The 71,160-nt window shown below is 45.5% G+C and overlaps 2 protein-coding genes and 1 long non-coding RNA gene across 4 annotated transcripts; all 3 read right to left on the reverse strand.

Annotated features, from left to right (window-relative positions):
* Positions 1 to 1,743: 1,743 nt before the first annotated feature.
* LOC309397108 (protein BTG3-like) lies at positions 1,744 to 25,302 on the reverse strand. Of its 2 annotated transcripts, none has more exons than XM_081962831.1 (5): positions 25,245 to 25,302; positions 11,112 to 11,306; positions 6,045 to 6,182; positions 5,217 to 5,412; positions 1,744 to 4,000 (listed from the first exon to the last, which is right to left on the reverse strand). In XM_081962831.1, the coding sequence occupies exons 2-5, from the start codon at positions 11,282 to 11,284 to the stop codon at positions 3,818 to 3,820; spliced, it is 690 nt and encodes a 229-aa protein (XP_081818957.1). In that variant the 5' UTR covers positions 11,285 to 11,306; positions 25,245 to 25,302; the 3' UTR covers positions 1,744 to 3,817. The 2 variants fall into 2 exon arrangements, with proteins under 2 accessions (XP_081818957.1, XP_081818958.1); XM_081962832.1 differs by lacking the exon at positions 25,245 to 25,302 and adding an exon at positions 12,932 to 13,012.
* A 3,962-nt stretch (positions 25,303 to 29,264) lies between these two features.
* On the reverse strand, positions 29,265 to 44,290 carry SPACA6 (sperm acrosome associated 6; the record flags this gene model as incomplete). Its single annotated transcript, XM_081961634.1, is given in 11 exon segments — positions 29,265 to 29,343; positions 32,060 to 32,276; positions 33,004 to 33,160; positions 33,703 to 33,806; positions 35,011 to 35,088; positions 35,662 to 35,685; positions 37,425 to 37,493; positions 39,756 to 39,833; positions 44,185 to 44,186; positions 44,188 to 44,242; positions 44,245 to 44,290. Coding segments are annotated over 11 exon segments (867 nt in total), but the record flags the coding sequence as incomplete, so codon positions are not given.
* A 3,703-nt stretch (positions 44,291 to 47,993) lies between these two features.
* LOC309396453 lies at positions 47,994 to 50,376 on the reverse strand. Its single transcript, XR_014176118.1, has 2 exons — positions 49,672 to 50,376; positions 47,994 to 49,590 (listed from the first exon to the last, which is right to left on the reverse strand). It is a non-coding gene; the product is annotated as an uncharacterized lncRNA (long non-coding RNA).
* Between the last annotated feature and the right edge of the window lie 20,784 nt (positions 50,377 to 71,160).

Raw genomic sequence — 71,160 nt, forward strand, 5'->3', positions numbered from 1 at the left:
GTAAAGATTGGGAGGCAAATCTAGAGAGGCCCAACTCAGCCACTCAGACATTTCCTAAGAGGCATAAATTTTCCTTTTTTACTCTCCCTCCATGGTCTGTTTTTTTTCAGATGATCTTTCCCCCTTTCCCCTGCCCTCCTTTTTAAGACAGTCACCTCTATATACGTATATAGGCAGTCCTTGACTTACGACCACAATTGAGCCCAAAATTTATGTTGCTAAGCAAGACAGTTGAGTGAGTTTTGTCCCATTTTAAAAACAATGAATCGCTGCAGTCATGAAGCTAGTTACACGGTTGTTAAGTGAATCTCGCTTTCCCACTGACTGTCCAGTCGCAAAAAAATGATCGCATGACCCTGGGACACTGCAATCGTCATAAATAGGAGTCAGATTGTTGAGTGTCGGAATTTTAATCACAGCACCATGAGGATGCTACAGTGGTCATAAGTGTGAAAAACGGTCACTTTTCTCAGTCTCTAGAGTTGTAAGAGGGACGTGGTGGCTCGGTGGCTAAGACGCTGAGCTTGTCGATCAGAAAGGTCGGCAGTTCGAATCCCTCGTGCCGCGTAATGGAGTGAGCTCCCATTACTTATCCCAGCTTCTGCCAACCTAGCAGTTCGAAAGCATGTAAAAATGCAAGTAGAAAAATGGGGACCACCTTTGGTGGGAAGATAACAGCCTTCCATGCGCCTTCGGCATTTAGTCATGCCGGCCACACGACCACGGAGACGTATGCTCTTCGGCCTTGAATCAGAGATGAGTACTGCCCCCTAGAGTCAGGAATGACCAGCACATATGTTCGAGGGGAACCTTTACCTTTAAAGAGTTGTAAGTTGAGGGCTACTTAAAATAGTTTCCCTAACCTTCAGAATCAAACCTTGGTGGACATGCCCAAATGAAAAAAAATGTTGGTTAGAGAGAATGATAAAGCAACATATAGATTTAAAGCCAGAAATATTTTGTTAAGTATGATAAAGGGAACATATATTTAATACTACATGTTTTGACCGCAGTGAGAATTGTATTTGCACAACATGGGAAATACGAGGAAACTCCTACAGAGGAAAGTATAATTTTTAAAAAAATACTAGTCTGTGCAGAAATGGATAGGTTAATATTAAAGATAAAAGGATAAAGGAGATGCAGAAAATTTTTAACATGGGATTGGTTTTATCAATGGTTAAATAACAGAGGTAGACATTAGAAGTTGGGAGAATAGCAGTGTACTAGTAAATAATATTCTTACTATTATTAGGTATAACCAGGGGTGAAATGCTATCCATTCAGGCCAGTTCACCCAAGCCAATAGTAAAAATGCTACTGGTTTGCCTGAACCAGTGGCAAAAAAAAAATTGCTTTAAAAAGTTTTTTTAAAGGTTCCGATGATTGTGCGGCACTTTTGGATTGTTGGAACTTTTTAAAAAAACTTTTTTAAGCATTTTAAATTACCAGTTCAGGAGAACGATAGTTTAAAAATGCTTAAAAAGTTTAAAAAAAAGTTGGCCACACTCACCCAGTCACACAAAACAGGGAGGGAAAAATTTTGAATTTCACCACTTATGTATAACTAAATTGATCCAGACAGTACAGGGATTATTAAGCACTTACCGTATGTATATCAAAGAAAAATGTATAAATATATATTTTTTAAAAAGAATCAACACTTGCTTGAAAGGGAAAAGGGAGCTTCCTTTTCATTTCTTCGGTTCACCTACACCGACATCACAAAACCAGCAGTCCAAGTTATCGTTTATTATTTATCCTTTATTGTTTTTAATATTTCATTTTTAAAAGTTTTATAGAAAAAGCATCTTATAAAAAGCCAAAAAAATACATTGTATCAATGGTGCATAAAAACAAGCTTGCAGGTGGAATATATTATTTACACAATTTCATTGCTTCTATAAATTAAAAAAAAAATTTGTCCCTGATCATTATTTACAAGACATATATTAAACATCATTAATAATACTTTGCCCATCAACAAGTCCTTCCAGAAAAGCTACAAATATTTTAAAATAATAATAATAATAATAACAACAATAATTAAACTGTTCCCATTCATCCCTCTTTATAACATCATCCGTTGAGGTAGGTAAGTATTATTTCTGTGGCCTTGTATCTAATTTGCTCACTCTTTGCAAGGACAGAAATTGCTTTCAGGTATAAAAAAGATCATTTTCAAAATATTGGTCCCCCCCACCCCTTTAGTTTTAAGCCCTTCAGTTGCAAACATAACATTTGGAATTGTAGAAATAAAGAGTTCAAAAGCTGAATGCATGGATAATAGATGAACAATACATAACAAGCGTCCACAATACAATCATTTTAAGTCTTCATTATTAACAGAAACAGGATTAGCTGAGGATTCTTAAACTTGGCAATGCCAAGTTTACCCAAAAGGATAAATTAATTTCTGCTTGCCGCTATAAATAAAACAAATGAATTTATTGGGGTTGAAGAATGGGCTCTAAAAATCATTACTAATCTTATTTTCCTTTCCCTAATCTCTTTTCTTTTTCTAAGGAGCCATGTCCAATTCTCAAAGAGACTGGCACCAAGATTTTGGCACAAAGTTTTCTTGGAATTGGTGGCTTGCCATTGCCTCCTTCCTAGGGCTGAGAGAAAGTGACTGGCCCAAGATCCCCCAGCCAGTTTTCAGGTCTAAGGCTCATGGTCTCCCCCAGTTCTTAACCACTTCACCCACAAACAAGTCTCTCAAAATTATCCATCATGTCTTTTTTCAAAATTGTCATCTCAACTTTTCCCAGGCCAATTGCTTGCTATGAATTTTCCACAGGCAAAAAGAGAAGAGAGGCTTCAGTGAAGTTTATCAGAACGCCAACCTTTGCTTGTGGCAAAGCTTATCAAGTTTTAAAAAAACCACAAAATGAAATGTACAGGTTTTGACCTCCCTATAAAAGAGAGACCCCCAAACTTGGCAACTTTAAGACTAGTGGACTTCAATTCCCAGAATTCTCCAGCCAGCTATGCTGGCTGGAGAATTCTGGGAGTTGAAGCCCACAAGTCTTAAAGTTGCCAAGTTTGAAGACCTCTGCTATAAAAGATTGCCCATCATACCTCCAAGTTCCCATTCTACAGTCTGAGGAGCCCCAGCCTTAGCTACTGGAAGGGGGACAACGAATGATGGAAACAAAACCACCAACAGGAATCTCCTTCTCTGCTGATAGCAGCAAAAAGGTTTTTTAAGCTATCCTTTAAAAAAAAAAATCATAGGCTACACCCACGTAATTCCGTCATGATTAGCCAGGTTTTGCAGAAGCAGTAAATACCTTAAAGCAAAGTTGGCTAGGTGCAGAAGCCTGTCGACCTGGTTTTTCTATCCCCCTTTCCTTCTTTTCGTTTTCCGCATCCAAACCATTTCCCCCATCCTCACTCCCCCTCCGCGCCCTGCTCTAACTCTTAGATCCCATTCCCCTGCTGAGTGCAACGTAGGAAAAACCCAGGTCTCCAGTTTTAACCCTACTACGCTGAAGTGCTAAATAATATACAATGCTAATGCTACACTTGTTTGGCACCAGAGAAACAAGGCAGTGCCGTTCCCCCCCCCCCCACCATCCTTCGGCTTGGGGGGGGGAGGGGGAGGTGAAGAGGGTAACTCTTGATAGTTCCATTTGAGGGGGGGGGTGGGAATTGTCAAGAGTTAGCAACCACCTAGAAAGAGAACTTTAAAAAAAAAATTGTTTTCTTCCCCAAAAGTCCACTCCCAATGTCAGTGTAAATAAGGCCAAACTCTAGCCAGGATTTTGAGATGTTGTGAGTGGACCCAGGTTGTCCACTCAAGCCTCCCGACTCTTCAGGATTTGGAGGCCCGTTTGGTAAGGCGTCTCACGAGATTCGGGTTGGGTTTTCTGGGCGTCGGTGAATTGGAGTGGACGTCGACGTAGTAGAACACCGGTTGGTAGGCTGGGATGTAGCTGATCATACTCTGAGGGCACGGAACCCACAGCGGAGATGGGACGTAGTAATACTGGGTAGGCTGGAAGGAAGAGTGAAGGAGGTTAAGAGGAGGAGAACACAAAACCAGAAGCTACACCTGAAACTCAAAAGGGCTCACAACCCATAACACTTATCTTCTCACACAAAGAAGGGATGAGCCCAACCCAACACACCGGGACAACCTGAATCAAATCAAGCCTAGCCTAATAATTAAGATAAACATGCTTCCAGGCGAGCTGAACTCAGCTCCCTGGGTTTCTGTGGAAGTGGTTTGTTATCACCACCAAAGTTTGTTTTCTCCCAGTTCAGTTGAAAACCCTGGAATTTCCCGGTGATTCATCATCCAAAATACTGACCAAGTCTATCCCGGTTTTGACTTGCAGCTAGCTAGGTAAACGTAGGGTTAAGCCAAAGTCAGATCCTTGTTCCAACTAAGCCAGGGGTCAGCAACCTGCAGCTCTGGAGCCTGCATGTGGCTCTTTCATCCCACTGCTGGGGCTCCACAATTGATTGATTCTTTCAGTTAGGAGAAGTGGAGGAAAAAGGACACCGCGCTAGGAAGGAGACTCTATGGTGGGGGAACCGGGCTTCCGGTCAGCCCCAGAATTGAACAAGTTAGGACCTTTGTGGCTCTTTTGAGTGTTTAAGGTTGCCGACCCCTAAACTAAGCCAAGACTTGTGGGCTTCAACTCCCAGAATTACCCAGCCAGCTAAGGAATTCTGGGAATTGAAGTCCACAAGTCTGGAGACCCTTGAACTAAACTAATATTCCCCCAATTTGGAGCCCTGCTCTCAGGCAGGCCAATATTATGGACAGCTGTGGCATTTTTTAAGGTTTCCCATGGTTCAGAATGTTTTCCCCAGGTTTCTCCAGGCTTGCCTACGTGCCACTTTTCAGCCACAAATCCAATCACCTCCCCCTCACCTCCCCCACCTCTGAGTAGACTCGGTTTCAAGGAATTTGCATCTTATCTACAAGAGGTTGTAACGGCAGCACGAGCCACAGAGAGAGAGAGAGAGAGAGCTGAACTTTGCTTTGCTGGATTACAAGCAATATGCCCTGAGCTAATTTGAACATTCAAACAAGGGTGGGGAAATACGCCACGGTCTTCTTACTGGGAGATAAAAAGGCTTCCAAGGGCGTCCCTCCTCCCGTTTTTAGATTGCAGAAGCAAATCAAAAGGAGCTACTTTATGCTCAACACAACAACAACAACAAACTCCCAACTCCAGGCATTGTCCTTGAGGTCTTCTCACCTGTGTGGGACTCAGTTTCCCAACCGGCCGACTTCTGCCCACATAGGTTGGCTTAGAAAACCTGGTAAGGGTTTCGTCTTCCGAATTCTCAGAGGGGGATTCCGAGTGATAGTCAGACGTTTCGGGCTCCGGTGTCGATTTCCCGCTGGTGTTCTCCACATCCTTCACCGTGAAGTACCGGTTGTTCTCACCAAGCCTGAAGAAGCAGAACAGATAGGAAAGCTCAGTCTATTACCCATCAGGGTTCTCAACAGGCTAAAATTCAACAGGTGCTCTGGTTTTGGAGGTTGCCCGGTATAGGAGGAAATCCGCATCAGCCACCCCTTTTCTGATGACTCTAGGACAGTGAGTGACCAATGGGTGGTCCGTGAGAAAATTTTGCTGGTCCACATAATAATTATTTGCATCTTTTATATTGCACTAAATACTATTTATCTTTAAAAAAAACCATATTAGTGGTCTGAGGGATTTAAAATTATGGATTTAGTGGTTCCTGAGGTCCGAAAGGTTGGTGACCCCTGCTCTAGGAGATGATCACAAGAGGCTGCCAGAAAGAAGAGGGGGTCAACCTATTCTCCAAAGCACCCAAAGACAGGACAAGAATGAATGGGTGGGAAACTAATCAAAGAGAGAAGCAACCTAGAACTAAGGAGGAAATTTCCAGACAGTGAAAACATGGAAGGGTTTGTCTCCAGACGTTGTGGAGGTTTTTAGGAAAAGATTGGACAATGATTTGTGTGAAACGGCATAGCTCTACAGTCCTATAACTCCATTATTCTGGGCTGTTAGGCATAGGTAAAGCGACAGGATGGATTCCGGCATACTGACCTGCAACAAACTTCACCAGGATCAATCCAGATGGAAATTTCTCTGGGCAGGGCCAAATCTGAATAATCCAGACCGCAGTCCGTGCAGGCCTTTAGGAGCGAATCATCAACCGGCTGATTTCTATTGATCCGGATACATCTGGGGAAAAAGGAAGACAACAGATTCAGAAAAGGTTTTGCATGACCGTGGATTGAAAGGGAGGAATCATATCACAAAACAAAAGACGTTTTTTTTTTAAATTTGCCTTATTCCTTTTTATTCAGTTGGCTTGACTTGAGAATTCACTCTTCCGCTAGAGCAGGGGTGTCCGAACTTGGCAACTTTAAGACTTGTGGACTTCAACTCCCAGAATTCCTCAGCCAGCTCTGCTGGCTGGGGAATTCTGGGAGTTGAAGTCCACAGGTCTTAAAGTTGCCAAGTTCGGACACCCCTGCGCTAGAGAGTGGTGCAAATAAAGCCACAGTCGTACCACAAGTGCCATGACACCACTGGATAAATTTGTACCATCGTGACGCAGATGGTGTTACTCACGCCTGAGCTACCAAATGTCCATGCCCAAGGGTCTATGGAGATTCTCGGTCATCCAGGTCGTGGTTGTCCCAAAGATGTTTACTCCCACCCCAAAAGGCAACTGGCTTTCGTTTTTCTTTGAAGACGTTTCACTTCTCATCCAAGAGGCTTCTTCAGTTCTGACTCTCAGAAAGAGTGCGAAAGACCAGAGAACTGCAAGGAATATAAATCCTCCTATCCTCCTCCGTTCAGTAAGAACTGAAAAAGCTTCTTGGATGAGAAGCAAAACATCTTCAAGAAAAAAGGAAGTCTTTTCGAAAAGCGCCTTTTTGGAGATTTAGTCAAAGCACCTCATCTAAGGAGGAGAGCATGTCTTCTGACTGAACATGGATCCAAACGGCTGGACATTGTTGTGTCATGACATGGTCTGCTCCTTAGATGAGGTACTTTGATTGTCCACTTCTTTTTGGACCGACAACTTTTGCTGCCTTTTAAGACTCACACCTAAAGTGTGTAGCTTGGATTTAGAATAGAATAGAATAAGAGAGTTGGAAGGGACCTTGGAGATCTTCTAGTCCAACCTCCTTGCTTAGGCAGGAAACCCTACACCACTTCAGACAAAGGGTTATCCAACATCTTCTTCAAAACACTCAGTGTTGAAGCTTTCACAACCTCTGGAGGCTTCAAAGTAAGGGCCACCTCAATGAAGATAAGGAGGTGCTGATTCACATGTCCGTTTTGGAACAAAACACTGCTATGTCCTCCATCGCTTGGAAGCTCAAGGCCGGCATTGACACCAAACAAAAATAATGTTGTTTAAAAACAGTGCCTATCTACAGTGAGCAACTCTGCCACAACAAGTTCCAGGCAGGGCACAGCAAACACAAACCGTGGTGTGACCGGCTAATAATCACCCGAGCAGCCAAACTAGTATGTAAACTGTGCCTATCAGTTACACAAAATAGCCTTGAGATGTACAATAGTTATTTTACAGCTGGCTGTGCAAACAAAACACTCCACTAAAAAAAAAGAAAAGAAAAAAAGGAAGGCAATTTTTGAGTGCCGTTTGCACTTTTGTTTGTGGCTTTACGGTGCACTTAAGCGGCTGGGTGGGGGCCGAGGGGTGGGCTTGTCCTGCAGAACAGGAAGTGCCCTCCCCTCCCAGGAAGCATTAATGGCCCCATCTCCACCAATTTTTTTTTTCCGATTTAAATGGGGACTTTAAAATATCCCAAGTTCCTAGCACTCATGATTCAAGAAGCAGGTTTTAACATTTCATGTGCAGGTCGGCCTCGGCTTACAACCAAGTATTTAGTGACCAACGTTACGGTGCTTCCCCCCAAAGAAAGTTACTTACACCCCTTTTCCACAAAGTTCCAACGATTGCAGACAAATCCACAATTAAATAAGTGCATTTCAGGTGCTCAGCAAAGGGTTTGCCTTTATGGCCAGTTATGACAATTTTTCCCACTTTCCAGACTCTTCTAGTATGCCCATTGGTACACTGATTCACTAAATGACCACAGCGTTCACGTAATAACCACCAGAAAAAAAAAAAAGAAATAAAAATCCTGTTCCAGTTATGGGGGAAATTCCACGCTCCATTACAATCATAAGACATGAGCTCATCTGCTGGGCCCTATACTACGTGCATTATCTCCTTTGCCTTAAGATAAGAGGAAACAGGAATATCCTGAAAGATGGACGTAGCAGCTCATCTTTTCTAAAGACCTGGGATTTCTCAACCTGAAGCGGTCTGAAATGACACCACTTCAACTCATCCGTGTGGCCACCAGCTTCCTTAGATGGTTCAGGAGAAGTTGTGGAGGCTTCCAAGAAGAGACTGGCCAGCCATTTGTCTGAAAGGATATATATATAGGGCCTCCTGCTTGATAAAGGGGGGGTTGGACTAGAAGACCTCCAAGGTCCCTTCCAACTCTGTTAATTCTGTTATGGTGGGAAGGCCCAGAGGGGGCTTTATCCAGGTTCGTTCCATAATTCATTCAAACACGCTAGATTAGAGCTCTGTGTAATGCCAGAAACCCCATCCTAAGAAGAACCATCGACGGCTGTGGTCCAAGGAGCATGGCCATTTGCATAGCCGCTGCGCAAGGACGACATGCAAATTTGTGAAGCGTTAAGGTTGGGCTTGGAACCAAGTGGGTCAGGCCTGAAGGTATCTGTTGATCAATGTGGCTAAACCAGATCCTTATCCAGCTCCTAACTGTTTTTTCTATATAACCCCCTGTCTGTTATGGCAATGTTTTTCAACCTTGGCCACTTTATGAGGTGTGGACTTCAACTCCCAGAATTCCCCAGGCTGGGGAATTCTGGGAGTTGAAGTCCACACGCCTTCAAGCTGCCCAGCATAGAAGAAAAAACACCGCTTTCTAGTAACCCCGATTGGCCTATTTTTGTTCAGACGACTGGCTTGGATCCTAGACACGGCCTTGGCGGAAGAAAGTTGTGACATAAATATTATTTAAAAAATCTAAGTCACTTGTGGAAGCTTAAAGGAGCTTGTTTTTGGCTTCTAAAAACACCCCAAGCCAACTCTGAAAACAGCTGCTTGGACCAACGGAAGTTTCACCATCTTCCTGTCACAAGTAGGGTAAATGTAACAAGAAGACGACAACCCGCAACCACTTCCACTTCCGCCGTTTCAGCACCCATTTGTTGACCGACAAAGGCTATGAAATCACATTTCATCTTGGCTAACAGTGTCAACTGAGAAACCTCAGCTGAAGGCCCCCTATCACTCTGGCGTCATTACAAAAATGTAAATTTTTTTTTTTAATTAATTAATAAAAAGAGAGCTATTTTGGTCTAGTGGTGAAAGGAAGCAGTCTTGAAACCAGGAGACAGTGAGTTCTAGTTACAACCTTAGACATGCAAGCCAACTGGGTGACTTTGGGCCATTCCCTCTCTTTCTCTCTAAGGCAGGGGTGTCCAAACTTGGGAACTTTAAGACTTGTGGACTTCAACTCCCAGAATTCCCCAGCCAGCCATGCTGGCTGGGGAATTCTGGGAGTTGAAGTCCACAAGTCTTAAAGTTCCCAAGTTTGGACACCCCTGCTCTAAGGCCAACCCACCTCACAGGGCTGTTGCTGTGGGGAAAACAGGAGGAGGAAGGAGAATTATGTATATTTGCTACTTGGAGTTACTTATAAAATGATAAAGGCTGGATAAAATAAAATAAAACACCAGTTTTCCTATCTTGCATTGTGGTTTGCAACTCTCCTGGAGAAAATGGACACACAGGATTATATCGAAGTATATACCATATCACTTGACACACCTCTTGGGAAGCTGACATCAAATTGGGGCGATTTTATTATTCGGATTTTTTTTCCCGCTTTTCTTTAAAGGCCTTTCTATTTTGTTGCACGTTTTTGACTTTCCTGACTTGGTCAGGCAAATCGCAGGAAATTATTTGCAAGGCAGGGGAAATTTCAGTGTTTCTACCCTAAACAAAAATTATTATTTCCCCCCGAGAGGTATAAATTACAACTTTTGACAAGCTGCCACTATCGTAAATCTAATGTTGTCAAAAGTTTAAAAGGCGGCTGGTTGTTTTGGTGCTTTCTTTAAAACAAAAAGCAAAAAATAGATTCAGGTCACCTTGACATCAGATGTGTGCCAAGACCGAGAAAACACTGCTTTAAACTATCCTTTTAAAAATAATAATAATCACAAGATCTCAACCATAGCAGTTGCATTCTTAAGAAAAGCCAGAGGCAAACTAGCCTCATTAGACCCATCATGAAGCTGCACTGCAAACAGTGTGAATTGTAAAACATTGTGTCCTTTACACAACCACGTCCTGACACACATGTTGTCATATCTTCTCGTTTGCCTAGCCAGGAGGAAGGGGCTTAACATGAAACCAACTTTCTACATAGTTCAAACTATTCATTTGGTTTTAGAACAGTGATTCCCAACCTCGGAAGCTTGAAGATGGGTGGACATCAATTCCCAGAATTCTCAACATGAATCTTTCCTCCCCCCCCCCATAAATTCAGGATCTAGTGAGAAAGGGGGTCAAAGGTACCAAGTGGGCCAGGCCTTGAACTTATCTGTTGATCAATGTGGCTAAACTGCACCTGGGAGTGGGATGTCCACCCATCTTCAATCCACCTAGTGTGGGAAAACACCGCTTCAGAACCTCATGAGTCCCACCAAAGTGTTTTCCCAAAAGGAAACTAGACTTCCTTGGTTGCTGAAAAGGTTCCACTTCTCATCCAAGAAGCTTCTTTGGTCCTGCCTGAAAGGTGAGGACGTTTCTTGGATGAGAAGCGAAACATTTGCATGGGGGAAAATCCCTCCCCCCCCCAAAAAAAAAGTCCTGTTGCCTTTTGAAAAGCAACTTTGGGATGACAAACATGTCGTGGATGATGGAGGACCTCCGTAGACAACAGGCACAGAGCATAGAAAATTTTGCCTAGCGGGTTTTCAATCTTCCATTTCTTTTCCCCAAGTGTTATATTAAACCAGATTGCTTGTCCGGAAGGACATGCCACGGATCAGACCCAGACAAACCCAGTCTTTTCTGCTTACCTGTATGCCTGTCCTTTCTGGGGGTTATCTGGATACCAATGCCCATTGAATCGTTCGCACAGGATCTTGGTCAGGCTCTCGCCGAAGCGCTCCACTTGGTTCTTTTTCAGCTTCTCGTGTTGGTTCACCAAGCGGGAGATGAACCGAGTTGCGATTTCAACCATCTCTTTCATCCTGTCGCTCCTGTCGTGTGTCCTGCGGGGGCAAAAACAATGCCATTCAGAGCCCAGGACCCTGCTAACGGGGGAGGAGGGAGGGGGAGCCCCCTGCGCGGAAGGAGAACAGAGGGCCTTCAGCGGGGACGGGACAACGGCACTCTCTCTTGGGTCAAGCTTGGGCGGCCGAGATCTGCTCGAGAGCAGCGAGTCCTTTGTTCTGAGGTTGCAACACAAGAGGCACCGAAAGGTGAGTTGAAGTTCTGAGCAAGAAGTGACTCACCGAGGAGGAAGGGGAAGAGAGATTGCGAGGCTGTTACATCAGTGGCTGCAAGGCTGCAGCAACTGGGTCACACGGAGGGCCTCACTCACACGTAATATACGCATCAGCATTCCCCGAAGGAAAACAGTCACAGGGTCACTCAGAGGCCATCTAGCCCAACCCATCCCAGGTAAAAGCAAAAGAGCGGTATATTAACGGACGGGGTAGCAGAGTCTGCTCTAGCCCTGGCATTTGATTTGCAGATACTATTCCCCAACTCACCAACCACCAACCTTGCCAAAGACTCTGAGATGCAACAAAATGTAGTGTTTTGTTTTTATTTTAGATTGCATGGACTTCAACTCCCAGAATTCCCTAGCCAGCCTTGCTATCATGATGGATTGATATCAGTCATGAAATATCCTGATTGATATCCTGATTAAGAGGTTGATATCATGGCCATTTTTGGTGCCACCATGTATCTTCCAGGTTTTTCATTTTTCCCTATCAATTCCTCAAAAGGAAAATGTCTTTGTTAGGTTTAATATCCAGCCTTTCTTTGCAAGCTATCGAAGCCTTCCCATTTCCCCCCAAACAATCCTGCAAGGTAGGCACGGCAGGAAGAAACTCAGGCTAAGTCACCTCTGGAATTGCCACCATCAAAAAGAGCTTTTAATGCTTCTCTTCCCAATCTTGATCCCTCATAAACATCACACACCGTATTAGCTGGGTTCACACAACACACTGATCCTTAAACCCAGTCACTGGGTTCCCTAACTACACTCCAACAAATGCACGATATTCCATTATTACGGGGCTGGCACTGGATGAGAAGCAACCAAATCCTATTTTAATGCATGTGTTGCGTGAACCCTGTTGGGTTATTCTTGGGTATAAAAATTCTGAGAATTCTAGCAAACTTCGAGGCAACTGAAAAAGTTCAAGAGGAAGGAACATTCATCAAGAATCAAGTTATAAGGAAGAGAGAGAGAAAAGTTAGTGGTGAAGTTTTCTCTTCCCCAACAAATCTTTCCCACCCACAAGTTCTTCCAAACCGCGAGGAGGACAAACCACTCATCAGTCCTTGACACGAAGCCTCCTCGGTTCTCCAAGTGACGGCTGGCAAAAAAAAAAAAAAAAAGACGCAAGTTTCTGCACACCTGCTTGGGGTCCTTCCACGCTTTTGCCGGGAGGCTGTTGCCCAGGGATTGCACAAAGTAGGGCCTGGTGTGCCGCTTTGTGCTCAGGAGGACACAAACAGCCTCGGCCCTGATAAGAAGAATACGTCCGGAGGTCTACTAGTCACAGGACTTTGTGAACAAATTCTGCTACGTTTCCTGGAACGGTTTGTTTCTGTTTCAGCAAAGTCCCTGCTAAGTGAAGGGACACAGATATATACACACCCACAACGGTTGCAACATCAGAGGCAGCCCAGAATGCAAAACAAAGGGAGAAGAAGAAGAAAAAAAAAACAAGTTGTGTCTTTGTCTACAAGTGCCAAGCACATGTGAGCCACGCACAACTCTTTGTGTATCTTTAGCCCAGGCCAGCCACACACACACACAAAACCTTCCCATAAGCAATGACCTTCCTCCCTGAGATAGCGTGTGCAATACAAGGGATTTACAAACTCGCTCAAGCAGAAAGTCCACTCCCTGCACGACTTCTAAGAACTCCAAAATAAGGATAATATTGTTAGGATTGCAAGAATGCCCGCTTACATCACTGGCCCTCCAACTCAGAATTTTCATTTCAAGGTATTTTGTAAAATCTGCCCCAAAAGATGGCTGGTTCCCGATTTTCCCCTTATGGTTCATTAGAACCTATGGACGTGACATTGATGGCACTGTTCCTCAGCCTTCGGTCTCAACTCCCATCATCCCCAGCCAGGATGTCTTAAGCTTACATGAATGAAGCAAGTAACATAGCAGATGGGCTCTGTTGGGGGGGGGAGGGGGGGAATCAGCAGAGGACCAATTTGGGAAGTCGGGATTGGATCAGGAGACCCTCAAGCCAACATTTCCCATCCATTGGAAAGGGAATTTGGGGGGGGGGATTGGTCTACCCAGCCTGTGTAGATTTCACAGTATGCAAAGAGAGTTAATGTTTTTAAAAATAATTGTGTTCCTTTGCTTTTTAGTCTGCCCTGTATACAGGGCTCCGGGTAAGCAAAACTATTGTTCGGATGGATGGTGATTGCTAATGGAACTTCCATGCTCAGCTACAGTCTACCTCAAATGACAGAAGAAATAGAGAAAAGCAACACAGATGACGAAAGGCTTGAAGACTAAAACATGAAAAATGGTTGCAGGAACTGGGTATAATTAGTCTAGAGAAAAGAAGAATTAGGGGACAGGATAGGAATCTTCCTGTATTTGAGGGGCTACCACAAAGAAGAGGGGGTCAACTTATTTTCCAAAGCGCCAGAGGATAAGAAACAAGGAATGGAAACAAACCATGGAGAGAAGCAATCTGGAATTAAGGAGAAACTTCCTAACAGTGAAGATAATTAACCAGTGGAACAGCTTGCCTCCAGAAATTATGGCTGCTCCATCACTGGAAGTTTTTAAGAGGAATTGGTATAGGGACTCCTGCTTAAGCAGGGGGTTGGACTAGAAGACCTCCAAGGTCCCTTATAAATCTATTCTAATTGAAGATTGGAGACAGATAAACCATTGCTGCTAAACTCCACTGTAGATATCCAAAAGATATCTCTTATAGTCTTAAGCATTGAGCATTATGCATGTGTATAATAAAGAAACATTCACACGAGTGACCAGCTATCTTAAATAAATTATAATTATAAGTACCCTGGATGCAACCCCAAAACATTGGATGCCCCACTTGAATACCATCGGTCTTGCCAAAAATCATCATCGGACAACTGCAAAAGGCCACATTACTTGGAACAGCTCCCAGGCTGCAACAATACAGATAGTCCTTGACTTATGACCACAGTTCAGCTCAAAAATTTCTGTTGCTAAGCGAGACACTTGTTAAGTGAGTTTTGCCCCATTTTAAGACCTTTCTTCCTATGTTGGTTAAGTGAATCTCTGCCGTTAATGTAGAAACACAGTTATTAAGGTTACAGTTTATTTGTTTATAGTTGGTTGATTGATTGATTGATTAGCCCTTAGGCCATATCAAAGTGCAGACTTCCAGAAACAAAATTTGATAAAAGCCCTTTAAATTGGAATTGGATAAAATACAACTTTAAAATGAAATTCCAATAAAGTACGATTTAAAATGAAATTGGAATAAAATGCAGTCTTAACATGGAATCGGAATAAAACCACAATAATTTAAGATGCAGATAAAATACGATAAAATTATATTTCGGGGTCAACCCTACAATCTATCCCACATAATAGCAGATCTCAACCGAACCATTTTGCTTAACATGGTTGTTGTTAAGTGAAACTGGCTCCCCCATTGAGTTTTTAGGGAGAAGGCCGCAAAAGATGATTGCACGACCTCAGGGACACTTGCAACCGTCATAAATACGAGTCAGTTGCCAAACGTCTAACTTTTGATCCAATAACCGTGGGGCCACGACAGTCATTAAGTGTGAAAAATGGCCGTAAGTCACTTTTTTCAGCGTCGCCGTAACTTTGAACGGATATTGAATGAACTGTTGTAAAATGGAGAACTACCCTCTTTCCCTGAAAATAAGACCTCCCTGGATAATAATAATAATCGGGCTTTTGAGCGCAGGTGCTAAAATAAGCCCTCCCCCCCCCAAAATAAGCTTTTCCTGAAAATATTGCAACACAGCAGCAGCCATGAGGTGACAAGGCTGGCCGCCTCCTGCACCTCAAAAATAATAAGACCTCCCCATATTTCGTGGGTCAAAAGAAAATAAGACCCTGTGTCTTATTTTGGGGGAAACACGGTATCTCTATTATTATTAATAGTTTAAACAACTTCTATCTATCTATCCAAGGTCCTTCAGAAGGACTCAAAAAGTGTACAAAAATACCAAATCCACCTCACATATCTGGCTGGCCACTGTGCAACTAACCCTAACAATTATAACAAGAATGGGAAAAAAGAAAGCAGAGATAGTAGCCCTAGTGATAAGTTTGCAATCCCAAACCATCTGGGGCAACACTTGAACAATATTGGCACTGATAAAAATCGCAGTGGCAAGAATAGCCAATGTGGCTTTACTGTACTTGGGAAAAAAAGCTTTTAATCCTGCAAGGATACCCTTTGTGTTATTAAATAACAACATCTGGCGATCTGAAGTCCTTGGGAGAGACCCGATAAAAAGTGTAGAAAAATGTCAAATCCCAGTCTAAACATTGGCCTGCCTGTGCCAGAAACCATCATAATAGAATAATTGAAGGCCACCGCCAGCTAAAGGAAGGGGCAGCTGTGATTTCACCTTGCTGTGAACTCAACAATAGATAACAGTGGAAGAAAGAAGGAGAAGGAGAAGAAGGAGGAGGAGGAGGAGGAGGAGGAGGAGGAGGAGGAGGAGGAGGAGGAGGAGGAGGAGGAGGAGGAGGAGGAGAAGAAGAAGAAGAAGAAGAAGAAGAAGAAGAAGAAGAAGAAGAAGAAGAAGAAGAAGAAGAAGAAGAAAGAAGAAAGAAGAAGAAAGAAGAAAGAAGAAGGCAAAATTCACGGGCCTCCCTCTGCAGCTTCCAGAAGTTTCCCAGATGGAGCAGTGCCCAAAACGTTGGTCTTATTTGGTGAGAATTTTAAGAAAAATGGCAGAACTCGCTTCCCCCCCCCCACTTCTTTCAAAATCCAATTCTCTTGGGCGCCAGTCCCAGTGCAGCCCATAAGCCAATGATATGTAGAGGTAGTCCTCGACTTACGACAGTTCATTTAGTTCAAAGTTACAACAGCACTGAAGAGTGACTTAGGACTGCTTTGCACAGTTATGGTTTTTGTAGCATTCCCCATCACCCCGTGATTGAAATTCAGACGTTTAGCAACTGGTTCATAGTTATGACCGTTGCTGTGTGTCACGGGGTCCCTTTTTGCGACCTTTGGACGAGCAAAGACAATCGGATAACCAGATTCTCTAAACAACTGAGCCACAGTGAATCGCAAGAAACGTCGGCAAAACTCACTTAACAAATGTCCTGCTTAACAACAGACATTCTGGGCTCAATTGTGATCATAAGTTAAGGACTACCTGTACAGACTCCCACCTTAGACCAGAAATCTGGTCTTTTGACCATTAGCCAACTCTTTTCCTTGGGGACATCCAGACTGACCCCAATGTGTGGCATGTCACAACTGTGTTGCCCGGGCAATGCAAGCAGTCCTTGACTTACGACCGCAACTAAGCCCAACATTTCTGTGGCTAAGCAAGAATTTTGCCCCGCGTTGCAATCCTTCTGACCACAGATGTTAAGGGAGTCGCTGCAGTTTGTTAAGTTAGTAACCCGGCCGTTAAGTGAATCTGGCTTTCCCCATTGACAGAAGGTCGCCAAAGGGGATACACGTGACCCCCCCCTCCCTGGGACACTGCAACCGTCATAAATGTGAACCAAGGATGCGGAGTGTTGGAATTTGGATCGCATGGCCTCGGAGACGCTGCAGTGGTCCTAAGTCCCTTTTCTCAGCACCGTTGCAACTCTGAACGGTCATTAAACAAAGTGTTGTAGGTTGAGGACTACCTGTCCCTTCCCACCAGCTTCTGACCGTTGGCATCCCTGCCCAGGGAAAAGGGAAAGGCTCCAAGCTACTGTGAACCCGCCGGATTAAGCCAGTTTCCAAACACCCTGAAGCAACCGGAAAAGAATGCCAGGCGCACATGTTGGCCCCCACCCAGTCACAAGACCTGGCGAACTGCCACCAGCGCAGCCGCCTAGTCTAGCACCAGCATCAGCCAACTCACCTGGAGTCTTCCTTGTCTCCAAAAGACAGGTGGAGGGAGACCCAGGTGCCAAGAACAAAACCTCCCACCTTGGTTTTCCCCAGAGAGGTCTTGCCTCCGTCCCGGAAAGCCCAGGGGGGAAAAAAAAAACCCATCGATATTCCTCCTCATGTTTAACAGAGGAGGTTCAAAAGGGAGAGGAAATATTTGATTCTAGTCCCTGTTGATTTCTTAAAAACTGAGCTCCCCTCCCCCACCTCCCTCCATTGCAAAAGTGCCCCTCGTGGCACAGGACACACGGTTACTGGAATAACCGTCTCATCCTCAATTACATCAGCCCAGCTCACCCCAGTAAGGCAGGGAGAGAAGGTTACCAACTCCACTGGTTAAAGAATTTTGACTGGGAGGTTTAGGAAGAGAGCTTTCTTGGCCTTTACACACACACACACACACACAATCTCACCCCCCCATGCAATCTCTTCCCCCCCCCCCAAGGTGTGGTTGGTCCCCACTTTTCTGTAATTCCAGAGGAGTTTGAAGACTTGGCTTTGTCAACTGTGTGTTTGTGTCAACTGTAAGAGAGAGGGGGGGGGGAGGAAGGAAGGAAAAGAGAGAGGGGAAGGGAAAGAGGGAGGAAAAGAATGAAAGGGAGGGAGGGAGGGGGAGGGAGAAAGAAAAATAGAGGGGGAGAGAAGGAATGAGAGAAAGAGAGAGAAAAAGAAAGAGAGGTGGAAGGGAAGGAAGGAAAAGAGATAGGGGGGAGGGAGGGGGAGAAAGGGGGAGAGAGAGGGAAAGGGAGAAAGAGAAAGAAAGAGAGAGGGGGAGGGAAGGAGGGAGAGACAGAGAGAAACAGAGAGGAGGGCATGCAATCTTGGGGACGGCTGGTGACCCCAGGGTACTCCCTCTACCCTTGTTGTTTTAACCCTGCTTTTATTGTATTTTAATGTATTTCTTTGGTTTTGCAACTTTTATTCGCCGCATGCGAGTAGGCGGCAATATAACGTTTTCTCAATAAATACAATTTGTAAACTGCCCAGACTAACCTAGACAGTGAGATGGGCACTATCTTAATTGGGTAGATAAATAAAACAAATAAACTCAGGTCTATTGATCTGTCTGTCTCCACACCCTCTTTCTCTCCATCCATCGTCTACCAATCCATCAGCCCCGTTCATCCATCCGTGCCTTTCCAAACAAACCTGAGCTTGAATTACCGTCTATCTTACACAGGCGTACAGCTGTTGCTCTGATGGCCCACTGGGTTTAGGAGACTCCCAACGATGGCTTGAGGTTGGAGAAGGTAGCAACTGAAGGGGGTTCTGAGATAATTGTCCCCTAGAAGAGAATACTTGCAGATCATGGTTGAGCTGTGGGTCTTTATTGCTCTCTGAGCTTGGTGGTTTTCTTGCAGACGTCTCATTACCCAACTAGGTAACATCATCAAGGCTGCAGCAGTACATCAGTAGCACCTAGTTGGGTAATGAAACATCTGCAAGAAAACCACCAAGCTCAGAGAGCACCAAAGCACCCCACAAATGGCCCCCAATGGGAGCAAAGAATGATTGTGGCTCTGTTATGAAGACTAACACAATTATGAATAAATAATAACCTCTTGTTAGCTTTTCTGCAAAAAAAAAAAGGGGGGGACGGGTTTCCCCTCTGAATATCTGCCCATCATTTCACCCTCTGGGATTTTTTTCTTTCTCTCTTATTTCCCTTTTTGGCTTTTACTTTCTTTGGAGTGTCCTTTTGCCCTATTCACTTTTCCTTTCTATCTATAGTCCCATTGAATAATATAGCTTCTTCTCAGGAAACTCCGAGGCTCCTTGCCAAGATTTTGGGGTGGGGAAAGAGCAACAGAGGCGTTAGCAGAACTAAATTCAGGAAACCATCAGTCCAAATCTTACATCTGATTCCAAGACACATGCAGACAGAGAGAGAGAAAAAATCACTACATGACAGACTTCACACAACCTATAAAGCCCTAAACGTCAGGTTAACCAACAATGCAAATGCTGTATCTCAGGGGTGTCCAAACTTGGCAACTTTAAGACTTGTGTACTTCAACTCCCAGAATTCCCCAGCCAGCTCTGGCTGGGGAATTCTGGGAGTTGAAGTACACAAGTCTTAAAGTTGCCAAGTTTGGATACCCCTGCTGTATCTAAATAGCATGCAAATACTCTTTGAATCCGAATTTTGGGGTTTCGTTATAAGACATCCTTCTATGAAGAGTCCCATTCCCCCCCCCCACACCCACACACAACTTTTTTCAATCCATTTCTCAGATACCGCCTTTGCAGTTTTCCTTGCAAGGTCGTTCAGAAGTTTGCCATTGCCTCCTTCCTAGGGCTAAAAGAAAGCGACTGGCCCACTTGATCACCCAGCTGGCTTTGCGCCCAAGAACTCACCGTTCTTCTGGCTCCTAGCCTGAGGCCTTAAACACCACACCAAATTGGCTCAATTAGGTTTGGCTTCAGCTTAACAGATGGCAGAAACCTAGTCATTGTGGATTCACAGCTTAAATATGACCTCGGCCAGATTGCGATACAATCAACAAACTCTGGTTCACAGAATATGGCTTACCATGATACGCAAAGGAGGCTGAATTCGCAGAACGCTCAATATTCTTAGGTCACCAGGACAAATGGTCAAGCCACTGAAATAGTTGGGTCAGTTTGGAAAAAGGGCACTTCCCACCCCCCCAGCACAAAACAACACCTTGCTTTGAGCCACGCTGCATGCATTCCACATGCCAATCTAGTCCATTCCTTGATTAAGGAATTTAGGAGTTATACAAAATCCTAAAGTACACTTTCAAAATGGGCAAAGTGATCAAAGGAACGGAGCCTCCAGGTTCAGAAGTAGCATGCTTTTAAACACCGGAGCCCTATTGACAAATCCTGCTTGTGGGCAGCGCCACAGAGCCATTGTTAATTTGCAACTTTATTGGTAACTTTTATTATGAAGCTGTATGACTCCCCAAATTCCTTGATCTGGCTGGGGAAGTCCACACAGCGTAATGTTCTCATGGTTGAAAAACACTGAATTACACAGTAAGGGCTTTTTTTATTTTTTATTTTGACGAGACACCAAGAAATCAAACAAAATACACCCCAATCTGGCACGTGACCTGATGGACTGGCAGGGAGTGAAAGAGAAGAGAGGGAAGGGGAATAGTTCATGTTTAATAATAATGCTCCTTGCAAAGAGAGGGAGTGGTCAGGGACGGCCCACAACCATCTTCCCATGGTCAGGCACTGATAAAGACTTGGAAGCTTAAGGTGGTTTCATCAGATTTCGGGAAGGCCAGTGGGCACAAAATAATAATCAGCAGAGGATAAGCATCAGTAGGAAACTGGCAAAATGCAAGAGCGGACTGGCACTCAGTAAGGAAATGGGCACCGTGCGGGCACATGCAAAAGAGTGCAGCAGGGAGGGGGTCAAAAATTACAGGAAGGATGATTTCCATAAAGGGGAAAACCCAAAGCAGGGGGGGGCCACCCTTTTAGCAGCATTTCTCAACCTTAAGATGCAGGGACTTCAATTCCCAGAATTCCCCAGCCAGCCAGTCCATAAAATGTTGCTTTAATGGGTCAGTTCAAGAGACCTAACAATTGTCCCAAAGGTGCTTTTTTCAGGAGGCAACTGGACTTTCTTGTTGTTTTTTTCTTTTGAAGACCTTTCGCTTCTCCTCCAAGAAGCTTCTTCAGCTCTGACCGGATGGTGGGGAATGGAAGGATTTATACTCCTGGCAGGCAGCTGGTCATTTGCATCCTTTTAGAGGGCCCTTGAAGCCCTTGGAGGTTTGTCTGTGTCCTCAGGGTCACCAGAGTGGTGCAAATGGTTCCTGTTGTCTGCAATTTTTTTCCCTCTGGAAATCCATTCGGAGTGGATTTCCAGAAGAAGAAGAAAAATGGAAGACTACAGGAACCAGGAGAATTACTCAGGTGGCCCTGAGGACACAAATAAGCTTCCCAAGTGCTTCAAGGACCCTCCAAAAGGTTGCAAAAGACCAGCTGTCTGCCAGGAATATCAATCCTTCCATTCCCCACCATCCGGTCAGAGCTGAAGAAACTTCCTGGATGAGTAGCAAAAGATAAAACAAGAAGTCTTCTGAAAGAAAAAATGAAGAAAGTCCAGTTGCCTCCTGAAAAAAGCACCTTTGGGACAGCCATAACCTGGGTGACTGAAAATCTCTACAGAGCCCCTAACAATTGCACTGCATTTTATGCAATCAGATTAGCTTTGTTTTTATCGTTATCTTTTTTGTGTGTGGCTTTTCACTTTTATTTTTAAGGCACTGGAACAGATAATTGGAGAAACGAAGCGAAGCATGTGTTACGTGAATACACTTCCTTCCCCCTCTGCATTTGGACATGCCTACACACACACACACACACACACACACACCATGGCACCTTCAAAATGGAACCAGTTCACAAATTGTCTGCAATGACCCTGTCCTGGGACTTTTCAAGACCCTTAGACCAGTGTTTCTCAATCTTGACAACTTGAAGATGTCCGGACTTCAACTCCCAGAATTCCCCAGCCAGCGCAGTTCTGGGAGTTGAAGTCCAGACATCTTCAAGTTGCCATGGTTGAGAAACACTGCTTTAGACCATGGTGTAGGAGTGCTTTTCAAACCCAGAACCCTCTGCGGACTTCAACTCCCAGAATCTGCCAACCAACATGCTTACTCCCAGGGGAATTCTGGGAGTTGACGTCCGCCTATCATAAAAGTTGCCAAATTTGAAAAAACATGGATATATTTCACCTCTATCTATAAAAGTTGCCAAATTTGAAAAAACATGGATATATTTCACCTCTATCTGCCTCCATTCACCCAGGAGATGATGGAGTGGACTAGAAGAAAATGGTATGGAGGCACCAACTAATGATCTTATGGTTTATTCAATTGTTTCACTTTTCACTCAACATAGTCATTAACAACAATATAGTCCATAGATTATGCAAAAGGACCATCAACCAGGCCCAAAGAGAAAAAGATTCCAGCACTAATCAGCACTCTGATTAGCATAGATTAACTCCAAGATTAAATTCAAGTAAGCAATCAAGAAACTGCCAAACAGCCATCAATGAAAGCTCAACCAAAGAATCCTTAAGACCAGGCGTCTCCAACCTTGGCAACTTGGCAGCCTGGAGGACTTCAACTCCCAGAATTCCCCAGCCAGCTTTGCTCCCTGCTTAAGACCACCCGCACCCACAGAGACAGGAAAAGACACCAGAAGCTATAAACTGACAGCAAACCCCACTCTTAATAGCCCTGACGATGTTACCTAGTTGGGTCATGAAACGTCTGCACGAAAACAAGCAAGCTCAGAGAGCACCAAGAACCTCCTATTTCAAGAAAATTTTCTCCTTTATTGATCCCACTCAACATACGTAACCCAGCTTATTTGATCTCAGCACATCCCAGACCTCCCCCCCTCCACCCCCCCCCCCAAAAAAAGAACCAAGAAGAAATGGCTTAACATGTTAATAACAATGACTGGATTCCTATTCCAGTTTACCAAACTCCTTGGACATCGTGGTGCAAAACCAGCCTCTGGACTGCAAATGAAAACTACCAGGACTGGTTTCACAAGAGATACCAAGCTAAAACGTGCTTTATTTGAGGAAGGGGGGGGGGGGGATGATGCAGTATGCTTGCAAGCAATGCCTGGGTTTCAAGGGGACGAGAACCTTATGCAGGCTGGCAATTATGCAGCAGCTGAAAGACAGAGAGAGACAGAGAGAGAGAAAAAAACAAACAAGCATGATCCTTGGACTCTTATCCTTGAGAAGTGGTGGGAGGTGGAGAAGTTTTGCATTCAGAAGCTGAATTTAGCATCTGAAAGTATTGGGCAGAGCAACTATTTCCCTTAACTAAATGTATGGCTGACTCCAGGAAAACAGAACCCTCCAAATGGTTGGTTTTAGATTTGCCCAGACTTATCCTTCTCTAGTTTTCCCAGTTACAAGGTATGGCTGTGAAAGTTGGACCATAAGGAAGGCTGAGTGCCAAAAAATGGAAGCCTTTAAACTTTGGTGCTGGAGAAGACACCTGCGAGTCCCTTGGACTGCAAGGCCATCAAACCTCAACCCTGACTGCTCTTGAGAAGGCCAGATCCTGAAGATGAAACTCAAATACTTTGCCCACCCCCCTAAGGAGAAGGAAGGACTCCCTGGAGAAGAGCCTCACGCTGGGAAAGAATTGGGGGCAAAAGAAGAAGGGGACGACAGAGAAGGAGGTGGATGGATGGAGTCACTGAAGCAGTCGGCGTGAACTTAAAGGGACTCCAGAGGATGGTAGAGGACAGGAAGGCCTGGAGGAATGTTGTCCATGGGGTCGGAATAGGTTGGACACAACTTCGCAACTAACAACATAGAAATAGAGATAGATAGATAGATAGATAGATAGATAGATGGATGGATGGATGGATGGATGGATGGATGGATGGATGGATGGATGGATGGAGATAGGTAGATAGATAGATAGATAGATAGATAGATAGATAGATAGATAGATAGATAGATAGATAGATGGATGGATGGATGGATGGATGGATGGATGGATGGATGGATGGATGGATGTAGAGATAGATAGATAGATAGATAGATAGATAGATAGATAGATAGATAGATAGATAGATAGATAGATGATAGATGGATGGATGGATGGAGATAGATATAGATAGAGATAGATAGATAGATGATAGATAGATGATAGATAGATAGATAGATAGATAGATAGATAGATAGATAGATAGATAGATAGATAGATAGATAGATAGATAGATAGAGATGGATGGATGGATGGATGGATGGATGGATGGATGGATGGATGGATGGATGGAGATAGATATAGATAGATAGATAGATAGATAGATAGATGGATGGATGGATGGATGGATGGATGGATGGATGGATGGATGGATAGATAGATAGATGATAGATGGATGGAGATAGATAGATATAGATAGATAGATAGATAGATAGATAGATAGATAGATAGATAGATAGATAGATAGATAGATAGAGCGAGCATTCTACAACATTCATAATGAACATTAAACATATATTGGTCGATCCTGTCTTTTCTTTAAAATTTGCACTGATGAAGCACCCACGTTTTCTGAAGCCAGCCGTTTCACTGGCTAACTAACACCTAACAACAACAATCCTTCTTCGCCTCTTTCCAACCAGGCGCATAACCTAAGCGACAAGGGGGACCTAGATGCACACCCCCCCCCACTCCCTTCCTCCCCCGAGGCCTCGCCAATGCTTCTTTTTTAAAAAAAGAGCCCACGGCTTTGCCATGCAACCCCTCCCGTCCCCAGCCGGTTCTCCCGTCTTGCCGATCGTGGGAAAGAAAGAAAAAAAAGAGTTGCGTCTCCAGGCTACTTAAGCAGCGGGCTTCGGTTTGGAGACGGGGAGGATTAAAGGGGAAAAGAACATTTGGGGGTCCGGGAAAGGCATCGAGGCGAACGAAGGGAAGCGCACGGAGGTCGGGAGATCTCTTCGGGGGTCTCCGAGCACGCCAGGCGCTCCCAACTCGCGTCTTTTCCTCGCCGATCCGTCCCGGATCGGAGTTTCCACGTGGAGGAGACTGCCGCGCATCGCAAGGCTCCCAACGGGAAGCGCTAGGACAAGATTCCCAACTCCCAGCGAACAATTCCCCGATGATTCAAACAGATTCCCAACTTTCAGCAAACCATTCCCCGATGATAAGATTCCCAACTTCCAGCAAACAATTTCCCGATGATAAAAAAAAAAAAGATTCCCAACTTCCAGAACAGTTCCATAAGGATTAAAAAAAGATGAACAGAACCCGAGTCCTTCCAACTGTCCTTCCAAGAGCCCCAGGGCTCTTTGCCCCTTACCTTCCTCGGCAACGTGCGATCCTGCCCGCCACGCGGTTCCTTCCTCTTTGCGCTCTCCAACGACCGCTTCTGCGCGGCGGCTTCGGAGCAGCTGGGGAAATAGGAGGAGATTCCCCGGCCCCGCCCTCCCCGCCGAACGCGTCACGAGCCATATAAGGAGTTCCAGCCAAAGCGTGGGAATTTCCGACCAACCGGAGAGCGGGCGGGCGATAGGGGGCGCTGCGGCTCCTCGAGGGGGGGGAGAGGCCCCGCCTCGAAATGCCCCATGTTTTGTTATGCAGAGATTTCAATGAAGTGGGGAGTTGAGAGATAAGATGCAACAAAGGATGGTACTTGGCGTTCTTTCTTTTTTTTAATCCTTCCCAGATGCAAATTCTGCCCAAGGTGACCTTTATGATAAAGAATTGCGCTTCCTTGCAGAAAATGCATTTGCATTTGTTTATTGCCCAAAAGTTCCTTTTTTCTTGTTGTCTGTACTCTGTAAAAGGAGTCCTTTTTCAGTTTTACCCTACAGGTGGTCCCGCTTCGTGTACGGTCTTCCGCCTTACGGGTTAAAAAATAAATACATTCGCAAATTGCAAAATTGTCTTTCAAAAATATACACGTAACGCTTTTTCAAGTTTAGATGTATTTGTTTATTGACCAAATTTCGAGGCTGCCCGGAGTGATTTTTTTTAATGAGGTTAGGTGCTTTTGTAAATGTTTCTTTTTCTCTTTTTGGCGCTCGAAGTTTCCTTTGTAAAGCAAAGTTATCAACGTAAAACAATTCAATTTTGTTTTTCTTTATAAACCTTTCAAATTTGCCCCCTTTTCAGCTTTGCTCCTGACTGTATTATTTTCCAAGAAAAAAAATCTTTGCTGAAAACTTTGTTCTGCAAGGTTTTATCTTTACGTATATTCCATTTTTTTAAAAAAAAACTCCAAGTAGCAAACATACCTAAAGCTCCTCCTATTTTCATCACAACAACCCTGTGAGGTGGGGTTGGGCTGAAAGAGACAGGCCCAAAGTCATCCAGTTTTTTGTGCCTAAAGCAGGACTAAAACTCATTGGTTCTGGGTTTCTAGCCACTAGACCAGGGATGTCCAAATTTGTGAACTTTAAGACTTGTGGACTTCAACTCCCAGAATTGGGGAATTCTGGGAGTTGAAGTCCACAAGTCTTAAAGTTCCCAAGTTTGGACACCCCTCCACTAGACCAAAGCTCCTTATTAACAATTATATTTCATGTGCTTTTAAATATTTGTATTTTTACAGAGAAATGTGAAGCAATTGCAAATATATTATTTTATATCAATTGTTGCTACTGAGCAGTCTGTTAGGCAATTGCTTATGTGATTAAATGTTGGCATGCATGGTAGACCCATAGGTTACAAGTAAAATCGGTTTGATGTACAAATATTATGCATTTTTTGCCTTTTTGTTTTATGAAAAGACATGAAACCTTATTTTAAAAGTATGGGAATAAGCAACTTCTAATTTGTAGCCAGTTTATTAAAACCTCTTCATGGGCCTTAGCATTGCGGGTGCCTGATGGATTAATCAATGCTGGAGATAAACAGGGAATTTAAAAGAAAAGATTAAGGTGGGGGGAAGAGATGGAGAAAAATGCAAAAAGACCTGTGAGATTTGTTTTTTAATCTCTACCACCTCTGAGGATCTGCATTTCCTTATCTTAATAGCTATCTAATCTGGAAATGACCTTCCTTCTTTACATATGGAAATAGTAGGAGTGAAGCTTTTCCTTGTGACTATGTAGTTTGTTGTTGTTACATTGTGAAATCCTGTCTGACTCAACACTCCTGTGAGACCCCATGGACAAAAGTCTTCCTAAACCTCTACCATCCTCTGGAGTCCATTTAAGTTTACACCTCCTGCTTCAGTGAACTCCATCCAGCTACCTCATTCTCTGTTGTCCTGCTCTTCTTTTGCCCTCAATCTTTCCCAGCATCAGGATCTTCTCCAGGGACTCCTTCCTTCTCCTTAGGTGGCCAAAGTATTTGAGTTTCATCTTCAGGATCTGACCTTCTAATAATAATAATAATAAAAGAGCAGTCAGTGTTGATCTCCTCTAGGACTGACCGGTTTGATGGCCTTGCAGTCCAAGGGACTCACAGGAGTCTTCTCCAGCACCAGAGTCCAAAGGCCTCCATTCTTTGGCTCTGAGCCTTCCTTATGGTCCAACTTTCACAGCCATCCATTGCAACTGGGAAAACCATCGCCTTGACTATACACACTTTTGTTGGCAGGGTGATGTCTCTGCTTTTTAGTATGCTGTCTAGATTTGCCATAGCTTTCCTCCCCAGGAGCAACCCTCTTTTAACTTCTTGGCTGCAGCAGTCCCCATCTGCGGTGATCTTGGAGCCCAGGAAAATAAAATCTGTCACTACCTCCATTTCTTCCCTATCTATTTGCCAGGGATTCAGAGGGCCGGATGCCATGATCTTAGTTTACTTAATGTTGAGTTTCAAGTCAACTTTTTCCCTCTCCTCCTTCACCCGTATCAAGGGGCTCTTTAGTTCCTCTCCACTTTCTGCCATAAGAGTGGTATCATCTGCATATCTGAGGCTGTTGATATTTCTCCCAGCAATATGGTTAAGGGTAGGAAATGGTCACTGTTAAAACACACCTTGCCTGTTAGCAGTGAGATTCAGCCTGGCTGAAGAGCTTAATGCAGGGGTGTCCAAACTTGGGAACTTTAAGACTTGTGGACTTCAACTCCTAGAATTCCCCAGCCAGCCATGCTGGCTGGGGAATTCTGGGAGTTGAAGTCAACAAGTCTTAAAGTTCCCAAGTTTGGACACCCCTGGCTTAATGAAATGAAGGCATTACCTCTAAAGGTAGTCTTTGACTTAGGACCATAACTGAGCCCAAAATTTCTGTTGCTAAACAAGACCGTTGTTAAGTCATTTTTTTTTGGCCCCATTTTACAACCTCAGTTGTCACAGTTAAGTGAACCGCTACAGTTAGTGACACAATTCTTAAGGGAATCTGGCTTCCCCATTGACTTTGCTTGTCAGAAGGTCACTAAAAAGGGACGGTGGGTCACCTGAGACCCTGCAACCATCATAAATATGAGGCAGTCGCCAAGCTTCTCAATTTTACATGACCCTGGGGATGCTGCAATGGTTGTAAGTGTGAAAACGGTCCTAACTCCCTTTTTTCAGTGTTAGGATAACTTGGAACACTGTCACTTAAGGAAGGATTGAGGACTACCAGTAATAATTGCCAGAGCAAAACAAATGTTTTTAGGGGTGCCAATTTTTATTTTGAGTGAGGCTCTTGTGTGCATAGGGTAGCATGCCAACTTTTTCATATGACAAAGTTTCTCTGTCTCTATCAGCCGTTAAGCAAGCAGCTTTAATGTTTCTAGGAAGGGAAGGGAAGAAAAAGATGAAAGAAGGAAGGAAGGAAGGGGAAGGGACAGGAAGGGAAGAGGGAAGGGAAGAGAGAAAGAGAGGGAAAGAAAGAAAAGGAAAGGAGGGAGGGAGGGAAGGAGGGAAGAATGTAGGTGAGGGAGGGACAGGAAGGGAAGGGAAGAGAGAAAGGGAGGGAAGGAAAGAAAAGGAAAGGAGGAAGGAAAAGAGAAGGAGGAAGGAAGGAGAGGGAGGGAGGGACAAGAAGGGGAAGGGAAGAGAGGGAAGGAAGGAACGAAAAGGAAAGGAGGGATGAAAGGAAGGAGACGGAGGGAGGGAGAGGAAGGAGAAGGGAAGGGAAGAGAGAAAGGGAGGGAATGAAAGGAAAGAAGGGAGAGGAGAAGAAGAAGAAGAGGAAGAAGAAAAAGAGGAGGAGAAGGTGGTAAAAGAAAACGAACGCCTCCGAGCTTCCTATCCTCAGTTTTCTCCCCCCCCCCCCAACCCCAGCTCCATCCTGCCTGCTAGGCGAAGGCGTGTGGCTTCGCGAATTTCACGGGGCTGAAGTATTTGCAAGACTGCGTGCCTCGCGTGACGTTAAGGCGAGCTTGGCCGTTCTTAATGGGCTCTGCGCGTGGCGTCCGCTCAAGAGGTCGTGGGTGTGTGTGGAGGGGGGTCAAATACACTGAAAAAGACGGCAGGGTCTCCCTATTCACGGCTTGAAGTCCGTCGCCCAGCGATACAGCGACCTGGAGAGGGGAATAAATCCGAATTAACAAAGGCTTTGCTCTTGGACCGGGAGTAGAGCGGGCTGGCTAGGGTGACAAACGGTCTACTTTAGATAACTTTCTATTCACTAAGGCAGGGCGTGTGTGGGGGGGGGGGAGCAAAGTGGGAACGCTTCTGCGGCGTGGATTAAAGGGAATTGGGAAATCGTGAAGATTTGCAACCGCGAAAGGGCGGCTTGTTTTAATGCAGGGATTAAGGGGGACGCGTCGATCGATGCCCTCTTGAGTTCCTCTTTTGGCCCATTGTATTGCAAAGCTGGCTGATTAGCTGAGCGGGGTGCACTGAAAACCCATCATCAGCCATTAATCCCTTGAGTGCCTGCAAGAGATCTACACGCAGCCCACTTTGAATGCCTTTGTTAAGGTAAAGGTTCCCCTTGCACATCTGTGCTAGTCGTTCCTGACTCTAGGGGGCGGTGTGCTCCCCACTTGAGAACAGCACCCATTCTCCCATTCTTATTTCCAATTCCAACCAGTTTTATGAAGCATGTCTGGCTGATGGGTGAAACCTGAATAGATGAGAGTAGCATGCCTGATCCGGTTTGGGGTGGGTGGGAGTGGGGGTCTTTGGACACCTTCAACACACATAGAAATATAGATAAGCTGCGGAAAAAAATATTACCTGGTCAAATCTCAGGGGGGGGGTTATTTTATGCCTTCATTCACCTTCTACCTGAACATACCTAGGCTTCAGCATGTCCTCTGATATTCCACAGGATGACCCATATTCTTTTGACAGATATCATACTTTGTGTATAAAGCACCCCAGGATTAATTTCTGGCAGCTATTAAAGGGTTGCAGGTGAGAATAATAGATGTATTATGGGCCACCGTTTAAAAGAATAGGTAAAGGTTCCCCTTGCACATATGTGTCAGTCGTTCCTAGGGGGCGATGCTCATCTCCGTTTCAAAGCCGAAGAGCCAGCGCTGCCCGAAGACGTCTCCGTGGTCATGTAGCCGGCATGACTAAACAGCGAAGGCGCACAGAAGGCTGTTCCCTTCCCACCAAAGTGGTTCCTATTTTTCTACTTGCATTTTTACATGCTTTCGAACTGCTAGATTGGCAGAAGCTGGGACAAGTAACGGGAGCTCACTCCATTACACGGCAGTAGGGATTTGAACCGCCGAACTGCTGACCTTTCTGATAGACAAGCTCAGCATCTTGGCCACTGAGCCACCTGTTCTCATCTCCCGCTAAATTCCCTTGACCGTTAATAGTACAGATCCTTGTAGAGATCTTAAGCTCCCAATAAAACTTTTATAGTCATTTGAAGTGCCTGAATCGCCTGGTTTTCCTGGCATTTCATAGGCTCCCACCAGTCTTAAGAACAGGGAAAGAATCCAGGGTCCATTTGATTGTAGGCTGGCCTTTTTCGGATCAGCTCTGAGATAACTGGGTCAGGAGACATTTTGGAGACACAAGTCAGATTGCCCTGAGCAATTTAATTATGGCAGCCAGAAGGATTCCAGCAAATATTGTTTCTCTTTTCCTTTTGTTAAGTTGTGTCTGCCTGGAAAAGTCCCTGCAGTTTTCTTGGCATGATTTTGGAAGTGGATTGCCCTTTTTTGCTTCCTGGGGCTGAGAGAGAATGACCGGCCAAGGCGAACCACATTTTAACAGAAATATAGTTAGTCCTCGACTAACGACAGTTGCTTTAAAGTGACGATGGCCTAGTTCAGTGATGGCGAACCTATGGCACGGGTGCCACAGGTGGCACGCGGAGCCATTTGTCAGGGCACGCGAGGCGCTGCCCTGTCAGCTGCCCAGCAGGCATGCGCACACTGGCCAGCTGAGTTCACCCTTTTTTAAAGCCATTTTTTGCCCTCCCCAGGCTCCAGAGGCTTTATAGGAGCCTGAGGAGGGCGAAAAGAGTCTCCCCTGTCCCCCTGGAGGCCCTCTGGAGGCTTCATGAGCTTCCCTGAAGCCTCCAGAGCACTCAAAACGACCCTCCGAGCAAACTGGAAGTCACTTCCTGTTTGCTCGGAGGGTCGTTTTGAGCGCTCCGAAGGCATCAGGGAAGCCTCTGGACGGTCCCTGATTCCTCCGAAGGGGGGGCGGGGGCTGCTTTCGCCCTCCCCAGGCTCCTATAAAGCCTCTGGAACCTGGGGAGGGCAAAAAAAGCATGTAAAAATGGGGGGGAGCGCATTGTATTATGGGTGTTTTATCGATGGTTAGAGGATAAGTATAAAAATTAGAAATAAAAGTAGATGAGTAAAATATAGAAAATAGTTAATGGAGTTAAGCAAAAGAAGAGGAGGATGTAAAGTATCATGTGTTTAATGTATTGGTATTAAGCTAAGAATAGAATAAACAATTAACAAGATTGTAAATTTTAACTGTTATTGCAAAAAACATTTGTACCCAGACAACACACTGTTTAATGGAAAGTGGATTATTTCTACAATTAAAACAAAAACAAAAACACAGAAAACATTTTTGGGCTCAATTGTGGTCGTAAGTCGAGGACTACATGTAACAGAGCCAGAAGGGACCTTGGAGGTCTTCTAGTCCAACCCTCTGCTCAAGCAGGAAACTCTCTACCACTTCAGACAAATGGTCGTTCAATCTCTTCTCAGTCCCTCTTTGGGTGCAAAGCCAGCTGTTTTTCATTTCATTTCATTTTATTTTAGCCCAATGTCTTAGCCACCACATAAATTAGCTCTGCAAAGTACTTACAGAACAGCTAAAGTAACAAGCAGGGATATCCCAGTTATTCCAAGGATAAGCACAATGACTCCCCTCTTCCTGAGATAATCAGGCTGGGACAGCAGATCTTGAAGGGAAGGTAGCTTGTTCACCACCACTGCTTCCTGTCCTGACTCCGGTGGGGAATTCAGGATGGCTTTAAACATTTCTTGCAGCTTTTTCTCTTTTCCGAGCCTCTTTTCTGTCACTGCAGTAAGAGAAGGGACACACAAACACACACATAACAAAACAGTTGGCCTTGTTGTGGCCCGCCAGCAGAGCTGGCAGCAGATTCGGACAGTGAGGAGGTTGGGGAGGAACCTGGGCCAGTCCTGGAGTCTGGGGAAGGCTCTGATGAAGGCTCTGTGTCGGAGGCAGAGAGGGGGCCAGAGCCGTATGCCAGTTAACAGCTTCCTTCAGAGTCAGACATCAGTGAGGCAGAGGAACAGCTGGAGCCTGTTCCCAGTGTGCGCATGCACAGAGTTGCCAGAAGAAAAGAACAACTAAGAAATCAGGGCCTCTCGCACGTATGTGCTAGTCGTTCCTGACTCTAGGGGGTGGTGCTCATCTCCATTTCCAAACCGAAGACGTCGTCCGAAGACGTCTCGGTGGTCATGTGGCCGGCATGACTAAACACCGAAGGCGCATGGAATGCTCTTACCTTCCCACCAAAGTGGTTCCAATTTTTCTACTTTATTTTTACGTGCTTTCGAACTGCCAACTTGGAAGAAGCTGAGACAAGTAACGGGAGCTCACTCCGTTTCGCGGCGCTAGGGATTCGAACCACTGAACTGCTGACCTTTCTGATCAACACGCTCAGCGTCTTAGCCACTGAGCCACTGCGTCCCTCGACCAACCATTGGCTTCCCTATTAGAATATGGCATCCCCGGTTTGAAGCGCTCAGTCTGGACCGCAGAAAATTTTGGCCCCTCACCGTTGACATAAAAATACTTCCTGATCACCACGTCATTCTCCTCTTCAAGTTCGCAGGCAAAGGTCCCGTGATGGGATCCCAGGGTGGGTCGAATGAGGAGGGAAGGGTTGACTCCAAAATTAAGGTCATGGAAGAGAAACAGTTCCTCCGTCCTGAGCTGTGGATTGAGGTGGAAAATCAGGTCCTGGAAGGTAATGCTATCTAGCTACTTTGGGGTATATTGTGATTAGATGTTGGGGCGATTTGCTTATTAGATAGTTTTCCACATCTGGAATATTTGTTTATTTAATACAGTATTTTTGCTCAATACAGATGGTGAAGTTTATAACTATTTGTAAACCCGTTACATAAGGAGAGGAGAACATATTCAGTTTTTTTTTAAAATTACATTTTGATCATCCAGCTGGAGTAGTTTTTTTTTTTAGGTTTATTGTTAGACTTTTGTTTCTCTCTTTTTTTTGTACACAATATTTGTTTTCCCTTTCGTTGTCGGTGTTGGATCCTCATTTTTCTGTCTTTATTTTTGTCGATAATAGAAGATAATAAATATGCTTTCAAATCTAGAAGGCCATTCTGTGGCCCAGGGGGCTATTTGAGGATAAACTCCCCCTTAGAGCAAAAGATCTAAAGGACTTGATCTCCTCCTAAATCTAACAGCTTCCCACGTGATGGAACCTCAATCCACAAAGAGTTACTTACATCTTTGACAAATTTCCACCGGAAGGTCCGATGTGAGGAAGTCTGGAAGGCAACTTCACAGTTCAGAAAAGTTGCCTCTCCTTCCAATTTGTGCGTATCCTGAACTGGAAGAACCATGAAGATAATACAGGGGGGTGATTTACTGTCACCAAATACTCGTTTGCCCCTACTTTAGGTTACCTGCATTCACACGAAGCATTTACCCGGGTCAGGCACTACCCACACAACATACAGGGAGTCCTGGACTTACCACCACGGTTGAGCCCCAAATTTCTGTTGCTAAGTGAAACATTTGTGAAGTGCATCTTGTCCCTTTTTTTGCCACATTTGTTAAGGGAATGACTGCAGTTGTTAAATAAATCTGGCCTTCCCCCGTTGACTTTGCAAAGGTCTTATTAAAGGTCGCAAAAGGAGATCACAGGACCCGGGGGCACTTCAATGATCATAAATATGAGTCAAGGGTCTGAATTTTGATCACGTGAGCATGGGGAGGCTGCAGTGGTTGTTAAGTGTGAATAATGGTCCTTTTTTTCATTGTAACTTTGAACGGTCACTAAATGAACTGTTGTAAATCGAGGACTACCTGCATGAAACATTATTGCTTGGTCACTTTGTTTGGCTTTGGACCTGAGAGTTTGGTGCAAAGCCAATCTGTTAGCTGGGAGTTCACTGGGCTGTGCACTTCAGAAAGTGGTTTAATTCAGAAGCCAGATGTCGTGTTGTATGAATGGAGCCTCAGGATTGCCTGCAGTTTTTAGGGGTTTCAGACAGGGGTCTTTCCCAGCCCCTCCTGCGGGGGGAGCAGCCATTGCAGCTTCTTTAACAAATCTCTAAGTTTAGAATAGAATAGAGCAGAATAGAACAGAATAGAATATGGAAGGAAAAATGAATAGAATAGAATTGAATATGGAAGGAAAAATGAATAGAATAGATTAGAATATGGAAAGAAAAATGAATAGAATAGAATAGAGTATGGAAGGAAAAATGAATGGAATAGAATAGAATATGGAAGGAAAAATGAATAGAATAGAATAGAATATGGAAGGAAAAATGAATGGAATAGAATAGAATATGGAAGGAAAAATGAATAGAATAGAATGGAATAGAATATGGAAGGAAAAATGAATAGAATAGAATATGGAAGGAAAAATGAATAGAATAGAATTGAATATGGAAGGAAAAATGAATAGAATAGAATAGAATAACAGAATTGGATGTGACCTCGGAGGTCTTCTAGTCCAACCCCCTGCTTAGCCAGGAAACCCTACAGTAGCAAATCTCTAGGCTTTTTTTTTAAGGAACTGTTACTTGGGCAATCAATGGGTAGCTGGCAATCCACGATGGAACAAGAGGAACATTTGTAGTAGTGAGCTTCTTTCTGGTAACCTGCAAGGAACAGGAAAAGAGGTTGTGAGAACATAATGCCTTGGTAAAACCACACTTAAAATACTGCATCCATTTGTGGTCACCACCAAGATGCTGAGACAGAGTGCAGAGAAGAGCAAACAAGAGAATTAGGGGACTGGAGGCTAAAACATATGAAGAACGGTTGCAGGAACTGGGTAGGTCTAGTTTAACGAAAAGGAGGACTAGGGGAGACATGATAGCAGGGTTCCAATATCTCAGGGGCTGCCACAAAGAAGAGGGAGTCAAACTATTCTCCAAGGCACCTGAGGGCAGAACAAGAAGCAATGGGTGGAAACTAACCAAGGAGAGAAGCAACCTAAAACTAAGGGGGAATTTCCTGATAGTGAGAACAATTCATTAGTGGAACAGTTTGCCTTTAGAAGTTGTGAATGTTCAACACTGGAAGTTTTTAAGAAGAGATTGGACAATGTATAGGGTTTCCTGCCTGATCAGGGGGGTTGGGCTAGAAGACCTCCAAGGTCCCTTCAAACGTCGTTATTCTGATATAGAAAGAGAAGTCAATGAGGAAGTGAGGTAGATTTTTGGACTTACCACATGGTGGAATGCAAGGTGGCGCTGTAAAGACAGGAGGGAAGTTGAGATGTAGTTTTTTTTCTGATTTGGCATTTGACCACAGCCTCAATGTTCAGAGGGAACAATAAGCTGGATCCCCTATTACAGGGGTGTCCAAACTTGGGAACTTTAAGACTTGTGGACTTCAACTCCCAGAATTCCCCAGCCAGCATGGCTGGCTGGAGAATTCTGGGAGTTGAAGTCCACAAGTCTTAAAGTTCCCAAGTTTGGACCCCCTTTGCCCTATTTATGCAGGATGGCTCAACAGCATTTGGCAATCCAAATAGTTTGCCGCCGCCATTTTTAAAAGCTCTCTGGAAGCAGATCGTTTCCCTCGACCCAAACCGGGGCTGATTTTTATATTTTGAAAAGCTGAACAATCCATCTTCATGGGTCTTAATAATCCAGTGAATTTATTCGGGAAAACTCCTAAGCTAGGTGTGATGGCTTTCTCAGCATCTACCCCAGCCTTGAAGCAATGGATCGCCTAGGGTTCACACCACAGGTTTAAGTTCACCAAGTTAAAGGAGAAGCGGCTGCGCTGGCCCAAGATGCTAAACTCGGCTGGTTTTCCTCCTCACGGCCAACCGTATGTGGCATTTGGGTGAACCCAACTTGTTTGTTTGTTTGAGGAGCCACATGTAGGGTGTGAACCCGAAAAAGGAGGCGTCAGAATGGAATCCAGCAGGTCTGAACTAATCTCAGATCTTCAGCAGCTGCTAAAGTAGCCAGCGGCATTCAGTTCTCTCTCTCTCTCTCTCTCTCTCTCTCTCTCTCTCTCTCTCTCTCTCTCTCCCTTTCTTTCTTTCTCTCTCTTTTCTCTCTTTCTCTTTCTCTCTTTCTCTTTCTATCGCTCCCGTTCTTTCTCTTTCCCTTCCCTCTCGCGCTGCCTCCCTCTCCTCTCTCTTTCTCACCTCTTTTTCTCTCTTTCTCTTTCTTTCTTTCTCTCCCTTTCTCTTTCTATCTCTCTCTCCCTTTCTCTTTCTCTCCCTTTCCCTTTCTCTATCTCTCCCGTTCTTTCTCTTCTCTCTCTCTGCCTCCCTCTCTTCTCTCTCCCTTTCTTTCTTTCTCTCTCCCTCTCTCTCTTCTCTCTCCCCTTCTTTTTTCTTTCTCTCTCCCATTCTTTCACTTTCTCCCTTTCTCTTTCTCTCCCCCCATTTTTCTCTTTCTCTCTCTCCCTCCCTCTCTTCTCTCTCTTTCTCTCTTTCTCTTCCTTTCTCTTTCTCTTTCTCCCTCCTCTTTCTCTCTCTCTCTCCTCCTCCTCCTCCTCCTCCTTCTCTCTCTCTCTTTCTCTCTCTCTCTCTCTCTCTCTCTCCGTTGGTTTATGACCAACAGTCATAAACCAAACATAGGAAGGGTGGGATACAATTAATAATATTTAAAAAGTAACAAAGGTATAAGACACCTTTTTTTAAAAAAAAAAAAAGCATTTTTGTGCATTATCTTTTAAAATCATCTTTTGGTTTAATTCCACCCTTCCTATGCTAGTTTACGATAGCAAAAAAAAAAAAAAAAGAATTGATTGATTGGTCGCATAGTATGTGGCACAAGAAAACAGCAAAAAACAGCCTCTGTGCAAAGCTACGGATTAGAATCCAACCCCAGCGCTGATGATGTTACCTAGCTGGGTAATAAAGTGTCTGCAAGAAAACAACCGGAGTGCAGCAGAGGTTCCTCCATCCAACATCAAGCAACACACGTAGCAAAGCCTCCTCTTCCTAAAGCTGCAGCTCTCCTCTTACCTGCTTTGAGTTGTGCTACTTCTTTCCCCACTTCGCTCACAGCCTCGGGTACCGCTTGCTGGAAAGGGGCTACAGAGAGGTGGAGAAACACCCAGTTGCTCTCTTTCCTTTGATCGAGACATGTACACTCAAGCTGCAGGCAACCTTCACCCGGGCTGCCCCCCTGCAGGCATGAACCTGGCTCTTCCAGACATTCAAGCAGCTACTGTACTGTGGCCTCCGCTTGAATTACAACCATCTCGGTCTCCACACTTCCCACTTACTGAGGAAGAAGGAAAGTTTTGCTTTGGTTTTATTGGTTAAAAAAATGCTTTAAAGCAGAGGTCTCCAACCTTGGCAACTTTAAGCCTGGAGGACTTCAACTCCCAGAATTCCCCAGCCAGCAAAATGGGGCAAAACTCAGGGCGAGAGAGGAGAGGAGAGGAGAGGAGAGGAGAGGAAAGGGAAGGAAGGGAAGGGAAAAGGAAAAGGAAAGGAAGGGAGGAAGGAAACAAGGAAGGAAACAAGGAAGGAAGGAAGGAAGGAAGGAAGGAAGGAAGGAAGGAAGGAAAGAAGGAAGGAAGGAGGGAGGGAAGGAAGGAAGGCATGCTATAATTGAATCACTAAGTCTAGTGAAGGCAAACATTTTGGGTCCAGTGTGTCAAACATTTGGAAAGTGCCCAGCTTGGCTCTGTATGTTGTACTACTACACAAACAAAAAAGCAATATTTTTTTTATCTGCTCCCCCCCCCCCCCATCTTGGTCACCCTGAACGCCAACACTCAGCAGTAGCTGAATAATTGTAATTGTGTAATTAGAAAATGGGAAAGAGTTTCTCTATAGTTTCTCTGAAAGCTTCCCAATATTGGTCACTTTAAGATGTGTGGACTTCAGCTTCCAGAATTCCCCAGCCAGCGATGTTGATTGAGGAATTCTGGGAGTTGAAGTCCGCACACCTTCCAGCAGCCCAGGTTGAGAAATATTGCTCCAAGGAGTTAAGCTGGGGCTGTCATGAACTAATCATTTCCTGAACAGGAATGCTTCTGTTTATTTTAGTAACGTGATTTAATGGACCGTGGGAAGATTATAGACGCTGTCAATGCAACCATATTAAGAAAGAAGGGGAGAAAAGCAATATTTATTTTTCAGCTTCCAAAGGTCAACTGAAGTTGTCGCTTCTCCGTATTGAACAATAAAAGAGCCACCTTGGCAGTTGATAAAATTTATTTATTTATTTATTATTCATATTTATAGACCGCCCCCTCTCCCGAAAGGGACTTGGAAACAGCTCTTTGCTCTTTAGAAATCCCTTTACCAGAGATCTGGTACATTATAGCTGGCTTTAGCTTTCACCAGGAGGGTGGGAACCCAAAAATGGACTCCGGTCAGAATAGAATCCAGCAGGTCTGAACTAATCTCAGATCTTCAACATCTGTTGAAGTGGCCAGAGGCATCCAGTTCTCTCTCTCTCTCTCTTCTCTCCCCCTCCCTTTCTCTTTCTCTCTCCCTTTCTCTCTCTCCCTTTCTCTGTCTCTCCCGTTCTTTCTCTTTCTCTTTTCTCTCTCTCTGTCTCACTCTTCTCTCTTTTTCCTCTCACTTTCTTTCTTTCTCTCTCTCCCTCTTCTCTCTTTCTCTTCTCTCTCTCCCCCTTCCTCTTTCTCTTTCTATCTCTCCCATTCTTTCGCTTTCTCTCTCACCTTCTCTCTCTCTCCCTTTCTCTTTTTTCTCTCTCTCTTCTCTTCCTCGTCTCTCTCTCCCTTTCTCTTTCTCTCTTCTTTCTCTTCTCTTTCTCCCTTTCTCTTTCCCTCATTCTCGTCTCTCTCTCCCTTTCTCTTTCTCTCTTCTCTTCTTTCTCTTCTCCATCTCCCTTTCTCTTTCTCTCTCTTTCTTTTCTCTCTCCCTTTCTCTTTCTATCTCTCCCATTCTTTTGCTTTCTCTTTCTCTCTCCCTCTCTCTTCTCCCTCCCTCTCTCTTCTCTCTCTCTCCCTCTCCCCCCTCTCCTCCCTCTCCCCCTCTCTCTGCCTTTCTTCTTCTCTCTCTCTCTCCCTCCCTCCCTCCCTCCCTCCCTTAGCAACAGAAATTTGGGGCTCAATTGTAATTGTAAGTGGAGGAATACCTGTGTGCATTAACTCTAAACCTATACATACAACATTTTCTGATAAGTTTTCTAAATCCAGAAGACTTCTGTAGCATAAATGTGTCCTCCTGTACTACATATATGCCACAAAGGTCATCCCAATTTTTCTCAAAATCTCAGTTCGCTGGCCTTGGGTCTTACGAAAAAGGTGGGGGCCAGGGGGGGGAGAGATAATCTCAGTCAAGATGTAGCCAAGTTCTACGGAGCATACCTACCTTTGGCCATGCCTTTCTCTTCCAAGTAGAAAACCACCCTGCCAAAAGCATCCTTCAGCTTCTCTATTTCAGAGACATCTGGGGCAGAAAGAGAGAGGGAGAGAGGGAGTTGTCAAGTGGTTGTCTGTTTCTGAGCAGAAGGACAAGGACTGGCCTTGAGGGCAGAGATGTAGGTACAGCTCTTAGGTCAGGACAGAGACTGGTCACATGAACCACTTCAAGCCAAGATCTAAAATCAGGAAGCTCAAACTGCCCAAGGAGCTGCTGATTCTGTTCTACAGGGGAATGATTGAGTCTGTCCTCTGCACCTCCATAACTGTCTGGTTTGGCTCTGCAACTCAACAAGACAGACACGGACTTCAGAGGATCATTAGAACTGCAGGAAAAATCCATGGCTACCAACCTGCCTTCCATTGAGGACCTGTACGCTGCACGAGTCAAAAAGAGGGCTGTGAAAATATCTACACACCCCTCACATCCTGGACGTAAATTGTTTCAACTTCTATCCTGAAAACGACGTTATAGGGCACTGCACACCAGAACAACTAGACACAAGGACGGTTTTCCCCCAAATGCTATCACTCTTCTTAACAACTAATCACCACAACACTGTCAAATTATTTACTAAGACTGTATTACTATTCTTCTTCTCTTCCTTCCTACAACCTCTCTCTTCCCACTTATGACTATAGCCATGTTGCTTGCATCTTTACAATTTATATTGTTTTATTTGTTTCCTAGTATGATTTGATTGCTTATTAGTAACCTATGGCTATCACTAAGTGTTGCATCTTTTTGTTCTTGATGAATGTATTTTATTCTCCTTATGTACACTGAGAGCATCTGTACCAGACAACTTCCTCGTGTGTCCAATCACACTTGGCCAATAAAGAATTCTATTCTGTTCTGTTCTATTCTATTCTATTCTATTCTATTTTTTTCTATTCTAAGTCAGGAACTACCTGTAGCAGCATTTGCTCTGCCTCAGCTTTCCAGATTTGTGGCATCTTTCTGGCGAAGGACCTTCTGGGAAATAATAAGCCAATTCTCTCTCACAGGGAGGGGCTTCTCCTGGTGCCGTCCGCTAGGCAATGCCAGCGGGCGACGCCAAGGAGTAGGGCCTTCTCTGTGATGGGCCCAACCCTCTGGAATGACCTCCCCCCCGACATTAGAACCACCACTGACTTCCGCTCCTTCCGGCAGAAACTAAAGACTCACCTGTTCCGACTGGCTGGCCTGGCATAATTTCAACGCCTATCTCCTGGCATTTATATTTTTACTGGTTTTTAAGGGGATTATTCTGTAGACTTAATTTTATTGGGTATTGGGATTTTAATGTCTGTTTATTTTAATTATTTATTAGCAATACAGTCCTGCACATCTTTTATCCTCCTCTTATCCATCTATTTTATATTTGTATATATATATTGTCCATTTAGTAATTTTAATTGTTTTAATTTTGTTCTTTGACATGGACTGTACACCGCCCCGAGTCCCTTTCGGGAGAGGGGGTGGTCTATAAGCGCTAATAAATTGAAATTGAATTGAATTCCTTTCAAAATGCAGAAAGGTGAGAAATGGTGCCCTCAGCTGTTCCTTAAGACCACGGAGAGCCTCTGGAACTCTCCCCCACTGGACGTGAACATCTTAAGGCCCACCCGCGTCCAACTTCTCCCTGCCCTGAACAGCACTCACCCACCTGAGTCTTGCTCAAGGGACGGAAGGCCGTTTCTAAAGTCCCTAGGCAGGTTTGGTGCTTCTCACTCTGATAGCCCCAAAAATATTGGCATATGCGAAGGCGCTGGGCTGCTGTGGAGAAGCAATGAAAGCAAGCGGTTGCCCCGGAGGAAAAAAACAACCAGAGAATTAGGACATCTCCACCAGACATGACCGAAGTTTCCAGAAAGATGCCTGTGAGAAGAGAATTCTTCCATGAGGTCATAAATCAGCTCCAAGGGGCCCTTTATGACTTCATAACTCATGATGAAGCCATGGGCTGTTGAGAAAGAATGCCTCGGTGGGAGAAGACAGTTCAGGTAGTCCTCGACTTACGACCACAATGGAGCCCGACATTTCTGTTGTTAAGCGCAAGACATTTGTTAAGTGAGCTTTGCCCTCACCTCTTGAAAGAGCTTTATAGCTCCCGCTCTCTTAAGAAAGTTCAAAACATTCTTAAAAATCCATCTTATCCTGGGCACTTTTTTTTAAACTATTACCATCTGGCAGACGGTACAGGGCAATAAAAGCAAGGATAAACATAGGCTGAAAAACAGCTTCTATCCCAGGGCAATAACTATATTGAATTCTACTGTATAGTGCAATATTAATGCAATATCAGGGGGTTTCAATTGTATGGAATGTGAAGGATGTGTGTTCGTGTTTTTATTTTTATAGTTATAATGTACAGTGAAGACGGCATTTAATTTTGTTGTACAATGATGCTAAACTAAACTAAACTAAACAACTAAACTAAGCTAAGCTAAGCTAAGCTAAACTAAACTAAACTAAACTAAACTAAACTAAACTAAACTAAACTAAACTAGATAAGTATTTCTGGGCTGGGAAATTCTTCTCTTTTTCCCCTATCAGTTCACATACCACTTGACAAAGGGGAATTTGTTTTGAAATAGACTTCCTCTGGAGAAAACATGTGAGTTATTGGAATTGATTTTACCAGATTAATTCATTGCATTATTTTGATTGATGCATTAATTACATTGATTACACCCAGATTAATGAAACGCAACGTATGGCTCGCCCAGCTATGCTTTGCCCATATGAATTCTCCCCCCCCCGCCCCCCAGCTTCACATTCACACACTTTTGCCTAGTCCAGTCTCTTATGCCAACTTAGTCAAAGCATGAAAATGTCCCACCTCTTCTATGGTGGCATGCAGCTTATGTAGCTTCCTCTGCTGATGCTGTTGGTTTTTGTTTTTTTTTAATTCAGCCCTAAGGGAAAATAAGAGAAGGAATGCCCTGTCTTAATCACAGTAGAGTCATTAGTGCAAGGAAGGTGACCTGTCCTTTTTTTTTTTTTTTTTTGGTGAAATGCAGAAACTCTCTCTTTCCCCCTGGAAAAATCAGGCAAAATTGTCCTTCCACCCCACTTCTCTGCCCGCAGAGGTTCTGCTCAGAGGATTTTTCAAAATTCTTGCACCCTGCTGAATTCAGTTTGATGTCTTTGCTTTGGGGGGGTTGCCAAATTCACTCACACCTGTTCTCTGCTAGGAGAACAGTAAAGCAATGGTGGCTGTATAGCTCTCACTCTCTCTCTCTCTCTCACTTCCTCTCCCTCTGTTTCTATTCCTCTCTCCCTCTGTCTCTTCTTCTCTGTCTCCCCCCCCCTCTTCCTCTGTATGACTCTCTTTCTCTGTATGTCTCTCTCTTTCTCCCCCCTCTCCCTCTGTATGTCTCCTCCCCCTCTCTCTATTCCTCTCTGTCTCTCACTGCCTCTCTCCCCCTGTATGTCTCTCCGTCTCTTCTTCCCTCCTCTTTCTCTGTATGTCTCCCTCTCCCTCTCTCTTCCCATGTCTTCCCTCTCCTCTCTTCCTTTCCGTCTCTTCTTCTTCTCTCTCTCTCACTGCCTGCCTCCCCGCTCTCTTCCTCTGTATGTCTTTCTCTCCATCTCTTCCTCTCTCCCCCCTTCCTCTGTATGCCTCCCTCTCCCTCTCTCTTCCTTTCTGTCTCTCTCTCCCCCCTCTCCCTCTGTATGTCTCTCCCTCCTTCTCCCTCTGTCTGTTTGTCTGTCTGTCTCTCTCTTACACACACACACACACACGCACGCACACACACACACACACACACACACAGTAAATGGATAAATGCTTAGGTCCTCTCTGCTGAAACAAAAGAGGCAGAGAGAGGGAGGGAGGGAGGGAGAGGGAGGGAGGGAGGGAGGAAATTCTCCAGGCTGTTACAAGATGAGCAGCAGGTGCCCCGGGCTCTTGCAATTCTGGATTTTCCTGGCATCGTGACAGCCAAGTGTTACGTGTGCCGAAAGCTAGGATGGGAAAGATGCAGGATCTCGAAAACCAGACTCCGGTCTCCATGGAAACCAGACAGTTCTACTCGAAGCTGGTGTGTGTGTGTGTGGAATGCATCTTTTAGAGACCTATGGACGGTGGAGTCGGGCGGGGGGGGGGGAGGACCGAGATGGCAAGAGGTAATCTTAACCATGACAACTCGATCGATCAGGAAGGGATTTAAAAAAAAAAACAAAACACCAAGGCTGCATCCCAATCCCAGCCACCGCCTCCGCGTCTACCTGGAGCCTTTTGTCCTTGACAATTCCCAGCTCAGTCTGCTTTTTTACACACAGCCCAGGGTTCCCCACCGTCTATTAGGCTTTTAAAAATACCTGCTGTTTGCCAGTGGGGGGGGGGGGAATTCCAGGTGTGTGTTTTGTTTGCTGCAGTAGGTGAGAGCACCTCACTAACTTTGGCTTGGCTCGGATTAACACATGGATAGGAAAGTACCAAAACCTCCAAGGGAGCAGGCAGGGTAAAATTTGAGAAGTTGCGCAATTTTGCTATTGTTTGCCCAGAAATTGCATCAAGGGACCGAGCCGGATGTGATCATTTAAAAAAGAAGAAAAGAAAAGAGAATGAATTTCCTCATTTGTAGATGGAGAAACGCTTCGGATTTCAAATCTTTTGGGGTTGATTTGGTGTGTGTGTGTGTGATCCACTCTTCAGGAAAACCCATTGCGTGCATCCTCCCTCTAGGAAGATTGCAAGTAGTTCTCCAAAATTTTGGGCTGCAGGAAATTTCCCCTCTGCCTCCTTCCATCTGACGCCCTCCGGGATGGTTAGGACTACAATTCCCAGCGTACTCAGCTCGCTGGGAAGAAAGTGTTCTTTTCAGTGGGGTGTGGAGAGGATTTATTCTGGATAAAATAAAGTTCCGGTTAATCTTCCCTGGGGCGTTTTGGGTCAGGCTCTGCATTTTTTAAAACTGCAACCTGGCAACAATGAGACCAGGCCATTGGCCAGCAAAAAGGTTTGATCACTCCTCTTTCCTCTGTAAGCAGCCCAGAGTTGCTTGGATGAAATGGGTGGTGCACAAATGATGATGAACAAATAAAATAAACAAATCACTTCTGATCCAGTGTGGCTGACCTAGTCCTTCCTGGATCTAATGTGGATGCCGTCAGATCCAAAAATGAGCGTGCCAGTGTAAATTGCCAGCGTAAATCCAAATTGACAATTTATAGCTGTATAATAAGGGCTCAGTAGCTACATTTGCACGACTGACATTGCTTGTCTTCCTTCGTGCACAAGAACGGGATTTCTGTGGATTCAGACCCTGCAAAAGGATGGTGTTCGAAATATGCTCAGAGGCCTTTTACTGCGATCTGATTCCTTTAGCCTCTTCCAGTGTAGGAGCGATCGAATCATTAGCCGAAGTTACCATGAAGTCGTGTCACTCGATGAACCGATAATGCTATTCAAATTATGAAATATGAAAACCCATCATGGTTAACAAGCTAAAGTGTGTCCTCCATGAATGGCTGCAGGGAATTCAAAAGCTTTCTTCAGAGTAAAGCATTTTATTCTGGTATGTTCTCCACCAAAGGAAAACATACAAGAATAACAACCCTCCTCGAGTGAATGAAATGGCATTTATTCAGCCAGCGGGTCAGGGTTCCAAGTAACACCCCCAATGAAAGACGGCTTGAAGTTCCTCAAAGTTCCATTTTATTAGAGATGTCATATTGGGACATCTGGGAAAACCCAAATCTGAAAACTTCCAGGGTTTCCCCACCCAAATGAAAGTACAAGCCCCTACCCAGCACCCACATGTCCATACCATGACCCAATCGGGCACCATCCCAACTGGAGATGCCTCCTAGTCACACCATTCCAGGTGCAGGCCAAGACGTCCTTGACTCTCTGAGAAAGGAATGTTATTTTGACTATACATCTCCCATGCTCCATATGACCCCCCCCTCCCATTTTCCCACAGCATTCAATGTGGCAGGGCTGAAGGCCCAAATGCAAAAGATGGCTTCCAGGACTGACATAGAAGTTGTCTTATGGTGTCATTGGAAATGTTCTCTTTTCACTCCAGGCACAGTAACTCTTGTTGGTCATTTGTGGCTGAGGCAGCAGCAGCTATGAAACCGGGCAGCCTGTCTACTCTATGAGGAGTGCGACAGTTCTTTCTGCCTCCACATTTCCTTTTTAAGGCTGATCTTCTCCCTCATTTATATTTTGATTTATGAATGGCATGAGCGAAAACCCTTGTAGATACAGTCACAGTCTTTTTTAGAAGTTTGTTTTAATGTAAGGGATGTAAGATGTCTTGGGAGCTTTTGCATACAAAAGGTGGCACAGGCTCATAAGCCCAAATTAAATATCCATTTCAAAACCAGCTCTAATCCCAGGGATTCCTCCTGTCACTGTTGCTAAAGCCTTCTGGAACACCTTTTGAATGTTGCCCTCTGCTGGTTTTGGCTTGTAAAAGTGTATTTTGCAGTCCGTTTTTTCCCCTGCTGTTGCAGCCCAGAGCTATATTATGGTTTGTCACCCTGGAAGCCTCTGGAGAGCTGCCCAAGAAATTATGCTCTGGATACAAACCAATCCAGGAGAGAAGCAACTTAGAACTGAGGAGAAATTTCTTGACAGTTAGAACAATAAATCAATGGAACATAAGTCACCTCCAGAAATTGTGAATGCCCCAACACTGGAAGTCTTTAAGATGTTGGATAGCCATTTGTCTGGAACGATATAGGGTTTCCTGCCTAGGCAGGGGGTTGGACTAGAAGACCTCCAAGGTTCCTTCCAACTCTGCTGTTGTATAACTTTTCATATTTTGAGAATTGCTTATCAAGGAACCTGGGTCCCAAGGGAAAAAAAAAGACATTTAGAGGTATTCTTATATACTTAAGTCAATTCTAGTCAGGTAACTATGCTGCCCTAATGCTATTATCTTAATATTATTGGTCATTATAAAATAAGAGAGAACTAATTCTCATCTCTCTCACCTCTCATCTTTCGTACTACCTTCTCCTATGAGCATATTGTGATTCACCAATTGTTTTGTATCTTTTATGATTTATGATTGTACCTTAAGATTTATGATTTATCACTTTGTTGTATGTACAGTGAGAGGTTATGCTCTGGAAACAATAATTCCTTGTGTTTCCAATCACAGTTGGCCAATAAAGAAGTATCCTGTTCCTATTCTATTCTACTCTTCTCTTCAACTGTACTCTATTCTAGTTCTCTTCTCTTTTGAACTGTCATTGACAGCCAACTTTCCCTAAGCCCAAATCAAAACAGACACACTAAACTCAAATCTTGCGTTGGCTGTTCCAGTCCTTTCCAGGAAATGGAATTAGGATTCCATTTCTATTGAGATGCCAAAATTGGTCTACTCTGGATAATATACCTTGTCCTCTAGCAGGCCCTTTCAGGATGAAGAGATGAGCACTGTGTGTCTGTTGGTCTATGCATCACAAGTTGAACAAACATTGCCCTAGAAACATGCCTGAACATCTTCCTGGGTCATTATTTCAACCATCCAGTAGATGAATGGGTTAGCCTTATGGATGTTCAATCTGGGCCACCTCTCCTGGGGAATGTTGCACTGAGAAAGATGGTCCCAGATCCATTGATGGTCAGTGTCAGCCCATCCCACGAATAATTTTTGTTTGAGACAACTGTGGTCCATAAGCAACAGGTATGTCTCTGATGTGCCTATATTGCTTTTGGAGGCTTGAAAAATGACTGGCAATGTAACAGAAAACTGGCTACTGGTGATGAGGTTCTTCACATCCTCTTCAAATGTGGACCAAAACTTTAGGGAGCTATTTCAGTGTTTCTCAACCTTGGCCACTTTAAGAGATGTGAGGCATAGCTGGCTGGGGAATTCTGGGAGTTGAAGTCCACACCTCTTAAAACGTCCAAGGTTGAGAAACCTTGTTAGCAAATACTACCTATTTAGGGATGGATTTTTATACTGCTGCATTGTTATAAAAGGGTAATTATTGGAAGTTTATTGAAATCGCCAATGAATGCCAGTAGGTGGTTGTGTCTTTAAACACAAATTATCTCAGATAAAAGCACGTTTAAATAATTCTAGTTAAATGAGAATGGTGGTACATTGATAGTAAAATACATAAAGATTTTTGATTTAAAATGTACAATTCAATATGAAGGAAGTATAAATAATGATGGTGGGAGCAACGCACGAAATCTATTTGTAACCAATCGAACACGCTTTCTACGAGATGTAATGAAGAATGATTCTTTATTTGTTTCTGTTTAATTATAACAACTCAAAAAAATTCAAAAAAAAAAAAAAGAGAGAGAGATACAGCTAGGAGACATTTTCTGACCACGAGAAGAATGAATCCATGGAATACCTTGGACTTCTCCTCGAGTCGTAGGTGCCCCATCAGTTTTCAAAAACAGACCAGACAACCCTTTGCCTTGAGCAGGGGGTGGGGGGATTGGACTAGATCTCTGAGCTTCCAGCTTTATGATTCTACGCCCTAATTATATTTTAATTTTTTTTTGCGAAGCCCATCTTTGCTGTCTTAAGAACAATTCTCACGCCTGGAGACAACAACGATAGCTCTGTTTTAAGACTGTGGAAAAAGAAATAAGAACGTGTGAGATAAAAATGCATGTCCGCTTTTGTTTTATATTGCAAACGTTCCATTATCTGCACAAAAGGCTTCGGAAAATGGTAGGTTATCGCAAAAAAAAAAAAACAACAAAAAAAAAACAGCACAAAAACCTGCACCCAAACCTTAGCAATATGTTCTTTAATGGAGAAGAAAAATGTTCTTTGAAACTTTTTTCCACAATCCTGTGCACTTCTGGGTGAACAATGAAATTGGTGGCTTGCTGAGAAGTAGGGATCAAGCATTTGATGGTGCCTCCCATTAAGGCACAGAGGCATCTGTCAAACCTGCTCCCTTAAGAAGTGGAGAAGTTGCTTCCTTCACCCAGTTCAGCTTAAAAGAGTGACTTTTACTACTGGGGCCTTGTCACAACCATCCTTGGCCAAGCGCAGCTCTTTCTTGTGTTAAGTCCCCTCTGGATATCCCTCAAAATTTAGCTATTTTACATGTAGATCCTACTCAGCTTAGGGTGGCACACGCAATCTTGAAAGTTAGAGTGGGGTTTTGCGATGGCTCTAAAGTCTCCCAGGGAAATCCTGGGGCTGATGGGGGAATTAAACCTGGGTCAGTCAACATTTTAACCACCATCCCAAACTGGCTTTCCAAAGTAATTATTTATAGTTTCCTGGTATGACTTGATTGCTCATTTGGTATCCTATAATTATCACTAATCTTTGTATCTTATGATTCTTGAGGAATGTATTTTTTATGTACACTGAGAGCTTATGTACCAAAGACAAATTCCTTGTGAGTCCAATCACACTTGGCCAATAAATTATTCTATTCTGTTCTATTCCATTCCATTCTATTTTCTTTTCTATTCCATTCCACTCCACTCCACATTCTATTCTATTCTATTCTACTTTACTATATTCTATTCTACTCTATTCTATTCAGCCTGTCCACCTACTGATTATGTGCTGTCAAGTTGTTAACTCTTAGCAACATATAAGATCAGTGTTTCTCAAGCGTGAGAAAACATTGATATGGATACATCCTCTCTTTGACTCTCAATCTATAAATATTGACACAAATATGGATGTATATGTCACGTTTTCTCTACCCCCCCCCCTCAGTAGTACCTTGTAAGGTTGATAGGGTTGAGAGAGAATCATTGGCCAGATGTCACCAAATGAGCTTCTGTAGCTAAGCAGAGCTAAGGCCTGAGATTCCACACTCTTAGCCCAGCATCTTCACCATACTTATCTTATTTATTTTATTTATTTATTTGTTTCGATTTATCAGTCGCCCCCTCTCCGCAAAGGGACTCGGGGCGACGTACAATTATCCCTGGATCTTTTGAAAGGATGCCTTTTTCCATAGTCTTTCCAATTAAAGCAAGGTTGAGGATGTGAAGTCCATCCTAAAAAGCTCCATATTAAGGGGCTTTCACTGCCATCTGTCTGATCTTTGGCCAGGTTGACCAGGAATGGGATCTGGTGAGTATCCAATTGTATGTCCATAGAACTTTCTGGGGGAACCACAAAGGGGAAGGAATCTTTGCCTGAGGACCAGGTCACCTCTTACAATCCAGAGCAAACAGATTTCCCCAGATTATCACTCTCTAGAGCCCCGTGGCATGGCTATAACTAGGGAATAACTAGGGAATTCCAAATCCTTTGGATGCTCACCAGCTTGGCTGAGGGTACCATGGTGGACACAGCATTTGCAAGAGGCAGGGCAAGGGACACCACATCCATGGTCCTCACGCAAATTCCATGAACAGTATGTTTTGCACCACTCCTGTGAAGATGTCATGGCTTGTCCTGGATGTCAATTACTTATGTGTGTGTGTGTGTGTGAGTGAGTGAGTGAGAGACATTTAGCTCTCCTTCCCAAACCTAGCCAAAACAATTCTTGTCTTCACAATTCTCCTGGATTAGAAGAGCTGTTATCTTTTCACCCAAGGACTTTTTTTTTGGGGGGGGGGGGAGGGTGTACTGCATCCATTTGACTCCATCCTGGTGGAATGAAGCTGTCGTTTTGTTGGCAGGGGACAGCCCACTCAGTTCCCAAGGCCCCCACCTGTGACCTCTGGGCTTCCTCACAGGTTAAGGGTCTCAGGGACAGAGAAGATGCCGGGAAGGGAGGAGAAGAGAAGCAGAGTCTAGATACTGAAGACCGTTTTAAGGAAAGGAACAGGTGTGTCTCCCCACAGCAAAGTTCTTAACCTGGGCAAGGAAAGAAGAAGAAGAAGCAGCAAAATACAGATACAACACACTTCAAACATGCTAAGAATAAAAACAGGAAGCAAAGTTTGGATTCTCAGCGGCTGGTAGAGGGGAAAAAAAAACCTGTATCTCACCTTAAGTTACCTGTCTTCTCCTAGTCCACCGTTCTCTCACTTTGATCAAAAGGCAGAAGGTAGAGGAAGGGTGGCGGCTCCCACTTTTGAAACTCTGGAGTAGCGTCAGCAGAGTTGGTTCTATTACATTCACAGACACACACACAAACCTTAAATATTCTCCTGTTGCTTTCAACTGAGAACTTTGTTCCAAACCCAGATGTGGATTTTGGCCAAGGGATTTGCAACCCAGTCCCTTGTTCATCCTAATCTGCATCTGTGTTTCGAATCATCTTCATCTTGAGATCGGCAAAATAAATCTCTATCTCTCTCTCTCTTATCTATCTATCTATCTATCTATCTATCTATCTATCTATCTATCTATCTATCTATCTATCATCTATCTATCTATCTATCATCTATCTATCTATCTATCTATCTATCTATCTATCATCTATCTATCATCTATCTATCATCTATCTATCTATCTATCTATCATCTATCTATCTATCTATCTATCTATCATCTATCTATCTATCTATCTATCTATCTATCATCTATCTATCTATCTATCTATCTATCATCTATCTATCTATCTATCTATCTATCTATCTATCTATCTATCATCTATCTATCTATCTATCATATATCATCTATCTATCTATCTATCTATCTATCTATCTATCTATCTATCTATCTATCTATCTATCATCTATCTATCATCTATCTATCTATCATCTATCTATCATCTATCTATCTATCTATCTATCTATCTATCTATCTATCTATCTATCTATCTATCATCTATCATCTAAATAAATAAATAAATAAATAAATCAAGAATGATTTCGACAGGTGGAGCATTGCAAGGTCTCTATTTATTTCAAGAGATTGCTGGGGAAAAAAGTTGAGATGGTCAGAAGAAGGTAGGCCAAATGGCCAGATTCGTTTCATCATCATTCAGCTTACCGTTCCTTTCCGTCATCCCGTCATTTTTGGTTGATTGCTATCAACCAAGCTCAAATGCAACTAAAAAAAAATGGGTCTCCGCCATCCTCCTTTCTCACCCTGGGATCTTCCCTTTGTAGCAGCAGCCTGCAATTTCTGTCTCCCAGGCTAAGCCCAGTGATGGAGGCTGAGAGCAGACCTCGTCAGCCGAGATTCCCGGAAATGTCTTTGGCAGCTAACTGCAAGAAGTATGCATCGTGAGTTATCATCATTCACACAAAGCTGTGCCCCAGATTGCGGAGCTGAAAGAGAAAAACCTACTTCCCTTATGAGGAAGCCAAGATGGGGAGGGATCGAAGCTGGTTAGTTAATAACAGGGGTCCCCAAACTTGGCAACTTTAAGACTTGTGGACTTCAACTCCTAGAATTCCGCTGAGAACTCTTAGCACAGCTGGCTGGAGAATTCTGGGAGTTGAAGTCCACAAGTCTTAAAGTTGCCAAGTTTGAAGACCTCTGGTTAACAAGAACCGGAAGCTTAAAAAGGCTAAAAAAAAGGGGTGATATGAAGAGGCGATTGTAGGTATGAAATAACCAAGTTATTGGTTATAGGGAGGGTGGGGAGAGAGAGAAAGGGAGAGAGAGGGGGAGAGAGGGGGAGAGAGAGAGAGAGAGAGAAGCATGCTATGAAAAAAAAAAGAATTAGAAAACTATTGTGAGTGGTCCACTAAACATTTGTAAATAATTATTATTTGAACGTTGTTTTTTTTTTTTTAAAAAGGGTGCCTCTTCGAGCCAAACTTTGTTGTGTCTGCAGCTCAAGAGATGTTTCCGAAAACTGGGTCACTCAGTTTTCAGGAGATGCCACCGAGAGGATTTGGAGCGGAGTACAAGTGGACACCAATCTTGTGGGGGACCAGTTTCAGGTCTCCGCTCTGGGCCCTTTGGGCACATCTTTGACTCTGGAAAGGCTCCTTTGCTTTGCCAAGGAAAAGGGGGTGTGTGTGTGTTGTTTCTGGAATGTCCTGGAAAATGCCCGAGGACACAGCTGTGGTGTCTGTCCCCCAGCTGCTGCAAATGGCAGAACCAACATCCATCTCTTCTTGAGATGGTTTCCAGTTCAGGGAAGGACTTCCTGGAAAGAAGGTGTCTGTGTGTGTGAGAGAGAGAGGGGGGGAGAGAGAGTGGGGACGGGGAAAGGGAGAGATAAGGAGAAAGGGAGAGAGAAGGAGAGAGGGAGGGAGAGGGAGGTAGAGAGAGGGGGACGGGGAAAGGGAGAGATAAGGAGAAAGGGAGAGAGAAGGAGAGAGGGAGGGAGGGAGAGAGGAGGTGAATCCCAGTCCAAATCCTACAAGAGAAATGTTCCATCCTCTCCCGGGGCGTCCTTACCTCCAACCTTGGCATCCTTAGAAGTCATCCTGTTCTTTTAGTTCCTGACATTCCTTCTCCCCTCCTCCCTTGGTTTGAGCTAATCGCCCGTCTTGTTTCACGCACACAACCGCAAGTCAGCACTGTTCTGAGGCAGGCGGAGAGACAGCGGGCAGGATGGCTGCTTTGGCCAGGGCGCTACCGGCCCAGCCTCTGAAACAGAAGCCGAAAGTCAACGGCTGTGAATGTGGCCATTGTGTACAAACCGCCGCCAACGGAAGGCCAAAGAGAGCAGAGAAACTGGCCGGGGGCACACTTGGGACCCTTGGCTTAGCCTTCGCAGCTAGAAAGCGATCCTTCCTCCTGCACGACAAGCCTGCCTTCTTTTCTTGGCGTTTAGGGCATCCTTTCGTGATGCAGGGAACGGCGCCAACCCAGCAAAGGGGCTCATTAAGACCGCCAGGTGAAAGAGTGAGAGGCGGACCCAGGCACAGACGGGGGAGGGACGCAGGACAAATGAGCCCACTGAAAAGCTCTGCTGCCCAGGCCAGTCCTTCTCCTCAGATGCCCAAGAAGCCCTGATTCTTTCCCATTCGCTGGTCTCTGGTGGCTGCCGCTTCCGCCGCCGAACAGGAGCCAAACGCCGCACACAAAGAACATCACCCCTCAAATATGCAGGCTTCCCGAAAGGGCGTCAGACAGATCTCTTCGATCCACAGAAGCATCAATCTTGGCACCCCCTCTGCAGCTCCCCTTAGGCCTGGAAAGCTCACGCGCCATCCTCTCTCTCTGAGCTTCCCCTCCCCTCCCTTCAGAGGTGTGCCCCACACCTCTCTCTCTCTCTCTCTCTCTCTTCACAGCAAACTGCCATCCATCCCAAATTGTGGTGGTGGTGGTGGTGGGGCACCCATATCCGAAAGCACCCCGGTTCAATCCCATCACCACCGCCACAGCCGCCATGGAGAAATACACGCCATGGGTGCCCAGCAGGTATTCTTGTCTAGGGCCGCGTCTGTTCTGCCCAAGAGCTTATTAAATCGCAGCACCTTCGTAGCTTTTCTACACAGGGCAGCACCCTTGTCACCTCCCTGGCAGTTACACCCCTCGTTTTGCCCCTAGCACGATGCCTCGGTCTCGCCTGCTTCCCCATCCAGCTCCTCCTCTTCTTCTTTTTTCTCCCCCCACGCATTCACCTTGGCACTTACAGTAGCACACAAAAACCGCCCTCTCCTGCATTCGCCTTCCACTCCATCCTCTTCGCGAACAATACATTTCCCTCCTGCCCGCCACGCTGCCTGGCGTGTACAAAATGGCACATGTCATGTATGTGACCCTCTTCTCCCCTGCTTCTTGTGCCAAGGACACGTCTCCAGCCCCCCCACCTTCCCAGCCGATACAACCAGCGGGGTACAGATTCCATTTGGCATGTAAATACTGGGAGACGGTTTTGGGGAGGGGGGGGAGAGAGAGGGAGGGAGGGAGAGAGACTGTCCAATCTTTCTGTCTGCACCTTCCCCGTTCCCCTCTTTCTTCGGTGACGGTGGGCTTTTTCTGAAGCTGTGTGCCCATTTTAAGAGGGAGAGGGAGAAGAGCCAGGGTGTTGCTGCAAGAGGGTGAGGAGCACAGGGCGCCTGGGAATTGTAACCCCTCGGGTGGGTGTGGCCGCCGAGGTCCGTGTCTGCATCCAAGTAGGACTAAGCCTTTTCTCGATGCCCGTTTAGCAGTGTGCCCGTTGTCCGTGGGGAAAGGCGAGGGTTTTGGAGCAGGGGCTCCATCCCGAGGGAGTCCGGGGTAGGATGGGGGTGGGGTATAATTTTCCATCAGGAAGGGGTGGGGTGGATGGGTGGCAAGCCCTTAAGGAAAGCGAGGGGGGAGGGTAGGGGGGAGGGAAGGTGCCAGGCATTCATCTCCTCTTCCGTGGAAAGGAAAAATAAAATAAAATAAAATAAAGCAGCACCCCTAGAAATGCCCATGCCACTTTGAGAACAGTTGCCCCAGGTGGCAACTGTTGAAACTGCAGACAAACAGCACTTCTTTCCCTGCCCAGCTTTGCCCCCCAAAGATGGCATTCTGCAGCCATGGCAGCAACCCCCCCCTCCCAACACACCCCTTTTCCTTTCTGGGGTCATTGTCCTTCCTCTTCCCCGTCACCGCCCCCACGGCACTGGCTCCCCACCCCTCTGCGCAGGCTTCCCAGCTTCTGAGCCATGCCTTGCATGCCATCTGCCACCCCACCCGTGCCAGGACCCTTTAAGACCCTCTGTACACCCCCCACCCCACCCCTTTCTGGCTGCTCCGGGCATCATGCTCTTCCCCGGCTGCTCGTTCTCCATCACCTGTTCCTTGCCCCCCCCCGCCCCCCACTTCCCTTGCCCTGCCCTGCTGGTCTTCTTGACCCCCTGGCCAATTTCACCAGATCAAGGGCTGCTGAACTCCTGCGCCCCACGGAGGAAAGGTTAACCTGCTGGAGTCTTCTCTGCCATCCGCCTTCCTTGGTGGGTGGCCGTTCTCTCTGTCTTTGCCGTTAGCTCAGCTGCGCAGACAAGGGATACTGATGGATGGATGCTCTCTCTCTCCCTGTCTCCCCATCGCTGCCTTGCTCTGGCGGTACGTCTGTCTCTCTCTCTCTCTCCTCTCTCCCTGGGCCACTGTCTATGCTGTAGCAACGCAATGCGGCTGTTGTCTGGAACGGAATGCAACTTTATCAGACTTGCAAGATCCAGACGGTAGGGAGGGCGGAGAGAAGGAGGGGAGAAGAGGGAGCGGTGGAGGGGAGGAGGAGGAGGGAGGGAGGAGGCTGGCTGGCTGGGAAAAATTCAAATAGCAGCCAAGCCAGACAATGAGCAGCAGGTGAGAGAGCCAGGTGGGGTTTTGCCCACAAAACCTGCACTCCCTGCCCAACAGACGTGGGCACACCGGTAAGGTGCCAGGGATGAAGAGCCTGCCCCGCAGCTCCGGCTGCAGGAGGCAACTCCCCCTCCACCAGCCCTGCCCCATGCCAACTCTCCATGCCACCAGGGCCAGACGCATTCCGGCTGCCTCTTGAGTGCCACAGGGTCACAGATGTCCTACCGCTGGCACAGGTATGCCAGGGCCCAGGGTGGAGAATGCTTCACCTGTAATATCACACCATCTCGGAGACCGGGGGGGACGGACGGGATGGGACGGGGGAAGAAGGCACACTGGAGCACGAAGCAGGGCCAGGAGAAGGGCCAGCGGGGCAGAGAAGGTGAAAAGAAGGTGAGGACGAGTCCGTGGCGGGTTGTACTGTGAGAATGGAGCGAAGCTTCCCATTCAAGGGCAGTATACCTCCGAGCGTTAGGCAGGAAGGACCAACGGGGGTTTTGTTGCATTCCTGCCCCGTTCTTATGTGGCTGGAAGTATCTGACCAGCCACTCCAGGACCTTTGTTCAAATCAAGACGGGCCATTTTCTCACGCTTTTCATTATGTGTGCAAAACACAAGGTTGCCACATTAAGTGCACATACGGAGAGCCTGCGCGCGCGGGTGAGAGAAGCAGGAGCCCCACAGTGATGTACACAACCTGGCACGGCTCGGAGACAACACAAAGAGCAATTATAGCCCACACAAAGCATCCGGTGTGGAACTGAAGGCGCCCCTCTCCGCCCACAGAGCTGGCCGGAAAAAAAAAAAGGTCCGCGCATCGGTGCCAGTTGGACATGCCTGACCCCCGCACGTCGCAGCTACCTAGCCCCACACACGTTCCTTGCAAGGTCTTTGTGCTCTTAACAAAGGCTACATCCCATAATATAGCTTCCACACCATCCCAGACAGCCACTCACGGCTACACAAGGACAATTTCGCCTGGCAAAACAAAAGAGCCCCTTCACGCCGTGGGTAAAAAGATTACCAAACCCATCGCCAACCTCCGATTCCGGCACCTTTGTCAAGCTCTCACAATTTGCACAAAAGTGCCTCGGATAGTGACTCCACCCTCACCGTTTCGCAGGCAGCGGGAATTCGTACCTTTCCGCCTTGCATCGATTCATCTGGGAAAGAAGCCATCCTCGCCCAACCAGAGTCCAGCTCTCCGAATGTCTACTACCCAGTGTCCGAATTCTCTCTCTCTCGCTCTCTTTCTTCCTTTTTCTTTGCTCTACTACAGGGAACACAACTAAACTCCGTCCACCGATCCCTTTCCCTTCCTACTTTGCGGAATTGCCAGTCTGACAAAAAGTGGGCTGGGAGAGACGGGGCGAAGGAGGGAGAAGACCAGCCCTGAGGTGTGAATCTACGCACAGCATGCCCAGCCCTAGACCCGAATCGATAAAGAACCGTTCCTGAAATCCATGCCCAAACATCTGGTTGAGTAGAATCAACCCGTTTCGACAATGGGTTAAAACAATGGATGGATTCCAACAACCTGCTGAACTAGAAACTACTCACATTTTGATCCCCTTGTGCCAGTATAGATGCCAGTTGAAGTCCTTGGCAGCAGAAATCATGAAGTTAAGACAGTCCCTTGTTCCCTTTGGTCCTTGTTCCCCTTGACCTAGTCCTGGTTCACACAACTGCTTGCTCAGCCTCCATTCTTTTTGTCTCCGCAAATACCGTCCCACGAATATCTTTATCCATTATCCCCCCCCCCCTCCGGAAGTCAGGATACACGACGAGTATGCCATTCGTGCAGGGAAAGGGTTAACTTCACCTTTTTGGTCTCATGCATCTTATCCGGGGTCCAAAATCAGGGTCGCTAAAGGGGACATACAGATAGTCCTCAACGTACGGCTGAAACTGACAGCAGAATTTTCACAGTTGAGCAAGGCAGTCGTTAAGCAAGTGGCGTCCAGTTTTACGACCCCTTTGTGCCGTGGTTGTTAAGTGAGTCGCCTGCAGCTGTTCATGACACGGTTGTTAAGCGAATCCGACTTTCCCCGTTGACTTTCCTTGTTGGAAGCTAGGTGGGAAAGTCGTAAACGGGGGATTGTGTGACCATAATAAGCACATGCTGATTGTGGGGGTATGCTGCAATTTTCAAGCACAAGCGCTGATTGTAACTCACTTCCCCCCCCCCCCGGGCCGTTGTAAATTTGAACAGTCACTAAATGAACGGTTGTAAGACAAGGACTACATCTACATTATCAAGGTAGCTGCCCATTCCACAGAGAAAGCCAATCTCTTTGTTCAGGATAGAAGGAAGGAACTTAAGAGTGATTGTTTTGCAACACACAAAGCCAGGATGGAATTCTGCAATCACCCCACAAATTTAAAGAATTACCTTAAGAAGCATTTTTGTCCGCACAAAATGGAATTTTGCCTTTTTAAAATAAACAAAACTTCAAATCACAAAGCTGCACAAGTCGTTTTATGTTTTTTTAATGACTCGGCAAATGTGAAGTTTTTGAAATTAAAGTAACTTTTATCAATTAAAGTGGTTCCCACCCTCCCTCCCGCCCGAAAGATGAAGGTTTGAAATAGATCTCCGGGATCTCCCTTTTTCTGGGACCAACAGATTCCAAATGGTTTTTGTTTTTATTTTTGGGGGGTGCTTCCAAAGCCAGCAGAACTTGTAATGGTGAGACAAAGGCATCTTATTTGCACGCCCATGGAAGTGATTCCTCTCACACTCATTTTCAATTTTCTTAATGTGTTGGTTTATTTTGGACTGTCAGATGACCTGCACATTTTCAAGAGAGGAAGCCAGAAGGAAAGCTTATGGCCACCATTCGATAAACTAATTATCCCCGTGCAAAATGTCTAGGGAGAAGATTCTCAATCAACTGACTTTCATTCTCAAACGACTGGACTTTCATTCTCGGAAAAACTGTTTCGCTTCTCATCCAAGAAGCTTCTGCAGAACTGAAGCAGCTTCTGGGATGAGAAGCGAAACTTTTTCAAAGGAAAAAAAAAAAAAGACAACCCAGAAAATCCAGTTGCCTTTTGAAAAATCTTCTATGCAAAATCACAACCTACAAACAATGCTATATAGATCAGTGATGGCAAATCTTTTCGGCACCGAGTGCCCAAACCAGAACAAGCGTGCATACATTGGAAACCAGCTGGCTGGCGCACGCCTGCCTGTTTTGGGGCTGATTTTTGGGCAGTTCCAGGCTGTTTTCAGGCCATTTTTGCCCCCCAAAACAGCCTGACAATGGCCTGAAAACAGCCGAAAAACGGCCGAAAAATGGTGGTGATGGCACATGTGAATGCCTGCCACCTCTGGCACACGTGTCATAGGTTCGCCATCACGGCTAGAGATGATAAAGGTTTGGTACCTGCTCAGCGATCATCGGCAAGGTTCTTGAGGTGCCACTCAACTCTTTCCAGGTGCAGGAAGTCGCTTCTACTTACCCCGATGAAGGCTGACGGACCATCAAACGCCAAATGGGCCTTAGCTGTCTCGTCTTGTCTGTATGGCGATGCCTCAGGGAAAGCTAGGAGGCTGTATAGTTATCTCCTGATGGTGTTATTCTCAACCATACAACCTACTACCTCAACGCGAGGCACGCCGAGGTCCTGGCGACGAGGAAGAAGACCACGGTTTCCCAGGTGTCCTCTGGAGGAACATTGGTTTCGCGGGAGATGGAAGAAGGCTGCGTGCGAGTTAGAAGATCCAGCTGTAAAGAGACTGCTAGGTTTTCACATCGCTCTGCGACAGGACGGAGCTATTATTCAGAGAGCGCACTTCACCCAGGCCTGTTGAAGCCCCAGCAAGCACCTCGCGATAACGTTGATTTATTATTGGCCTAGCGTGCTTCTTCTGTAGTTTTAACTCTGCAAACCTTGCCCATTTGGCTAGCCTGTAGCTCAATGCATCAAGGAACTTTAAAAAAAAAAGGGATCTAATTCATGAACCAGAAAGTTACTTCTGCTTGTCTGAACAGAACTGGAGTCATTTTTGCCCAAAGTTCAAGGAAACTCGCTGCCTAATTAATAATAAAATAGAGAGATTGGCTTACAGTAGAAGAACTAATGTCAGGGTTTTGAATGGAATGGACACTCCCCACTTCTAGTCTGTGGGTTTTGAAAACATACTTACAAACATGTTGGTTTGAATAAATATGTGTTTTTGTGCATGGGAATTTACACATGCCTATGCACACAAAAACATACCTATCTTTGTCTCTCTGCCTGCCTACCTAGCTACCTATCCTATCACTACAGTTTCTCTCTCTCTGTCTCTCTGATCTAATCTATTTCTTTTCATTATCACTACAGCCTTCTAGCCATCCACAAAATAAAAGCGACGAAGGCTTTGTATTGCGTTATATTCTTCACCTCCCAGAACTGTGATGGAGTGGGGTGGCCTATAATTTAATTTAATAATAAACAACTAGATTAAAACACATTTGATAAAGTCTTGATAAAATCCGTGCCACAGAAAGCATTTGGCCTTCTGTATCCCTGTTCACATCTACCTGCCAGCAGAGGGTAAACTGCAGGATTAACCATGGCTCCTACAGCACCTCTGTGTGAGACCCACTGGTTAGATTGGCTGAGCTGGGATTATTGCTGATTTATGGAAGGAGGACCTTGGGCAGTGCCACTCAGAGCCATTGGGAGTGAAGCAGCCTAGAAAACATCAGCAAGAAATAAAATTAATACAAGGAGTGGGGGAGGGGAGGGGGGAATTCTGTAACCCTTAACGTTTATGCCGCTTGGCAACGTTTAAGACTTCAACTCCCAGAATTCCCCAGCTGGCTGAGGAATTCTGGGAGTTGAAGTCCACAAGTGTTACAATTGTCAAGTTTGGAGACCCTGCTGCAAGGCACTGTAGGCCTCTCCCCCATTAAACACCCACCCTCTCCTTAAAGGCTGCTGGAAAGCATCCCCTTAGAATAGAATAACAGAGTTGGAAGGGACCTTGGAGGTCTTCTAGTCCAACCCCTTGCCTAGACAGGAAACCCTATATCATTTCAGACAAATGGTTATTCAACATCTTCTTAAAAACTTCCATTCACAACTTCTGGAGGCAAGCGGTTCCACTGATTAATTGTTCTCACTGTCACGAAGTTTCTCCTCAGTTCTAGGTTGCTTCTCTCCTTGATTAGTTTCCACCCATTGCTTCTTGCCCTGCCCTCAGATGCTTTGGGGAATAGCTTGACTCCCTCTTCTTTGGGGCAGCCCCTGAGATACTGTAAGACTGCTATCATGTCTCCCCTGGTCCTTCTAAGATACTGAGAACTACGATACTGAGAAAGTTGAACCCCGAGATCTGCATGGCTCCATGCACCTTCCGACGAAGACTGGAAAGCCAAGGAAGGGAGTAGAAGCTTCTAGACTATTTCCTTCCTCAGCCAGGAGCTCTCAGCCCTTGTCAGGTTTTAGTGGAACGGATGGTTATACGCTCAAACTCCAGAAAGCCGGCCTGGCGTCGCGGCGCATCGGGAGAACTTGGCCAAGGTCGACACATACCCACAGACTCGAGCTTGTGTGAAGCAGTGGTACCGCAAGTTCGGATCTACGGGTTTATGGCAACTGGCAAAGCCGCTGCAGGAGCCGAGTGGAAGACCGCTGGGGAAGGGGGGAGCGTCTCTCAGCTGGGGATGATGTCTCTCGACCCCTGCAGGTGCCCAGGAGATAATGGCGCCACAGAAGGAGAAGCAACGGAGCCTGGAATGCTGGGGGGGGGGGAGGAGGGGAAACATGGAGAAGCGTGGCGGGAGAGGAGGGGAATGAAAAAGGAGAGGGAAGAAAAACCACATCCAGCGAAGGAGATGGGGGAAGCTCAGCCCTTTTTGATGAAGAATGAGGCAATCCAGGAATGTTCAGGGACTGGATGTGGGAAATGGAGCAGCCAGCCTACATTTGTGGCTAGTCTGAAAGTTGGTTCTGGATCTTGGTTTGGGAGCTCTTGGGAGCTCATTCTCCACTGACCTGAATGAGGCCATTTTAGAACAGAAAAGTCAACCTTTGACATTGCTGTGGATCGGGTGGAAATCAGCAAGACCTCAAGCTTCCCGCTTATGATTTGGCTGCGACTCAAACTCTTATCATGGCTTCATTTTGCACGGGTCTATATGAGCTTGTAGGTGGCTCAGTGGCTAAGACGCTGAGCTCGTCGATCAGGAAGGTTGGCAGTTCGGCGATTCGAATCCCTATTGCCACGTAACGGAGTGAGCTCCCGTGACTTGTCCCAGCTTCGGCCAACCTAGCAGTTCGAAAGCATGTAAAAAATGCAAGTAGAAAAAGAGGAACCACCTTTGGAGGGAAGGTAACAGTGTTCCATGCACCTTTGGCATTTCGTCATGCCAGCCACATGATCACGGAGACGTCTTCGGACAGCGCTGGCTCTTCAGCTTTGAAACGGAGATGAGCACCGCCCCCTAGAGTTGGGAACAACTAGAATATATATATGTGAGAGGAACCTTTGCCTTTTACCTTTTATGAGCTTGTGGTTGGGTCTAGGATCTTCATTGATCCGTCTGTGAGAGAAACCTGATCTTTTCCAAAGAGGAAAACTCATCCAGAGGCCGGAAGCCTTCCCTCCAAATTTGCATCTTTCTTCCCTCCAAATTTGCATCCTAACCCTTCCTCCTGTTCCCAGTCCCGACCCTTGCTTAGTTCCTTTGCAAATTGCCCATATGCATCTGTATAACTGCATACACATGCACGCCTACACACATCAAACACGTGTGTGCTGCAGATGTGCAAGATATGTATCAATGTAGGTGTTGGGTGGCATGTGTGCGAATGCCGGCGTGCCAGGCTGGGTAGCATTGCAGATGTGGTGAAATGTGCACAGCTGCAGGTTTTGCAGGGTATGTACCCTTGCTGTGTCACCTATATAATTATAGGTGTGCAAGTGTGAGTGTCACGTGTACGACTGCAGGCGTGCAAGGCATATGCCACTGCAGGTGCGGCAACACACGCACAACTGCGGGTGTGTAAGGTATTGCAGGGTATGACTTGGCGCACGTGAGACTGCAGGTGTGCAAGGTAGGTGTACCACTGCAGATGTGAGTGGCGCGAGTGCAACTGCCGAGGTGTGTGGGTGTGTGGGTGGTATCGGTATAACTCTGGGTATGTACGGCAAACCACCTCGATGCTCAGATCTTCCCTTGAAATTTCCCACCACGCCTCACTGCATGGCTCCCTTGAGCGTGCATTGCACCAATGCGCTGATTCACTGACCGTCATTATGATGCGCCCTGCTTGTTCAGGCAGTTACTGTCCGGTAACTTCTTCTGCTTGTCAGCAGAAGGACATTTGCTAAACGCCGCAAGCAGATGCCTGACAATTTGTTCGCATTGGCCGTTTTAACCAAAAGGGCCTGAGTGGCTGCCGAGAGCTTACGCGGCTGGCTTTTCACCTGGTCGTAAACTGCAGCGGGGCCCAGGAGGCAAAAGAAGAAGAAAAAAAGATAGGCCATTGTGGAAGGTGGAGGAAGAAAAAGGCAAAGCCGTCTGGCTAAAAAGACTGAAAAAAATTCCAGGGGAAATGCGCAAGAGGGAGCTCTCGCACCGCCAGCCTTTCGCTCCGAGTAAAGACATTGTAAGTTTAACCACGTAACGCAAAGAGAGGCACTTGCTGTGCTTTGGAGAAAAAAAAAAATCTCTGGCAATACAAAGGCAGCGGCTGGAGGCTTTGCTTAGTGGCGGCTACGTTTAGCTTTAACATTTCTGGGTGACCTCTCCTGAAACCCCCATCTCCCTCGGAGATACCTGTGGTCCATACGTAATTTTTTTTTGGGTGGAGAGAAGGGAAGCCCAGGATTCTGTTCTAAAATGCTCACCTGAAAACATTTCCAGAAAAATCCATCTGCACGGATTTGATTTCCGATGCTTTCTCCCTCTTCCCCCCTCTCCCAATTGTTTTTTTTTTGGGGGGGGCGGGGAAAAGGAGAAGAGAGGATAAAAATGAGGGATTTTCCATTCCCGCGGTGAATAGGCAGAAGTTGCATGCAGACTCAGAATGGGGCATTGGTCCCATCCTCTTGTCGATTTCCTCATGGCATTTCCATAGAAGCCGAGGTAAAAGAATGATGAGCGGGAGATTTGGCTCGGAAGTACAGGGAAAAAAAGCACCCCGGTTGGAAAAGCGAGACGCCATTTTGCCGAAGGAAGTCTTGGGAGTTGAAGAGCCTCAGGAAGGCCACTTGGCTAAAAACGGAGATGAAGTTCTTGGTTTTTCCTCTGTCCCGATCAAGGCTTCTTTTGGGAGTCAAGACTAGCCCACAAAGAAGCATCTCAAACTCCCAAGTAGGGGAGCAAAATACAATTGTTCTTTCTTTCTGAGACGCATGGCTAGGCGAATAAACCATGTTGGCCTAGTTCTCACAACGTACAAAGACAACAGCTGAATTCCCCATCTTGCGTGGAATCGCAACTTAGGAAAAGGTTCCCCTCGCACGTATATGCTAGTTGTTCCTGACTCTAGGGGGCGGTGCTCATCTCCGTTTCAAAGCCGAAGAGCCAGCGCTGTCCGAAGACGTCTCCGTGGTCATGTGGCCGGCACGACTCAACGCCAAAGGCACACAGAACGCTGTTCCCTTCCCACCAAAGGTGGCTCCTATTTTTCTACTTGCATTTTTACATCTTTCGAACTACTAGATCGGCAGAAGCTGGGACAAGTAAGAGGAGCTCACTCTGTTACGCTGCGCTAGGGATTCGAACTGCCGACCTTTCTGATCGACAAGCTCAGCGTCTTAGCCACTGAGCCACTGCGTCCCTCGGAAACACAACTTACCTGTCCCCATTTTAATTAACGTGGTTTACGTTTGTTGGGCAAACCCACCACTGTGTAGGCAGGGGAGCAATGACTTCCGTTCGATTTCCACATCACAGAAAGTCATAATTTCATATTATTCTGAGTCATCTCAAGCATTGTATTCGATTCTAGACACCACACCTTCAGAAGTCAGAGAAATCAAAACAAACCGGGAACATCGTCAAGGCACTTCGAACTAACTCCTATTTTCGACTTGTGCTTTACCAAATCTGTTACAGGCAGTCCTCAATTTACAACAGTTCATTTTAATGACCGTCCCAAGTTACGACGACCCTAAAAAGTGACGTAGGATCCTTTTTCACAGTTACGACCTTTGCAGAAGGCTTCCCATGATCGTTCTGATTCTTGACAACTGGTTCATACTTATGACCGTTGCAGTATCCCGGGGTCATGAGATCTCCTTTTGCGACCTTCTGACAAGCACAGCGAATGGGGAAAACCAGATTCACTTAACAACCAGGCTACTAACTTATCAAACTACACTGATTCACTTAACAACTTGGGCAAGAAATGTTGTAAAAAACCCACATAACAAACGTCTTACTTAACAACAGAACTTTTGGGTTCAATTGTGGTCGTACGTCGAAGACTAGCTCTACAGTCCTATATACTGTAGGTAGTCCTCAACTTGTTGCTTGTTGCAAAGTCGTGTCCAACCCATCTCGATCCCATGGACAACGTTCCTCCAGGCTTTCCTGTCGTCTACCATCCTCTGGAGTCCTCAACTTACAACAGTTCATTTAGTGACCGTTGAAAAGTCAAACAAGGGCGTTGAAAAACATAAAACACTGGACTACATAAACCTTGGGAATGATCTTTTGAAATTCCACTTAAGCCAGAGATTCCTATTGGGCTGACCTAGGACATCAGAGGCACTAACTCAAAGCAGTTAATTATGAAAGGAGTGTTAACTCCTCCTGTTTTACTAGCTAATTCAAGTCATTTGGAATATATTTCAGACAAAGTAAAAAGAAAGGAAAGGTTTGGTTCCTTATCAGGTAGAACAGGAAGCCATGAATCAACTGAAATATGAACATAATATTTACAAGGTGGGTGGGCTTTTCTACTCAGCAGATAAATGTAATTTTCATCACATACGTCCTATAATAGGACCTGTGCACTAATGGCGCTAATCGCAATCATAAGGATCCTGAGCTGAGTGATATCTAGTGAAAAATATTGGTCTAAGGCAGCAAGCTAAACATTTAAATGCACCCCTTTGTCCTGTTTAAGTACAATCCTTCCTACACATTTTGTTTTTGGGGGGGGGGGAGGGAGGTAAAGCCTAATGAAATGATTGGGCTGCTCCTACTCAGAGCAGGAAGAGTGAAAGATGTGAAGTCCAGGGCAGTGCACAATTCCCTGGTACTAGAAACATAAAACAAGCTTTGCTTGATATGGGCAAGAAGCCCATCCATCCAAGGGAATTTGGGAAATAATAGTAAGATGAAGTGAGTCACTAAATAGGTAAAAGTTCCGCTCGCACATCTGTGCTAGTTGTTCCTGACTGTAGGGGGCGGCGCACATCTCCGTTTCAAAGCCGAAGAGCCAGCGCTGTCCGAAGACGTCTGTGTGGGGTCATGTGACCAGCATGACTCAACACCGAAGGCTCACGGAATGCTGTTCCCTTCCCACCAAAGGTGGTTCCTATTTTTCTACTTGCATTTTTACCTGCTTTCGAACTGCTAGGTTGGCAGAAGCTGGGAGAAGGAACAGGAGCTCACTCCGTTACACGGTGCTGGGGATTCGAACCGCCGACCTTTCTGATCGACAAGCTCAGTGTCTTAACCACTGAGCCACCCTTTTAGTCACTAAATAGGGTTTTGCTAAATACAGAGCTGAAACTAGAAGAACTTTTCCCCAAGATGGTGCCTTCCAAGTTTATTGGGAGTTCAAGCCACACCCTTGCAAACCAGCCTGGCCAGAAAGAGATCAACTCCAACCTCAAGAGGTCTTGCAATCTGTAAAGTCGATTTGAAAATCAGTGCTTGGGGTTGAGCCCATTCTCAGATGACACCAAGGTTAACATCATACCCACAATCCAGAAGTGAACAATACCCAATCAAGGAACAGCCAAACAAGCTAACAGTAAATACCCTAACCAAAGAACCATTAAAATCACTGCTACCCAGGGCAAACCACTAGAATATAAATCGAGAGTGAACCCCACTCCTTAACCAGCACTGATGGCGTTACCAAGTTTGGGTAATGAAATGTCTGTAAACAACCAAACACAGCCCCACCCTCATTCTCAGATAATTTGCCTTCGGTTGAATCCCCAGGAAACGACACCAATATATTGTCACGGAGAGGCTGGGAGTGATGAGAGTTGTAGTCCAACACATCTAAAAGGCACCAGTGTGGGTAAGGCTGATACAAATCGTGCCTGGTTGAATCCTGGGAAGCTTTGAATTTTAAAGAGGGAAGGGAAAATATAATAATGTTGTGGCCCCCATGAATTCACAATGCAGGAAACAAGGATGTTGTGGGCAGCCTTGACTGGAACTGCAGAGCTATGGACATCTACTATACCCATAGGGTGGTGGAATGGTTAGTGTAGTGGTTGGATGGGACCAGGAAGACTCGTGTCTACTCTCCCTAGTACACAGGATTGTTGTGGTGAGGCCAAATTGGACAAGTGTGTCTTATTTACATAGCCTTGAGCTCCTAAAGCAAGGGTGAGCAACTATGGCCCATTTATGACTTGTGGACTTCAACTCCCAGAATTCCTGCTGGCTCAGGAATTCTGGGTGTTGAAGTCCACAAGTCAGAATGGGGCCATGGCTCCCCCACCTCTGTTCTAAAAGAATGGTGGGATATATATCTCACAAAGAAAAGTAAATCTTCCTTTACTTGATGCTACCTTGATGTAATCCACCTGACAAAAGGGAAGATTAGGCAGAGAAGGTCGGCAAGTCCAATCACCAAGTCAGAAAGTCTTTTGAAAAGAGATGTGATAACATGGTAGTTAGAATGCCACCTGAGTCTGCCCAAAGCCAGGAGTTCGATCCTGACCAACTCAAAGTTGACTCAGCCTTTCATCCTTCTGAGGTCAGTCAAATGAGGACCCAGATTGTTGGGGACAAGAGGCTGACTTGGTAAACCGCTTAGAGAGGGTTGTAAAAACACCATGAAGCGGTAAATAAGTCTAAATGCTATTGCTATTAAAAGTGCAAAATGTGGTGTCAATGGTGATTGAAGTTGTAAGAAATCTTACCTCTAAGCCATTTTTTGTCTTCCAGGAGGGCTCAAGTTACTAACGGGTGTCCTGCTTTCCAATCTATAATAAAAACATTAATAATGACATTAGGAAAAGTAGTTTGGGGGGAAAAACATGCCCAGGTAAATGATAAAGAAAACCCCAGGTTAATGCCTTTCCAGTCTTGATACCCTGTTTTCCCCAAAATAAGACAGGGTCTTATTTTGTTTTGACCCCCCGAAATAAGCGCTCGGCCTTATTTTCGGGGAGGTCTTATTTTTGAGGTGAAGGAGGTGGCTAGCTGCTGCTGTGTTGCAATATTTTCGGGGAGGGCTTATTTTAGCGCATGCACTCAAAAGCCCGATTGGGTTTATTATCCGGAGAGGTATTATTTTCAGGAAAACAGGGTCCAGGCTTTTTCAAACATTTTCAGAACTTGGGACCTGTTTTTTTTTTTTTTAAAAAAAAACATTAATGCTAAACCCCAGAACCCCAGACCACGAACAGAATTCTAGTGATTGAAAATTAGCTTTATTCAATGTTCTTAGAAACAAGTTTGAAAATAAACCCCAGCCTACTCAACTCGAGCCTTACACGCAACACAAACAATAGCGTCGCCATTCTTTAAATATTCCCATTTTCACAGGGCTTAGATTTTGTACGAAAGCAGAAGCAAAAGGACAAAGGCTGGGTGAACCATCTGGCTCTTCTTAAATTCTGTCCATCTTCTTTCCACTTTCCACAGCGGTCAGATTGCACAGGTGCTCACAACCTTGTCCGTCATCAAGCAACTTGATTTTTCAGACACCAGCAGACGTTAAAAAGTTGAGCAGGGATCGGAATTTGCATTTCTCACTCAAACCCAACACCCTAGCTGTTATAATTGCACTGGGCTTTGGGGCTGGTGGCAATTACTCAATGTGTGTTTTGTATGGAGGGTGAGAATGGTGCGTGGACTCAGGCAATTAAAGAGATTGTGCACACGGTCATAGACCCCCCGGATCCCCAAGAAACAAACAGCTGAAACCAGAGACAGTGACTTTATTATGTTTGGGTTTGGAGACTCTGCTCAACAGAATAACAGAGTTGGAAGGCACCTTAGAGGTCTTCTAGTCCAACTCCCTGTTCAAGCAGGAGATCCTACGCCACTCCAGACAAGTAGCTGTCTGGTCTCTTCCTAAAGCCTCCAGCGAGGGACCACCCGCGGCTTCTGGTGGCAATCTGTTCCACAGGTTAATCTTCCTCGCTGTTAGGAAGTTCCTCCTTAGTTCCGGGTTGCTTCTCTCCTCGGTTAGTTTCCATCCATCGTTTCCCGCCTTGCCTTCTGGCCCTTTGGAAAATTCATGGGAGTCACCCGTGAATACCTGGAAGTTTGGGATTTGGGATAACTTGAGTCTTCACAGCAAGCTCCACTAGGATGGTCCTTCTGAGACAAGAGTTCCAAAGAAGTATATAGATATATATGTCTCCGTTTGTGGCCGGCTTGATAACTAGCATGTTCTTGCATAAAATAGGATGAGCGACATCGTACGATTACATAGTCATGTGGGCAAAAAGGATCTCTCTTTTGGTGGGCAGGTGCCCACGAGAATATCACGCTCGAAGGGCAACCAGGGTTGTCTGAAGTAGGGAGTGCTGCTTTAAACCACAGAGGAAGAAGCAGGAGTAGGCTTCAAAAATTTAGCAAGGGGTTCTCTGCCCGGTTGCTGGGTGGGCGTGGCCATGGCCTAGTCGGCCTCCTGCCCCATGATGGGGGGCATTTTTGCCCTACTCAGGCTTCCGCGGCTTTCCTTGAGCCTCCGGGAGGGCGAAAACAGCCTCCCAAGGCTCCGGAGGCCCTCTGCAGGCCGGAAACTGGCCCGTTTCCAGCCTTCTCGAACTTCCAGTCGGCCCGTTTCTCGCCCTCCCCGAGCCGCCGCACGCAACCTGCACTTACCTGCCGAACCCCCAGCAGCCCCCCCCCCCTGGGAAGAAGTACCGATGAATGCAGGGACAAATTTGTAGCTCCTCCCTGAGCCTCCATGCGTGCCCTGCACTTAGCTGCATCCAAAATGGGCTGCGTGGGGACTCCTGGGAGGGTGGGCGGGGCCAGCCAGGAGTGGGATTTGCGGGTTCTCCGAACTGCACAGAATCTTAGCTAGAGGTTCTCCCGAACCCCTGCGATTCCCCCAGCAGCCCCACCCCCGGGAAGAAGTACAGATGAATGTAATGGCAAGCCAAAATGTGTAGCTCCTTCGTCCCACCTCCCCTCTGTTGCTGAAATTCATGATGGATGGGGACATTTCTTCTCAGGCCAAATCCCGGAGGGATTTCAAGAAAAATCAAAGGCATATTTATAACATTAACTCATTATCTGAATGCTCGGGTTTGGGAGCAAGAGCCTTCATTCTCTCGTGAGATATCTCACGAGAGAATGAAGGCTCTTGCTTCCAAACTCGTGCATTTAGATACTGAGTTAATGTTATAAATACACACACACACACACACACACACACACATCTTGTTCCTGGTGTAGGGGGGACGGTTTCCTCAACAGAATATGTGTGGGCAAGGATGTCTCGGAAATTCCAGTAACCCAAGAGGCAACTCCACGCGGGGGTACCGTATGAAGGGACTCAGTTTAACCAACCCCCCCCTTTTTTTTAAAGGAAATCTTTATGGATTTTCATAGCTTCCACCACTTCAAAAAAATGGATTTGATGGTGTGCGGTGAAACATGGAACCATCCCGTTTTTGCAGTGATATTTCTTGCCCCATAGTTTCAGCTCCACCCTTACTCTCCCACAGCAGCCGAGAATTCATCTAGAAGTTGGCGTTGACTCTTAGCAACTAGAAAGACGGGTCTTCTCCAGGGTGATCTGTCTCCTTCAGCTCTTCCAAGAAGGGTAATCCTCCCATCTCCATCCACTTCACGGATGACCTCTTTCTGCCTTGCGCAGCATCGTGGGCTTCTTACGGGACTCGGGGTCTTCAAGTAATGTGCTCGAAGTAGGGCCGTTTGAAACACGTTAAAGGTTTTCGGGTCACACATGCAGGAAGGATTGAAGTGAGATCAATGAGTAGACAATTATGGGCATGCACATTCATAACCTGCTTACTTCGAGCCCAAATGACTGCATTCACACACACGTTAAGCTTGGTTCATGCAACCACGGTTTGTAACGGCCTAGACCAGGGGGCACATTTGGTTGGTTTAGGACTCCAGTATTGGGCTAGCTTAGAAAATGATTTTAGATGATTTTCTGCAAATGAAAAGCAAAGATAGGAATGGGAGAAATAAAACG

Source organism: Natrix helvetica, assembly GCF_964273705.1.
Source record: "Natrix helvetica genome assembly, chromosome: 9".
Taxonomy (NCBI): Eukaryota; Metazoa; Chordata; class Lepidosauria; order Squamata; family Natricidae; genus Natrix; species Natrix helvetica.

Excerpts from the sequence above, each read along its gene's own strand:
- LOC309397108 (XM_081962831.1), bottom strand. The coding sequence starts at position 11,284 with ATGAAAGAGATGGTTGAAATCGCAACTCGGTTCATCTCCCGCTTGGTG. Across the intron at positions 6,183-11,111 it reads CAGAAAGGACAGGCATACAG|ATGTATCCGGATCAATAGAA; the intron begins GTAAGCAGAAAA and ends CTTTTTCCCCAG. Across the intron at positions 5,413-6,044 it reads CCTGGTGAAGTTTGTTGCAG|GCTTGGTGAGAACAACCGGT; the intron begins GTCAGTATGCCG and ends CTGCTTCTTCAG.